Source organism: Malaclemys terrapin, chromosome 1 (genome assembly GCF_027887155.1).
Source record: "Malaclemys terrapin pileata isolate rMalTer1 chromosome 1, rMalTer1.hap1, whole genome shotgun sequence".
Taxonomy (NCBI): Eukaryota; Metazoa; Chordata; order Testudines; family Emydidae; genus Malaclemys; species Malaclemys terrapin.
In genome coordinates this window covers 249,047,865-249,119,953 of record NC_071505.1, presented here as the reverse complement: position 1 = coordinate 249,119,953, position 72,089 = coordinate 249,047,865, and the positions used below count along the sequence as shown (strand labels likewise).

General features: G+C 43.6%; 2 protein-coding genes across 3 annotated transcripts; one reads left to right on the top strand and one right to left on the bottom strand.

Annotated features, from left to right (window-relative positions):
- Positions 1-17,740: 17,740 nt before the first annotated feature.
- Positions 17,741-30,151, bottom strand: LOC128827779 (myb/SANT-like DNA-binding domain-containing protein 2). 2 transcript variants are annotated; one of them, XM_054011892.1, is made up of 3 exons: positions 27,990-30,151; positions 22,944-22,982; positions 17,741-18,101 (listed from the first exon to the last, which is right to left on the bottom strand). In XM_054011892.1, exons 1-3 carry the CDS (start codon positions 28,525-28,527, stop codon positions 18,019-18,021), a joined length of 660 nt encoding a protein of 219 aa, XP_053867867.1. In that variant the 5' UTR covers positions 28,528-30,151; the 3' UTR covers positions 17,741-18,018. The 2 variants fall into 2 exon arrangements, with proteins under 2 accessions (XP_053867867.1, XP_053867873.1); XM_054011898.1 differs by lacking the exon at positions 22,944-22,982.
- A 30,354-nt stretch (positions 30,152-60,505) lies between these two features.
- On the top strand, positions 60,506-67,316 carry SPRY2 (sprouty RTK signaling antagonist 2). Its single transcript, XM_054011880.1, has 2 exons — positions 60,506-61,505; positions 65,550-67,316. Exon 2 carries the CDS (start codon positions 65,601-65,603, stop codon positions 66,540-66,542), a length of 942 nt encoding a protein of 313 aa, XP_053867855.1. The 5' UTR covers positions 60,506-61,505; positions 65,550-65,600; the 3' UTR covers positions 66,543-67,316.
- The last annotated feature ends 4,773 nt before the right edge of the window (positions 67,317-72,089 follow it).

Sequence of the window (72,089 nt, the reverse complement as noted above, 5' to 3'; positions counted from 1 at the left end):
CATGCTCAGTAGAGACTTTAGCGCTTAATAGCTAAAATCTCCAAAGATTCAATCCTCATTGCACATGCTTCATCATCCTAGAACTCACTAGACTGTGCATTTACCCTCCCCACAAAGTGACTGAGCATGCTCCAGTGTAGGGCTTCGGGGCAGAGCTAGATTTCATCCACACTGACATTTGAAATGCTGTGGTTGTTACCTTCCTGGTTGTTTTAAATTTTCAAATTTAAATAGAAAATCATTAAGCTACTTTAAACATTAAACACATAGGACCTTATTCTCATTTACAATAAAGTCCTTTTCTGCCACTCTGACAGTATAAAAGGACTTAAAATGAGTATAAATATAATTGCCAACAGAGATTGCCAGTCACCAGTAGATGGAAGAAGTCATTTTAAGTTGTTACCTTCATCCTTTTCCAATGAATGTTCTTTCACTCAATGTACAACACATTTCATCTGCAGCATCCCTCCATGCACCTATAGAAAATGATTTTATTTTGTACTTTGCTTGTGTGCAAGGTTATTTATGAGTGCTTGTTTCCATTTTGTTTTGGAACGTAAATATGTAATCAGTTAATTTTTCTTTTATTATCTACTTTACAAAATGTTTTGTGGGCAGGCTACCTTTTGATAATTATCTTTTGCATTTAATTTTGTTAAGACATTCGGAATTCCTCAGGCATCAATACCCACATATATTTTTATTTTGTGTTATATTGTTTTAACTTAACCCCAAGTTGGTAATATTAATAAATCAAACCAGTGTCTTAGAAAGGGAAGGGTCTATATATCTTATCAACAACAACTGCCTTCAGACATCCAGTCCCACTTTTATTAACATACTTTCCTATTTATAGTTCTTTTAAAAGGGCAAGAAATTTGGAGTTTTCTTAACCAAGAAATGATATTTAGAGAAAAGTTGAATATGCTATAGCCATTGTTTAAAATTCAACTGTGCTCACTAAAGTTAAATATTCTATGGATTCATATATAATTATTCCCAATTACATGAAACGCTTATGGGAATCAGAAAACGACAGCTGATTATATGCTTTTAAAGGAATACTTTGTACCTGGGCTAATCAATTTTATACTATGAAATGTCATCAAAATCCTTCACAAAAGAAAGATTGGGTAACACTGAAATCAGTGAAATTAATATAAAGTTAAAAAAAAGATTGTTAAGTGTATATTAGCATTGTTTCATGTTTCTAATTTGACCAGTAAGTTGAGCTAACCAATGAAGGCTTATGAGTAACAAGAAAAGAGCGCGATCCTGATCAAGACAAGATCTCATTTAGGCTGAATAGTTTTAACAACATTGTACCAATGGCTTAAAACTAAGCAGTGAATCCTCCCATTCTATGTAAAACATCTGCATTATTTGAAACCTTGAATACCTGGGATCGCATTGTGCCCTACTGTGGAACAGTCCCATGGATGCTCATTCATGATGACATTTTCCCAGTGTAGACAGGCCTACGGAGGTGCCTGAGGAGTGGCCTATGCACTGTGTACTGAATCACAGTGGAACACTTCCCTCCCACACTTTCCTTCTGCCCACAGGTTTGTGTGTCGTATAAACAACTGAAAAGTGCTTGGTAGATCAATGCTAATAATAAAACTTGGATCCTGACATTTAAGATTTGACCCTACGCAAGCCATTACTGAGGTCAATGGCTGTTCTACCAGACTAAAAACAAAATAATTTGTTCTTCAAAGCACATATTCAGAGAAAACAGGCAAGGTGGCACAGAGGAATACAATGTTTTTACAACTTTAAAAACCTGTGAAAATCCCACACATAAACTTCATTAATTTAATATTGAAGTAGCTTGACTGTTGCTTGGTATACACTTAAAAGTTACGTCAACATAGCTACAACTGTCAAGGGTGTGAAAAACCACATCTGTGGCTGACATAATCCCCATTGTAGATGCAGCTAGGTAGAAAGAAGAATGCTTCCATCAACGTAGCTACCATCATTCGAGGAGCTGGTGTTTCTACACTGATGAAATAATCCTGTCCATTGATGTGGGATGCGTCTACACTACAGGGATATGCCAGCATAACTAGATCTAAATAGCTATGTCAGTAGAGTATAGTGTAGACATACACATGTACAAACCTTAAAAAGAAAGGAAGCAAGCATTTAAGTAATTTAACATCCCAGTCACCCCTTCCCCTTCTCAATATCCGCTACCTCCCTTCTACCACACACAGCCTGCATATCTACACTCTCATCCTGAACAACCAACATGTAATCTTAATTCCAACCATAAATATAATACGCCAATGCACACATGCAGTTTTCAGTTAACTGATGTCTACATAAAAACTATTGCTAAATTTAGAACAATCACTAACATAGATCACTCACTCTCATAACTTTTCTCAAGCATTACAGAAAGCCATATACTGTAGACACCATTTACAATCTGACACCAGACCTCACTTCCTTGCACACATCAGTACAAAACCACATTCAGAACTACATACAATCTGATTTATGAAAGCCACACTAATCCAAAAATAACCATCACAACTCAACATCATATATCCAATAAACATGTTTGGAATTAAGGCTGCCCACTGGTTGTTCAGGATGAGGGAAGAGATATCTGAGCTGTAGGAGGTGGAAGGGAGGTAGCTGAGGCTGAAGAGAGGAACGTAGGAGTGGAGTGGAGATTGGGTGCTGAATGACAACTGCTTATTTACTTGCTTTTCATAGATTGTGTTAGTGGAATATGCAATCTAGCATTTTTAACTCTCAGCTAACCAAGTGTTCTGTGGTAATAATATAAAGACCTGCCCACCTCCCATTATGACATATATAAAAATCTAACCCAGAAACAAATATAATCACAAAGTAAACCCATCATTTGTATGAGAAACCCTGCCAACCATCCGGCCTTCCCCTCCCTAAGAGTCTGGGGAAGTGATGGGTTTTCCACTATGTCTGAAAGGTTAGCAATGGCAACTGTGAGTGCTTTGAAAAATCAGGCCACGTACTTACATATGTACTTCCTGAATTTAGGTGCCTAACTGCAGGCAGCCACGTCTGAAAATTTTGATCGGTATATTTAATATATTCAGCAAAGAAAGCAAGGCATTGAGGCTCTGGTCCAAAAACCACTGTTAACTGAAAGACACTCATTAACGTCCAAGGGCTTTGGATCAGGCCTTAAAGCGATACAAAGCTAAAAACAAAATGTTTTGAAAACCACATGTGGTAGTCTCTGCTGGCTCAGCCGAAATAAAATAATCTACAATTGTCTACCATTTAAGATGGGGAGGGGATATATTCTTCCTGCCTATCTCAACATATGCAACTGAACAAAAACATGGACAACATTCCATTATATCCAATGTGTAACCATTACATCCAGTCAGTAAATGAATCTAAAGCAGAGTTCTATGAACCACTGAGTCCCGTAACAACTCCAGAGTCACTGTATGTTATCAGTGGCACCATTTCAAGTATCACCTTCTTTATTTCTGGAAGGCTCTTCTCATCTATTCTGTATTTACCCAGAAGTGGCCTACCAATTCACAATCCCAAAAAAGGTAATTATCTCTATCCATATAAATTCTTAAATTTTGATGGAAAAACAAAAGAGCCCTTCATCCCTAAGCTGTAATATTCTATTCCCGTCTTGTATATTAATATATACAGCAAATCTAGAAAAAAGCAGTAAGTTGCATCCATCATAATATTACATGAAAAATTTGTATAATAGAGGCTGCTTACTCCAGACTTGCTATCCTATCCTACTCCGAGCTTTCTTTATTTTGGTCAGATCCTAAGCAGTCCTGAGCAACTGCTGTTTCTGCTGACTTCAACAGGCATCATGGATGCTTTTCCACTCAGGATCACATCTTTTATTATGTCAGTGGGATCATATGAGCCCTCTCAACATAAATGGGAAACACATAGCGCCTACTGACTCCAATGAGACCTACACATATGCCTCTAAGAGTATGTCTACACTGCAATGTAAGCCCAAAGTTAATGGAACTAGAGTTAGCTGTCCCGTTTTAGGGAACCCTGGGCTTGAGCATCTACATTGTATTTTAACCCTAGGTTAAGAATTCTCTGACCCATGCTTGAACCTAGGGCTCTGGCATTCACACTGCAGTGTGCAGATCCGAGTCAAAGTAACTATATCCCAGAGGCCCTAGCGCCCGCCCCCGAAATGTGGCTGCTCTAGCCCTATGAACCTGGTGCACTGTGGAAACATTTTACTGCCCGCCCTGCAGGTTACCAGGAAGCAGCTCATTTTGCAAAAGGCTTGATCAGTTCACTCTCCATTGCAAAACAAGGAGGTTCTCTGACAGTGGGCTTGCAGATCGGTGATCAGAAGAGAATAAGTTAACTATGACCTGAGCTGCCGCTCTTAGCAAAGGTGGGAGTATGGTTTCCGTTTTCAATCTAGTGAATTGGAGATTGTTGGGATAGAGAGGACTAAGGAAGTTGTCCCATGGAATCGTGGGATACTTCCGGATGACTCCTGGGACTTGAATCAAACAGGGTTGCGGCTACACTTCAAATCAATAGGGCTTGGACCCAGGGTCTCAGATTGACTCAAGCGCAGACCCTCCAGCCCTGCAGAATCCTGGTCCAAGCCTTGGGTTAGCGCAGGGATTGGCAACCTTTGGCACGCGGCCCATCAGGGAAATCTGCTGGTGAGCCAGGACGGTTTGTTTACCTGCAGCATCCGCAGGACGGTTTGCCATTCCAGGCCAATGGGGGCTGCGGGAAGCGGCAGCCAGCACATCCCTTGGCCCATGCAGCTTCCCGCAGCCCCCATTGGCCTGGAACAGCAAACCGCGGCAGTGGGAGCGGCGATCGGCCAAACCTGCGAACACTACAGGTAAACAAATCATTCCAAAGCCCGCCAGCAGATTTCCCTGACGGACCGCGTCAAAGGTTGCCAATCCCTGGGTTAGCGCAATTACAGTCTAGACACAAGAGAGGTTAGCCTTGAGCCCGGGTTCAAACACGGGCTTACACTGCAGTGTAGATATACCCAACGGGCAGAATTTGGACCCAAATCTTCATATAACCTGGAGAAATCTCTGTGAACAAGTTCGCATTTACAATTAGCTACCTCATGAAATTACTCTCAGACTACTATATATATATATAAAATCATTATGCACCCATACCACTTCAGAGCAGACAAGCCATGTGATTATGGCCTCCAAAGATAAACTAAGATCTAAAAAAGTGGTGAGTCTAGCAATACTTATCTGTATCAGTCATTACTATAGCAATATCCCACTGTGTTGATCGTGGATGCAGTGGTGCTATAGGTGCCATCTTTGGAGTGAGATGTAAAACTGAGGTTGAAAATGTGAGACCACCAAAGATCTCATGACACTTTTTGCAAGATCCTGAGTATTAGTCATAGAATCATAAAAATGTAGGACTGGAAGGGATCTTCAGAGGTCATCTAATCCAGTCCCTTGCACTCATGGCAGGACTAAGTATTATATAGACCATCCCTGACAGGTGTTTGTCTAGCCTAGTCTTAAAAATCACCAATGATGCAGATTCTGCAATATCCCTAAGCAATTTATTCTAGTGCTTAACCACACTGACAGGAAAAAATTCCTAATGTCCAATGTAAACCATCCTTGCTGCAATTTAAGCCCCTTGCTTCTTGTCCTATCCGCAAAGGTTAAGGGGAACAATTTTTTCCCTCTGCCTTGTAACAACCTTTTAGGTACTTGAAAACTGTTATCATGTCCCTCCTCAGTCTTCTCTTCTCCAGACTAAACAAACGCAATTTTTTCAATCTTCCCTCACAGGTCATGTTTTCTAGACTTTAATAATGTTTGTTGCTCTTCTCCAGAGTTTCTCCAGTTTGTCTACATCTTTCCTGAAATGTGGCACCCAGAACTGGACATAATACTCCAGCTGAAGCCTAAACAACGCGGAGTAGAGCAGAAGACTTACTTCTAGTGTCTTGCTTCCAACACTCCTGCTAATAATAATCCTGGTGCCTGGTCCAAAATGCAGTTTGCGTAGTTGCAGTCTATCTAAAATCCTCATTCAGTTTCTATTGAACACTGTATTCTTCTTCACAGAATGTTCTAAACTGTTGTGTAGTGTCACTGTGGATTGTTAAATGGCTCCCGTGTTTCAACCCAAGGGAACATCTACCAGACTTGCATTTCAATTGCAGGTGTGGAGATTAAAGATTTCATAGAAATAGAATTTATTACTATGGAATCAATTGTAGAAGGTGGCACAGACATCAGTTTAAATAATAAACCAGACACACTCCTCCCCCCCAAAAAGAGCATCTATCATTATTTTTATTTTTCTGCTCTGCATCTTAGAAATTACCAGGTTTGTTTTCAAACTGAGTACAAACATCACACTGCAGATTCAACCTCATATGCCAAGTTTCAGTCCAGAATGAATTTTTACAGCTAAATTATAAATCCCTGAAAACAGGGGGCTATAATGGAAATGCTGACTACACTATCATAAATAAAAGCCTGCCTCTGAAGGATTTCCAAGATTTCCAGTTCATAAAAAGTTTAATGTTTCAATTGAGACTTACACTACAAATGACAGCAAGCATTAAAATAAAAGAAATTTGCTCACGACATATTGCTGGTAACTGTTCAATGTCCCAGAAGTTGAAAACATCAAGTTAAAAAATAGCATGATAGACCATATGCTTTAAAACTATACATTTGCTTCCAAATAGGTTTTACTATGCCATACTGTTTCCTGCAAACATTTTTCTGTGGTAAAATAATATAATTGCAAGTCACAATTCTACTACGTATACAGATCATTTTACAATAATTGATTTTTCACAGGATAATGTCTTAAACTTTTATACTCAAACTGTGGCCATTTTCCCCCCCTAGACAATCTCTTGGTCCTACTGACATTTAGAAATGGCTGTTCCCATCATATTCAGAAGTATTTAAAATAGCTTTACTGACAAAAACTTCACAGTTGCATTGAATAATTTATACATTTGCTATAATCTCAAACAACAGACTTTTGGAGGTGAAGTGGCTTGTGCTTGTTGGGTGAGTGGTACTAGTTTCCAGAGTCTTTCACTTCTATATGACCAGTTCAAATTTAGGCCCAGGTCATTAGCAGACAAAAAAAGTCACTAATATCTGATGATTGTTCAGTGCTGTTTGTGAAATAAATTAGTCATCTTCCTCCAGTTCCAACTGGATAAGCCTCCATGTGAACAAACCAGCAACACAGCTGGCATACATGGTGGCAGTCTCAGCAAAGATTTAAAGGATTTGATGGGCATGGAGACTAAATTACATTCTCACTGCTCCATCAGCCTTGGGGTGGCTCTAATTTAAGCCATTTGAGATCCCTAACAGTAGGCCTCCCAGCAGGGCTGCCCAGAGGGGGGGCAAGTAGGGCAATTTGCCCCAGGCCCCACAGGGGCCCTGCGAGCCCTGGCCAAGAATCCCTTCCCTGGCTACTCACCCGGCGGTGGTCCGGGTCTTCAGCGGCAGGCCCTTCAGTAGCTCCGGGTCTTCGGCGGCATTTCAGCGGCTGATCCGAAGACGCAGAGCGAGTGAAGGACCCGTTGCCGCAGCCTTGGAGCGCCACCCGGTGAGTACAAGCGCTGCAGTGAGTGGCGCCTTTTTTTATGTGCGCTCCCCCACTTTGCCCCAGGCCCCCTGAATCCTCTGGGCGGCCCTGCCTCCCAGCCCAGTTATACAGACACACACTGGTTCTGCTCAAGCTAGCATGCTAAAAACAGCAGTGTAGACGTAGCAGCATGGGAATTGATTAATCCTCACAGCATCCTTTGGAGATACCTGGATAACATACTTATTGAAAAAGGGCCTGACCCAAAGCCCATTGTAGTCAGTAGAAAGAGTTTCATTCATTTTAATGGACTCTGGATCAGCAACCTGATGAAGCAATTAAAAGCCATGGCGCTTCAATCACTTGCCCAAGGTCACACAGTGATTGAATCGCAGCGCTACAGTGAAAGGAGGGACGGAAACCTGCCAATATAATAGAATAGAAGTTGCCAATTTAAGCTAAATCTATATACACATTGGTCAAAGTAGCTCATATGCGGCTATATTAGCCGTTTGCATTGGTTAAAATAAGTCACATTTAATTGGTTTAGTTACATCAGTCTGTTTTTATAGTATAGACAAAGCCAAAGGTAGCACCTGAGGTTAATAGTGTAGTAACAGAGTCATCAAAGCACAGTGGCTCAAGGAAGCTTTTTATCCTCTCTCTTTTTGTCTTTAATGGACAAGAAGAAAGTGGGTGAGATGGTAGGGGGAGGATAAAAACAGCAGCAGCTTCTGGCTGACACTGCAACTCCAGTCATTTAAGCCATCCCCTGCCCTCCTATGCAGATTTATCTCCTGCAACCAAGGCTAATCTCTTACTTTTAGCACTATTCCTTTCTCTCTTGAGCCACAAAGTTTACTTCTGCTAAAATTATTTATATTACGGATATTCTTAGTTTTATTCTAAATTAAGCCATGTCTTCCCAATGATAAAAAGAGAGAGAGATCCTTCCTCCATCATTTAAATAGATCAAAGCAAAAGTACATATACATAATGACTAGGGTTTGGGTTTTTTCCTTCTCCTTCTCCTCCTCCCCTGGCTGCTTCTTTCTTGCTGCCTTGATCTAATGTTTTGCTTCTGAGAATAGAACTTATTAGCAACCCTAAAGTAAAAAAAAACAAAAAACGACAGGATATTTTTCAACAAGAGCCTCCGCTTTGCCAAACATCCCAGAGTTTGTCTCCAAGGACTTTAAAAGAAAGGAAAGAATGAAGAACGGAAACCATAAAGCATGCATTACTGCTATCATCTAATTACTGAATGAATAGCACAGTTGTTTTGTCTGATTGCACTAAGCTAGTTATCCACTGCTAGCTTCATTGACAAGAAGGGAATCTACACAAATTATAGGGAAATTCAAGCACCAACGGAATGTTTTGGTTCAGAGGTTTGCAATGACTATTGGCTTTGGTTTCTGGCACAGTTTGCCTTTGCCATATGAACTCTACTGGGCTGGGTCAGCCCAAAGCGTTCCAAAAAGCCTGAGAAGAGGACAGACTTCCTTGTCATCTGTATCCCATAAATAAATTAAAGTGATGTTCTCCAGTTAGATTTTGTTTCTTGGCAGCCTAATCTGCAATCAAAGAAAGAAAAGCCTTTCATTTGTGGACTTCAGCTAAAGGAAGGAAGCTTTTGTATGCTGATTCACCAGAGACCAAAATATTAAAAAGTGAAAGAGGAAAAACATATGTTGCAGTCCCCTTAAATAAGTGGATCAAAAAAAGAGTTGTTTAGAGAAATGGCCTCATTTTAAGATACTGAAAAACAAAAGTGTTTCTTTACAAGCAGCAGGTATTATAATTGCACCCTCGCTACCTTATTTCAACATTTTGACAGGTTTTTCCATACTTTTTTTCCATACATTTTCTTCCAAATATATTTATACTTTCTGTTGGGCTGTATGGGGCTGTCAGGGAGGGGTAGATGCACCTCCTCTGATGGGGGAGCAGTCGTACTCTTTGGAGTAGCTCATCCACTTTGGTCCCCACTTGACACCCAGCTCTCACCTATGGCTCCAAGTAGCTGTCAGCATGTGACAGCGGCCACATCCCGGAGACCGTCTCGACTGGCAGGCTAAACCAGATGCGGGTAGCCGATGAGTATGAGACTCTCGGTGAGTTAGGCCCTGTCTACCCATTGCATGCGAAGGCTGGATCTGGCTGACTGAGGCAACCTGGTTCAACCTGGTTCAATGGTCAGGAAGGCGGTGACAGCAAGCGTTGTGGAACGCTTAAGAGCATGACAAGACACGTAGGCGTCCTGGTCATCCACTGCTCCCTGCCCTATCTCCAGCCGTCTCGACTTCTGTCCTGCCCCTGGATACAGATAGGAACTAGGAAGAGAGAGTGAGACTGACGTTGCGCAACTCTCCCTCACTTTAATCCAATTCACGCGCAAGTCTCGACATCATATCATATCATATTACATCATATCAAGTCCTGTGGTGATGGGCGAGTGACAAAGCAGCAGGTTTGGATACACTGGGAGCTGTAGCCGTGGACCTGCACATAGGCGGCTCAGGCATAATGGTCGTTCCTCACTGACCAAAGCAGCAGTGGAGCTCGGCATCTTCTTGAGCGACTGAGCAGCCCTATTCAGGATTGCACTGCTCAGCTCCGTAGAATGAGGAGGGGGCTAGAAAAGGTGCCCTAAACATTGCCTGCTTCACCTTACCCTGGCCAGCATACCGCGGCTGGCGGGGATCCCACAAAAGCGGTCGAACAAAATCAAAAACAAAACTTAGAGTGACACCGATCACTACTGGCACATGGAATGTGCACACGTTACTGGACAACATCATGGCAGACAGACCGGAGAGAAGAACAGCACTTGTCGCTAGAGAGCTCGCACGCTACAACATTGACATTGCAGCCCTTAGCGAAACTCGCCTTGCTAATGAAGGACAGCTGTCCAAGTCAGGCGGTGGCTATACATTCTTCTGGAGTGGCCGCAGCAGTGATGAGCGTCAAGAATCTGGAGTTGGCTTCGCCATCAAGATTCATCTTGTTCAGAAACTTGCCAGTTCCCCCAAGGGTATGAATGACGGGCTCATGACAATGCAGCTTCCGCTTCAAAAAGGAAAACAAGCTACTTTGATCAGCGCATATGCTCCTACAATGACCAACCCAGAGGATGTGAAAGATAAATTCTATGAAGAACTAGATACTCTGGTATCGTCAGTACACTGCACAGACAAGCTGATTCTGCTTGGCGATTTTAACGCAAGAGTCGGATGCGATGCCACAGCCTGGGAAGGAGTCATCGGGAAAAATGGAGTGGGAAAGTGTAACAGCAATGGCCTGTTACTGCTGAAAACCTGTGCAGCACATGACCTTCTGATTAGCAATACGGTCTTCCGCCTTCCTACCCGTAACAGGACTTCGTGGATGCATCCCCGTTCCAAGCACTGGCATTTGATCGATTATGCCATCATCAGGAGAAGGGATAGACAAGATGTCAGGGTTACAAAAGCTATGTGTGACACTGACTGTTGGACGGATCATAGGCTCATAGTATCCAAAATGAGGCTCCGTATCATGCCGAAGAGACGACCACAAGGCTGTAAGGCTTTCAAAAGGATCAATGTGTCGAAGCTGAAGAACAGCCGCATCACTGAAAATCTAGCGGAAGACCTAGAGAATGAGCTTGCTGATCTTCATATTGAGGATGACGCTCAGAAAGACTGGGAGCAATTCCGCAACACTGTCCATACAGTTGCATTGAAGGTATTGGGGACCTCCACATACAGGCGGCAAGACTGGTTTGACGAAAATGATGCAGAAATCCAGGCCTTACTTGCTGAGAAGCACTGCCTGCATTGTGCATATCAAAACAATCCATCCTCAGCAGCAAAGAAGACCACCTTTATTAACGCTCGCAGAACAGTACAGAACCGACTGCGCAAAATGCGGGACTTGTGGCTGAGCGCCAAAGCAGATGAAATACAGGCATATGCAGACAGGAACGACTATAAGCGGTTTTATTAAGCCCTCAACACACTCTATGGTCGACAGTCTTCTGGGAGTTTTCCCCTCCTGAACTCTGATGGTACTGTGCTCCTTACAGAAAAGATGCAGATTCTCCAGAGATGGGCTGAACACTTTGAAGCAATTCTCAATCGCCCCTCAGTCATCAATGATGAGGCCATTGACAAGATGCCCCAGGTTGCAGTCAATGACTCCATGGATGCTTCACCAGAAGAGGACGAAGTGAAGAAAGCTATCAATCAGCTGTCAAGTGGCAAAGCCCCAGGGTCAGATGCCATACCAGCAGAGGTGTACAAAGTCGGTGGACCCATGCTGCTACGGAAACTCACTGTGCTGTTTCAGTCCTTTTGGAAGCAGGGAACCATTCCACAAGAATATAGAGATACGTCCATCTTGCACCTCTATAAGAGGAAGGGCAATCGCCAGGTATGCGACGATCACCGTGGAATCTCGCTGCTTTCTACAGCGGGGAAAGTTCTTGCACGGGTTCTGTTGAACCGATTGATCACTTACCTGGAGAAGGGCTTACTGCCAGAATCACAGTGTGGCTTCTGCAAGGGACGTGGGACTATTGACATGATCTTCGCTGTGCGTCAGCTACAGGAGAAATGTCAAGAGCAGAATCATGAACTCTACACAACTTTTGTGGACCTCACAAAAGCATTTGACTCTGTCAGTTGTCAGGGCCTGTGGAGGATCATGTCGAAATTTGGCTGTCCAGACAGATTTATACAAATGGTATGTCAATTTCATTACGGTATGATGGCTCATGTCCTGGATGACGGTGAAACATCTGAGGCTTCCCAGTCACCAACGGCGTCAAGCAAGGGTGTGTTTTAGCACCCACTTTGTTCAGCATGATATTCTCTGCCACTTTGACTGATGCCTTTCAACACTGCACTGAAGGAGTAGGCCTGAAGTATAGAACTGACGGGAAACTATTCAATCTGAGGTGACTGCGTGCCATCACCAAGGTGAAGGAACCTACTTCGAGACTTTCTCTTTGCCGATGATTGTGCTCTGAATGCTAGTACAGAGCCAGAAATGCAAGCCAGTATGAACAAGTTTTCAACTGCATGCAACAACTTCGGTTTCACTATTAACATCAAGAAGACTGAGGTCATGCACCAGTCAGCTCCCCACGCTCCGTACTCAAAACCGTCCATCACTGTAAATGGCCAGAGATTTCAGACAGTGGACCACTTCACATACCTGGGCAGTACGCGTTCCTGAGCAGTGTCAATCGATGATGAAGTAAACTGCAGAATTGCTAAAGCCAGCTCTGCATTTGGCCGATTGCGCTCCAACGTTTGGGAACGTCGAGGGGTCAGCCTACCAACGAAGCTGAAGGTCTACTGAGCAGTGGTGCTTCCAACTCTGCTGTACGCCTGCAAGTCGTGGACTGTCTATCAGAGTCATGCACGAAGGCTCAATGTCTTCCACATTTCCTGTCTGCGAAAGCTTCTAAAAATCAGATGGCAGGACAAAGTGCCCGATACTGATGTCCTTACTAGAGCCAGTCTGCCATCAGTTCACACATTGCTGATGAGAGCCCAGACCAGGTGGACCGGACATGTCATGAGAATGTCAGACAAACGCATTCCTAAACACCTCTTCTACGGAGAACTCACTCAGGGAAAGCGCTCCCATGGAGGACAAAAGAAGCGGTTCAAGGACATGCTGAAGACCTCTTTGAAGTCCTTCGAGATCAACACCGCCACATGGGAAACCTTCGCACTGAACCATCCAGCATGGCGCAGCCTCATTCACACAGGCAGTAATACCTCTGAGGCGAGGCGTATTGCTGAGGCTGGAAAAAAGCGTGAGCTGCGCAAGTCCAGAGCTGCTTGTACATCATCGACAGTGCCATTACATGTCTGCCCGACGTGTGATAGGACGTTCCACGCCCAAATTGGACTGATCAGTCATCTTCGGAAGCACAGAGCCCGGTCATCGAAAGAATGAGTTGTTGAGGTCTTCATCGATAACGATGGACGAACATCATCATACTTTCTGTACACTAGATCAGAAGAAATTGAAAATGGGTGTGTCTAATATAACTCCTATTCATGCTTTTTCCATCAAGAAACAAATCTAATATAACAAGCACTGGTAGCTATATATTTCTCCCTCTTTTTCCATTTTGTAGAAAGAAGTGATATGAAATTTACTTCCATGCATTTTGGATGACATCATAACTCCCAAGGAGCTGCAGCCAGAACGAATGGCGACATGGGCATCCCCAATGCAGTCCACTGTATGTTGATTTTTAAGAAAGCAAAAACCTGCAGTAAAGCAGTTGCATTTCTTATCTTGTTGCAACATCTCAAAACTCCCCCGAAGTCTCTCTGAACTTTGTTACGTGCGTTTAAGCTCACATCTCTCCAGTTCTCAAATGGTTTCTTTTTGTTTGTCTTGTGCTCTCCGCTCCTCTGGAGTAAATCTTATTTCTCAGATCCCTTACTTTATTGTAATGTATTTCAACTTCAAAATAATCCATTGGCTGGATCCAGTATTATTACATTTTAATTTTAGGTGCGCATTATTTGAAAATAATTTAGCACCTCAAAGCTTGAGCCATTTAAAACTACACTAGATAAAGCACCAGACACTATACTGTAGAGCACAGGCGCTGATTTTTATTTTTCCTGGTGGATACTCTACCCCGTCTCTGCCCAAGGCCCCACCCCCACTCCGCCCCTTCCTCCAAAGCTCCATCCTCACTCTGCCTCTTCCTGTTCTGCCCCCTCCCGAGGCCCCGCCCTCCCTCAAGAGCCTCTAGCCAGCTGCCACACAGCTGATCATCAGCCCTGCCGAACAGCTGTGGCTGGTGGGCGCTGAACACCCCATATTTTTTTACATGGGTGCTTGAGCCCCAGAGCTGTAGGGCTGTAAGGCCTAGGGGCCAGAGTCAAGAGGGTTGCCCTGGCTCTCAGGGCTGAGCAGCCCAGCGTCCAGTCAGGGAAGTAGGCCGCCACCTAGGGGTGGGTGACAGCTGGGGTAGGGGGACCCAGGCCCTCCTGCTCCACCAGGTCCCGACCCAGGGTCCTAGCAGTGGCAGAGTGTGCTGCCACTGAGCCAGCGGGGCTCCAACCGAAACAAGCTGGCTTCCCGCAGGACTATCCCCACCTGGACCACTTCCTACCATGCCTCTTGGGGCTGCCATTGAGGCCTCATCAGGGTCTCCGGGCTTCTCAGCACGTGTGGTTCCTGGTGACTCAGATTCCTCTTGGGTGCCTGTCTGGGTCTTGGCGTCTCCCACTTCTGTGATCAGGGGTTCCAGCTTTTCCTGGGCTGGAGCCAGCAAAGAGCATCCTTCCTCCTTGGCAGTCAGCCCAGACTGAGCTGGGCTGCTCCTTCTTATATTAGTGCTGCACCTGGAGAATGCCCAGTAGGGATGTGGGAGTGTGACTTGCTCAGCCCATAGCAAGGAATTAACCCTTCCCTGTCCAGTGCAGGTTGCGTGCACCCCATCACAGTCCCATTCAAAACTAGGAACTGCGAGAGCACAAAATTAAAATCAGTGAAGTTAATGGATCTTTTTCAAACCTGCAGAAAGCTTTGCTTCCAATATAATTTGCAAAATGGAATCTTGGTAAGGTAGAGTACTACATTTACCAAAAAAATGTGTTTACTCATCTTTTATTAACTCCTCAGTCATTTCTGTTTAGGGCCAATACTCAAAGAGAAATTAATATAATCTAGAGACGTCTGAGAAACTGAAAATTTGTCTATCTGGAAGTCAGGAGACCTGTTGTTTTTTTTCCTACCTCTGCCAGCGACTGATAATGTAACCTTGGGCAGGTCACTTAACCTCTCTGTGTCTCAATTTTCACCTTTCTAACTATATGCTTACTGATATCCACCTTTGTAAATTTCTTTGAGATCTACAGAGAAAAAGTGCTATATAGGCGATAAATATTATAACTATCATTTAAATAACATTACCAAATGAAACAAATTCAGCTTTGCTATTTTGTTTGCTAATACTTGAAATCCTACCAAAGGATATTTTATCCAGGGAAAGAGTTATCAAAGCCACTACTGCATCTTTTGCAAAAGCAACTCAGTCCTGAATTGATTTACAAAAGAGAGAAAGAAAGAGATTACGTGATGTTTCTCATGCCCCAAATGTAGAGAACTCCGTGTATCTAATTGGTTCTGCCCTGCACTGGGTGTAACAGCGGCAATATCAACTTAGCACATAGTTTAGAAACAATTCCTTGTAAATACTTTCATATTTATAGCCTCTGTGAAACAAAGATAACATCTGAGAAGGCTCCCTGTGAATTATTGCAGGAAGAAGCTGCAGAGGATGTGCCATTGTCACTATTAATAAGATTCTGTCTGACTGCAGAGCAAGGTATAGAGATAAATATCAGCTTTGTCCCTTGAGTGAAGAGACAAGGCAAGGCTATGGCAAAAAGAAAACGAACACACCCTCTTGAGACAATGCACATGAATGATGAAGAGTCATTAAAGGTCTTTTCAAGTCCATTCTCACAAATTTCATGGAAAGAACTATCTTTGCTGTTCGTTTACAAAGAACACACACAGTTTGTCTGTGACTCTGCGTGTATTTTTGGCCCAGACTTACTCATTCTGCATTAGTATACACTGAGAAGAAATGCCTTTGTTCACGGTGCACTAATAACATGGGCTTGCACCAAGACACTGCCAATCCCTGTGTATTCACTACTCCCAGGTATAAATAACTACATAAGTTGCAAGGCAGTGGATAATCAGGCTCACGAAATGTAGGTAATTATATCATGTAACTGTTTTAAATTGTTAACTTTAATATTTAAAGTTTTCATTTATTTGTTGGAGAGAACAGTGCTAAGTCATTCTCGGTAGTTCAAAATGTGAAGGATTTAAGGGTATGTAGAGGTTTTTTGTTGTTGTTGTTGTTGTTGTTTTTTGAAGGGAGATTACATATGAAGCAGCTTCCTGGAATTATCCTTATATTTTGTTTACTGGCTCAATGCATTGTATTTGTATAGTGAAAATTCTTTCCAAACATGAGAAAGAATAATGCTGCTAAGAATGAATATTAGTCCAGCATGTATGGACAGGCCATATAGACATCCAGGAGTTATTACACACACCAAAGTAAATATTACTGACCTAATTTGTTAACTGGCACCAGTTCAAACCTCAGCCACCACAGGTAGAAAAAAATGTAACCAAATTGCAGGTATTTAGCTGATCTCACTTAGTTCCTCTTTCATTAATACAAGGGGCCTTTCAAAAACACTTCATTTCTCTTCTACATGTATTCATATTCCCTTTTTATATTCATTTGGTAGGATAACAAGGAACATTACTGCTCAGCCATAGCAAAGTATTTGTAAAGACAAGCTCAGCAGGAGATTTCACATTGTGCTGTCAACACCACACAATGGTGGCCCTTTAAAAAGGATACCAAGCTTACCATGTTATGCAGCAAAAATGGCCAGACTTTCAGGGCAATAACCAAAAGATTTGCAGAACATTGCACTCTAAGGCCAGGTCTACACTAACCCCCTAATTCGAACTAAGGTACGCAACTTCAGCTACGTGAATAACGTAGCTGAAGTTTGAAGTACCTTAGTTCGAACTTACCTCGGTCCACATGCGGCAGGCAGGCTCCCCCGTCGACTCCGCGGTACTCCTCTCGTCTAGCTGGAGTACCGCAGTCGACGGCGAGCACTTCCAGGTTCGACTTATCGCGTCCAGACAAGACGCGATAAGTCGAACCCGGAAGTTCGATCGCTCACCGCCGAACTACCGGGTAAGTGTAGACCTACCCTGAGTTCTTACACTAATATTAATATCAAGGATAAAGGCGCCTCCTTCTTTAAAATGAAAACAAGAATTTCCAGCATGATTAGTCCCAGTGGTATTTGTAGGAGATCTTGTTAAGTCCCACTTTGAAGTGATCTATGGAATCAATACTTTAAAATGCCAGGAGTACTATGGTGTTTTCTGCCTACTTGCTGGTTGGCACACAGGACAGATTCAGTAAAGTAAGAACATATCCAAAGTGGGAAGTCCTCAGTTGGGAACTGAAGGGGTAACTCTGAACTCCAGGTGCTGTGGTAAATATTTTTCATACAAAGGTACTGTTTCCTCATAATTGTATTTTTGTATTTGAAGGACATAAATCCACACCGTGTAGAGTTCAAAGCATAGGGGTTTATTACACACAGCGCTGGCGTAGTGTCACCTAGCTTATTAGGCTCAGAGACACTGTCAATCAATTGATTACAATGAAATATATAGATTTTCCATGGGCGGGGGAAGGTGACGGGGTAGGCTGTTCCACACCCCGGGATAGGTTTTGCAGCAAGACAAGATAGCACAATAGCCAATGGTTAAAAGGTTACACAATGTCTCCGCCCATGGTCTCAAGTTAGCAAATTAACATTTGATTAATACTTTGATAAAATGTTATTAGTATAAAATATATATGTTGAATTCTGATTTGGGGTCCATAGGAATGGAGTAACTCCTTTGATTGTCCGACAGGTACATGTCTAGGGGATAAAGCAAAGAAACAGTGAAAGCATATGAAAATAGAGATTGTCTCCTTTATGTCTTAAGGCAGGGCATTGGTCCCTTGGAAGGGAGATGGAAGGATGCCATATCATTATAGTGACATGTGCCAATATTTCATAAACTCAAGGTTGGATCTGTGGGAAGACTGTTTTCCCTTCAGGAGAAACACAATAGGAACAGGGATCCTTTGTTCAATTTGAAACATTGGATGAAACATAATTATTCAGTTATTGCTTCAACATCTGGCATTTCTACTGACCAATCAGATCTTAGCAAAGGCAATGTTATTTTGTTTACCCCAGCTTTCTCTTAGCTGATCACTATTAGCTAGGCCTCTGGTCTCCTAGACTTTGGGTCTGGAAAAGAGCTGGCACAATCCATATACCAGGTTGTTATATAACATGCACATGGATTTTAACCCTTCAGTATTCCTGATACTAGGAAATTTAGTAACAAAAATGTGGATAACACCCACAAAAAGGAACTTGGAATCCAACAGCTGATTTTGTCCCACAAAGAAGGCACCAAAATGGTGCTCTGAATGGGACTGATCCTACTTTTATTATCGTAGATGAGAGATTTGCTACTGAATTCAATGGAGCAGGATTGGACCCTGTTATGGTGGATACACACCACTGGAACACCCCTGCCTCATTTTCTCCTAATGGACTTTCAGTGATTTCAATGAGGCTTTTATGCAGTAGATAGTGCCCCTTCAGAGATCTAATTTATTGAATCAAAGACCAAAACATTGCCATCACCTGGGAAGTGCTCCGTCTCTGGGCTCCAGGCCCCTATAAAGACCAAACCACTACAGCTCTTCCACAGAGCAGCATGCATTCCAGAGGCTCTCTCTCTTCCGGCCTTTCCTTGTCAGTTATTCACCCTCCATTCCCAGTGGCAATTCCTTCTTCTGTTTTGGAGGAACACACCCCTCAAGACCTGTACCATGCAGAGGAGCTTTGAAGGGGGTGGAGGAGGGAGCATGGGGGGGCGGGAGGGTTCCAGCTTGGGTGAAAGGGATACTCTGGGGTTGGGGGTCCTGGATTGTTTCTACTCTCCTCTTCTTCCAGGACCTGCTCCCTTACCTATGAGGGCTGTCTATAAATTGCACAACACATAGGGGTGAGTGGGTCCTTAATTTTCCATGACTGTGTGTTTTAGTGTTACAAGGGGGTGAGTGGATCCTGAAAGATCACCAAAAATGTGTTATGTAATTCATGGCCAGCCCCTGTAGAGCTGGTCCATACATTTCCTCTTCTGGCCAACTGGAACACCCCTGCCTCAGTTTCTCCTAATGGATTTTCAGTGAAAGTGACTGTGAAAAGGCTAAAGTTAGTTAAAGGAGTTGAAGATGGTCTGTGTGGTCAGTAGGTGAAGATGTAACTGATGGCATGAGTGTATTATTCTACACTTTCAAGATTCCTCATCCACAGCTTTGGGAGATAGTTCCCAGGTGAGCAATAGTGGTGGATTTTGAGTATATATATGGCACAAAGTACAGTCTTATTAACATTTATGGACATCATAGCTGGGGAAGGGAGAGAGCACTATGGTTGGAGATGTTACTCCTTTTCTTTTTACCTATTGGACTGTTATTTTTGGAGGTGACTTGAACTCTCATGTTCAGGTACAGGATAGTGGAAGCAGTGAGGTGGATGGGAAGGGACCAGGGGAACAGATGTTCAACGTTATATACATTAGGGCAAAAAGCTGAACTGAAAGATGTCTTTTTGGAAGAGGATTTGGAGGGCAAATCTCAGAAGCAGAATGCTGGGAAAGGTGTGTGTGTGTAATTTTAGAGGAGCAAAGAAGACTAGAATTGACTGGTGGTACATACAAAAGGGAGTAAAGTGTGTACAGTCCCAGGCCATCGCATTGGAGGTATTGGATCATTTATATCCAAGGCACCACAGCCATCCTACACTAGGATAAATGTATTTTTAACACATCTTAGCTAACACTGTAGTTAGTCTGTGTTAATATACTACGGTAGACAAGACAGTTGTAGGTTTAACATGTGTTAGCTGGTTGAGGTAAACCCTAGACTAGTCAGGGACAGAGTTATACTGGACCTTGGAAGCAAAGACAAAAATTTTAAATATAAAATGATGCATTTTTCAAAGAAAATAATTACGACATAATGAACATATCTTGCACATTTTGCTAGAACTCTTCATAAGGTGGTAATTTGATATGGACAAATTGTATTCTGTGCCTGCACACCCAGAACTGCTGTGTCACACTGAGGCATAGGCAACCTAAGCATGTACTTAGGACCCAATTTGGGTGGGGAGGGGGGAGACTGAAGAGGGGACAACTGGCATGGTGGTGTGACCACATGAACCAGGTCACAATGCCACTCACTCAAATTTGTCCCCCCCACGCCCCAACCTCATGAAGAAAATAGAGGGGAGAGAGAATAAGACGGAAAATATATTTTTGCCCTTATATAAATCGATGGTACACCCACATCTTGAATACTGTGTACAGATGTGGTCTCCTCATCTCAAAAAAGATATACTGGCACTAGAAAAGGTTTAGAGAAGGGCAACTAAAATGATTAGGGGTTTGGAGAGGGTCCCATATGAGGAGAGATTAAAGAGGCTAGGACTTTTCAGCTTGGAAAAGAGAAGACTAAGGGGGGGATATGATAGAGGTATATAAAATCATGAGTGATGTGGAGAAAGTAGATAAGGAAAAGTTATTTACTTATTCCCATAATACAAGAACTAGGGGTCACCAAATGAAATTAATAGGCAGCAGGTTTAAAACAAATAAAAGGAAGTTCTTCTTCACACAGCCCACCTTCAACTTGTGGAACTCCTTACCTGAGGAGGTTGTGAAGGCTAGGACTATAACAGCATTTAAAAGAGAACTGGATAAATTCATGGAGGTTAAGTCCATTAATGGCTAGTAGCCACGATGGGTAAGGAATGGTGTCCCTAGACTCTGTTTGTCAGAGGGTGGAGATGGATGGCAGGAGAGAGATCACTTGATCATTCCCTGTTAGGTTCACTCCCTCTGGGGCACCTGGCATTGGCCACTGTTGGTAGACAGGATACTGGGCTAGATGGACCTTTGGTCTGACCCAGTGCGGCCGTTCTTATGTTCTTATGAAATGCAGCAAGACCATATCTAAGCGGGCAGTGCGTCAGCCAGTGCTGTTGCTCCTTGCTGCTGCCATGGGGCTGGCTTCTGCACCAGGCCCACTGCCTTGGGGGCATAGGCACTGACTCTGTGGGTGCTCCAGGGCTGGAGCACTCACGGGAAAAAAAATAGTGGGTGCTCAGCACCCCCCGGCCAGCCTGCGGATCAGCTCCTCCCTCCCAGTCCTCCCACCTGCTGACAGGCCCCACGGATCAGAGGTGGTGCGAAGCAGGGGCAGGAAGAGACAGAATGTGGGTGGGGCTGGGGGGAAAGGGTGGAGTTGGGGCAGGGCCTGGGGCAGAGCGGGGGTCAAGCACACCCCCGGAACTCGGGAAGTCGGCACCTCTGCTCGCGGGGCCTGCTTCCAGCAGCCGCGTCCTTTCTGCTCTGCCCACAGGACTTGCTCAGAGACAGCTGCAGGGGAGAGTTGGCTGGGAGAGGGGTGACAGGGAGCGCTGGGGGGTGGACAATGGGGTTTTGCCTGGGGTCCAGTGATGGGTTAATCCGGCGCTACTCAGCAGGTGTGAAGAGTTTGTAATATAATGGTGTTTACTAGACACAGTGCAGTCAAATTAAGGGTTACTTAGTGGTTTCAGTACCTAGAAGTCAAGACAGCTTTAGTTATTTGCTTAGCCACCGCAACAAAACAAATGGTGTGCTTTGGCCCCATATGGGAATACACACAAAGCTAACCTTTCTTGAAAATCTGCCCAGCCCAGCATGGTGAATGTAAATAGCCTGCTTTAACTGGAAGAGCAGGCTCCACATTTGACTATTCTGGTTTTGAAAGAAATTCCCCAGACCACATTATCAAAGAATTCAAGGACATTTATAGAAGCATAATTAGAGAGGGACTCTTATTTCCTTCCTCTTTTCCTGCTTCTCCCCTGGCCAATCCCTACAATCAAACAATTTTTTTTTTTTTTTTAAGTTTGTCATGTTATTGGTACTTTCAGAGGATGGAACTTAAAACACTTCCCTGCAGCTTTCTGCTTGTAGGGGGTAACCCTAAAACCACTGACGTTAATGGAAAGAGTCCCATTGCCTTCAATGGGCTTTGGAACAGACCCTCTTAGAGTAAGGTCCTGATCCTGCATCAGAAACCACTGGCACAGTCTCCTGAACCTGTGCAACCTCCACTGATGTTAATGGGACCCTGCATGGGTCCAGGTTAGCGGATCTTAATGCAGGATAAGAGCTATGAAGATTTACAGAACATTGAGGTAATTTTTTTCTAAAGAAAAATTTTAAAACTGAGTCTTTGCTATGACTTTGAGAGCTCCATCTTGTGCAACACAAAGCCACTAGCTTTGAAACAATGCCATAGCAATAGCGTCCTGTGCCAGATACTACAGTCATTCAGGGTTACTTGAGCAAAAGTAATGAGAAGTATTAAAGTAATGTTTACATAATGTAATATCAATCATGCTATGTACATTAGCGATAAGAGGAAAGATTGAGTTGTTTTGGATAAAACTGAGCTCTCCTCTTGAGAATGGAAAATTACTAGTAGGCTGTAAATTTTGACTCTTAATTTTTAATGTTATTTTTCATTTGGTATTAACAAATTCTATTGTAATTCATTTTGACAGGATGACAAAATTCTCTTCTAAAATGTCGGCACTGAGTGATTTTACAACATGTGAAACATGAAGATGGTAATAACCTACCAAAATGTGTAGGTTTCATGATGTGTAGACTGTTGTCTCCTGTGAATGGAAGTAAATCCACAAAGCTTATATAGGAGTGAGCAGATACTAGAGCTAAAATTCCAGCAGTGAATCAAAACTGTTATTCAGATCCCTAATCTTAGTGGCCCATGATATTTACATGTACTTTTTTAATAAGATGAAGAAAAAATAGGGTTAAGAAATTTGAGAGGTGGGTGTACAGTAAAGTATCAACAGAACTCAATTATCCAAGGATAACAAAATTAAATAACTTCTTAAGAATATTAAGTTCCAGGGGACTAGTTGGATGAGGAATTGGTAATGTGATAGTCTTTCACCTCTAGGTTACCAGTTGAAATTCAGATCAGTTGTGACCAAAAGTGATAATTCATAGATTCCAAGGCCAGAGGGGACCACTGTGATCTTTTAGTCTGATCACCTGTATAACACAGGCCACAGAAATTCCCCAAAAATAATTCCTAGAGCATAGCTTTTAGAAAAACATTCAATCTTATTTTAAAAATGGTCAGTGATGGAGAATCCACTATGTCCCCTGGTAAATTATTCCAATAGTTAATTTCTCTTACTGTTAAAAATTGACACCTTATTTCCAGTCTGAATTTGTCCAGCTTCAACTCCCAGCCATTGGATGGTGTTATATCTTTCCTTACTCGACTGACAAGCCCATTATCAAATATTTGTTCCCTGTGTAGCTACTTACAGATTGTGATCAAGTCACCCCTTAACCTTCTCTTTGTTGCTAAGTAGATCAATCTCCTTAAGTCTATCCCTATAAGGCACATTTTCTAATCCTTTAATCATTCTCCGAAGCACCTCCCATTGATCAAGGTTTTGTCAATATTTATCAAGCATTTAACCATATTTTGGATGCCTGAAGTCCTATGTTTAATGAGTTTGTAGTTTCAAGCCAATGCCTAAGAGTCAAGTACTCATATCACAAAACCAGTAACACTGCCACTAACTGATTCGCTTCCCTAACGGTGATTTCTCCAAGGTGGGACTGACGTTCATTAGCATGGAGAAGTTTGTGTAGCTAATGCATGTGGTACACCGATCTTCTATACTTCATTCTCCTGTGCTCCTAATCCAGGTCTTTTCAATTAATTCACTTAAAACAGAGAGAAATAAAAAAATAGTTCACTGGAGAAAGGGATGCTTTTCTGCTCTTGATACAAAAGCATAGCTCACATTAGCTCTGAGAGGTTAGTCAGCAATGAAACGAGACACCAACCAGGTGAATCCAAACTATAAGTGAGTTTGACTTGAGAGGACGTGTGAGGGGATGCACATACCCCACACTAGACTAGGCAGGGAAGGTACTAAGTTCTTGCAAAGAGAACCAGGCAGAAGGCTCATCCTGCCTTGGAGAACCTGCTGTGCCTCCCAGTTAAAGAGACAATGCAGGATTCTCCACAGAACAAAGTGGCCTTCATCTGCACCAAAATCCACAGTGCATCCCTACTGGCATACTGTCTTCTCCATCAGCTATTCCCAATGCCTCCTACATAACAGGGGAGGAGGGAAAGTTGCGAGGATGGGAGGCAGCGTGGCAGAGCTGAGCTTTGCTAAGCCCTTTCTTCCACTGGCATATTGCACCTATGCTCACAGCATAAGTTAAAGCTGAATCTTCCTGCTATAACTTACATCGGATGCAGGCAGCCCAGAGAGTTGCAACTGGCTCCCTGCTACCACCTCTCTCCAATACATCTGAGCATCGCGTGGACATGCTGAAGAATCAGGCCCATAGAATTTATACCTGGGCTCATCAAGGCACGTACTTCATCCAGAAGAGGACAAAGACTGAGGTACTTTCAGAGGGAGGCAGGCAGTGTCTTGTCCTATCCATCTGCCCCACACTTGAGGAGACAACCAAGCCAGACAGCTACCAGAACTGATTAACAATGGGCAACTTGCTTGTCCTGAAATAAGGACTCCTTTACTCCTACCAGAGGAGCTGTATTTACTCCTCACCCACCCAGGGAAGTCAACGCTGCTTCCCTGCTAATGAGTGGAACACTGCATCGGAGGTTCTGGAACAAGACTCCTTTAACCTTGCCAGAGGACTACATTTACCTCCTTTGTAAATGCTTTGAGATCTATGGATGAAAGGCGCAATAGAAGAACTATTACACTGATTATGTACTAAAAACACTTACCTAAGTCTTTATTTACTTTATTTTGATTACCCATGGCTGTAGCGAACCTGCCAAGGGTTGGCAGCAGAATCTACCCAGGAAACAAGGTGGCGGGAAAACTGTGACTTAACCTTCTACAAACTGACTGAATAGGGTGACCAGATGTCCCATTTTTATAGGGACAGTCCCGTTTTGGGGGACTTTTTCTTATGTAGGCGCCTATTACCCCCCACTCCCTGTCCCGTTTTTTCACAGTTACTATCTGGTCATACCTATGACTGAAGCAGGAAGAATGAGCTGGGAGGCCAGTAGTACCTTAAAGAGCCAATATTCTGGCTTCGTTTGTGTTTCTCACTCTTATTTTCAGTTGTCTGATGCGCTAACCTGGGTAATCCACGCACACTGAGCTAGGTGATGAGTGGTAAAATGAAGTGGCAACCAGCAGTGATGAGAGTCAAATACAGAATTCTCATAAAAGGTGCAGCAGGGAATGAGAGACAGCAGGGGGGCAGTTCTTGTACGGAAGACTTTGATGCTAAGACATTCCTGCAAGTGAGATGATTGTCTGAAGAATGGTAGGAAACAACTGCTATGAACAATGGGTATGGAAGGATCCAGGGCACTCTGAGGTGGAAAAGAATCCTTGGTGAATGATGAAAGACCATATTAAGTGCAAACTGGTTTCTGTACTGAGAAAAAAGGAATATGGTCATGAACTGAAATTTAGATCACCAAGGGAAACAAAGTATCAGGGGGTAGCCGTGTTAGTCTGTATCTACAAAAACAACAAGGAGTCTGGTGGCACCTTAAAGACTAACAGATTTATTTGGGCATAAGCTTTCGTGGGTAAAAACCTTACTTCTTTGGATGCATAGAGTGAAAGTTACAGATGCAGGCATTATATACTGACACATGGAGAACACCGTCAACACTGGTTCTCCACTTGCGAAGTAACTCCCTGCTCTCCATGTGTCAGTATATAATGCCTGCATCTGTAACTTTCACTCTATGCATCCAAAGAAGTGAGGTTTTTACCCACGAACGCTTATGCCCAAATAAATCTGTTAGTCTTTAAGGTGCCACCAGACTCCTTGTTGTTTTTTTAAGGGAAACAAAGATGCCCAAGATGGACAAAGACCAAAGGGAAAAATCATCAAGAAAGAAGAAATGGATCGAGACCCTAGATACAAGAAAGATAGAAGATAGAGCTATGTGGCATCAAAGAATCCTAGAAGCTATAGGAAAAGCAGATGGGAAGCCATGGCTGGAGACATTTAATATTGACCCCTGCAATGTTGATCACTACCACAACCTGGCATCAAGAGGTAAGCAGTGAGAGGGAGCTATCAAAAAGAAAGAAGCAAACAATCCTGAGTGGTTACTCCAGGGGTAGGCAACCTGTGGCACGCGAGCTGATTTTCAGTGGCACTCGCATTGCCCAGGTCCTGGCCACCGGTCTGGGGGGCTCTGCATTTTAATTTAATTTTAAATTAAACTTCTTAAATATTTTAAAAACCTTATTTACTTTACATACAACAATAGTTTAGTTATATAGTATAGACTTATAGAAAGAGACGTTCTAAAAACGTTAAAATGTATTACTGGCACGTGAAACCTTAAATTAGAGTGAATAAATGAAGACTCGGCACACCACTTCTCAAAGGTTGCCGACCCCTGGGTTACTCCATAGAAGGAAAGTATCTTGATATATTAGTGGCCCACACAAAGAAAACAAGATACACTACTATCTTTCCAAGACCAGGATAAAAGGATGTCATAATAAGGGTGGTGCAAGATATCTTGAACAATGTTGGGGGAATTCTTAATGATTATATTTCCCATGGGAACAAATTACAGCAGCAAAGGAAGCTTATATTATTTAATCAAGAATTATTTCAGTGAGTTGGAAAGAGTACAGAATTTGAAATTATACCTGTGATCTCCTTAGAGAGCTTTCCCGTGCCAAACTAGGGTGAAAAAAAGGAGAACACCGATACTGGAAACCAACCAATAGATGATCTGATAGTGTAGAGAGGAGGGTTTTGAATTCACAGATCATTGGAATGCCTTCTGCAATGAGAGCCAACTGTTTGGATTAGACTGTCTCCACTTAAGCAGGCAGGTTGCCAATCTTTTAGGTTCAGAACTGGTGGGGCCAGTTAGGCAGGTTCTAAACCTTAATAAACAGGAGGCGGGAAAGGGAAACCTTTCACTTAACTTGATTAATCCATCATGTACTTCCAACACACAAATTAAGACAGAAAATAGAGAGTTGTTCTGAAGCAGAAGATGAAGGATAAAAACAATATAATGCTAGATGCAAATGTTCGGGGAAACAGGAAGAAGCAGTACTAAGTAATGGAAATCATGATCTAGAGAATATAACTGAAATTTGGTGGAGTGATTCTTATAAGTGGAATTTTGTCTATCTATATCTATATAGATGGGAAAGAGAACTGAGAGAAGAGGTGGAAAGAAGAATTGCATAACAAAAATATTTACAATACCCATGTTAATACAATTAACAATGTGGTGGAAGAATACAGGAAATGAAGAAGGAAAAAAAATAGAAGCAATAATGTGTATCTGCTAAGGCCACCATTCTGGAAGAGTTAGGGAAATCACAAGATCCTCTACTCACAGAGGATTTTAACTAGACAGACTTCAGGTAACAAATACAGCCAAACATCTACACAGAAGTCAGCTTTTATAGGCAGGAAGTAAAGAGGCTTTCTGGAGATGTCCCTGGAGGATTTCCGCTCCATCCCCATACACGTTAACAGACTTTTCCAGTAGCTGTACTGGCCGCGATTGCCAGGGCAAATTAATCATTAATCATTAAACACGCTTGCTTTTAAACCATGTGTAATATTTACAAAGGTGCACTCACCAGAGGTCCCCTGTGTGCCCTCAGGGTCTTGGGTGAGTTCGGGGGTTACTTGTTCCAGGTCCAGGGTGACAAACATATCCTGGCTGTTGGGGAAACCGGTTTCTCCGCTTCCTTGCTGCTGTGAGCTACCTACATTACCTCCATCCTCATCTTCCTCGTTCCCCGAACCCTCTTCCCTGTGTGTTTCTCCAGTGAGGGAGTCATAGCACACGGTTGGGGTAGTGGTGGCTGCACCCCCTAGAATGGCATGCAGCTCCGCGTAAAAGTGGCAAGTTTGCGGCTCTGCCCCGGACCTTCTGTTTGCTTCTCTGGCTTTGTGGTAGACTTGCTGTAGCTCCTTAATTTTCACCCGGCACTGCTGTGTGTCCCTGTTATGGCCTCTGTCCTTCATGGCCTTGGAGACTTTTTCTAATACTTTGCCATTTCTTTTACTGCTACGGATTTCAGCTAACACGGATTCATCTCCCCATATGGCGAGCAGATCCCGTACCTCCCGTTCGGTCCATGCTGGAGCTCTTTTGCGATCCTGGGACTCCATCACAGTTACCTGTGCTGATGAGCTCTGCGTGGTTATCTGTGCTCTCCACGCTGGGCAAACAGGAAATGAAATTCAAACGTTCGCGGGTCTTTTCCTGTCTACCTGGTCAGTGCATCTGAGTTGAGAGTGCTGTCCAGAGCGGTCACAATGAAGCACTGTGGGACAGCTCCCGGAGGCCAATAACGTTGAATTCCGTCCACACTACCCCAATTCCGACCTGCAAAGGCCGATTTTATCGCCAATCCCCTCGTCGAAGGTGGTGTAAAGAAACCGGTTTAAAGGGCCCTTTAAGTCGAAAGAAAGGGCTTCGTCATGTGAACTTGTCCAGGCTTAATTCGATTTAATGCTGCTAAAGTCGACCTAAACTCGTAGTGTAGACCAGGCCTAAGTCTCACTCACCGGAAGAACAGATTGAGAATAATGCTGACACATATAATAGTATGGTAGCCATGATCAGTAGCTATCTGAATTCACTATAGTAAGAAAATGGTTCACAGAATGCAGTAAAGGAATTAGATTTCAGAAAGGTAATTGTAGAAAATTAAAACAAAACAGTAGAGTCTGATAGGAGGAAACATTAAAATCCTCGTGTATGGAAGACAGCTGAAGAACTCTAAAAGGAACCATGACTAAGACTTATTCCTCTGGGGAGAAAAAAGAATACTGAAAAGCATAAGAAATGGTGACTGTACCTTCAAAAGGGGCTGTTTAAAGTTCAGAGGTTTAGGAAAATAGCTTTAGAAGTAAAGGTGGCAGGAGAAGACAATTAGACAAATATTCAAGAGTCAGTTAAGGCTTCTAGGAGAAAAAAATAAGGGCAGCAAAAAACAGAATAAAGACTTGGGCTAAAGTGAATAAAAGAGCTTATACAAATATTTAAAGGGGAAAAGTAGTAACAGAGAGAAATCAGAGTAGATCAAGACTGAGTACTGGGTACAAGATCAGTACTGGGTACTGAACTGCTTGTGAATCAGTGTTTAACAAGAAAAATAAAGACCACGTGTGGGCATTTTGGACAAGGCCTATCTGGTCTGAGCATCTCCTGTGAGATGATGAGTGCCCTCCACTCTTACTCATATCAGCAACTGTTGAAGCTCAGAATTCTTCAGAATGAGACTCTTAGGGCTTGTTTATACTTAAAATGTCTCAGTGGCACCACTGTAGTACCTCAGTGACGATGCTATGCTTCTCCCTTCAGCATAGTTAATCCACCTCCCCAAGAGGCAGTACCTAGGTCAATGGGAGAATTGTCCCATCGACCATGGACCTAGCACTGTCAAACTGACCTAACCCCTGAAGTAAATGGTGTCGCCCAGGGGTATGGATTTTTCACACCTCTGAGTGATGCAGTTATATCAACCTAATTTCCTAGTGTAGACCAGGCTTTAAAGAATGCATGAAAAACTTACAAAACCAAATATTGATAAAGAGCAGGGGGTGGAATACTGGGAACACCTGAACCTACACAAATCAGCTGGTCTAAAAGAAACAGGGAATTAAGAGACTCTACTAGCAACTTACCAAGCTGTTGACAGTTGTTTTTGAGAAGTCATGGCCAAGGATACGTTTTAGTCACGGGTATTTTTAGTAAGAGTCATGGACAGGTCACGGGCAGTAAACAAAAATTCACGGCCCATGATCTGTCCATGACTTTTACTATATGCCCCTGACTAAAACTTGGGGGGAGGGTTCGGGGGTGGCCCTGGGGGCGCCGGGGGTGCTGCATCGAGGGGGCATTGGGGGTACTAGGTGGGATCGCGGCCGGGGGGGGGGTACTTGGAGTGGCGTGGCTCAGGGTGCTGGCAGTGGAGGGTGGTGGGGCTAGGGCAGGTTCGCTACCCAGATCCTGGGAAGTGGCGACCTCCATCTCCTAGCTCCACGTACTGCCTCCACTCCACTCTGCCCCAAACCCCAGTTCCTCATCTCCCATTGGCTGGGAACCGCAGCCAATAGGAGCTGCAGGGGCAGTGTCTGCAGGTGGAGGCAGCACGTGGAGCTGGGAGCTGAGGGAGAGGAGTTTCAGTCACCCTTCCAGGGAGTGCCCTCCCCCCCCCCCAGGTAAGCACAACCCACACTCCAATCCCAGCCCTGAGCTCCCACACACCCAGACTCCTGCTGCTTGGGGGCAGGGGAGCCCAAGACTGCCCCAGGAGCAGCCAGTGCGACTGGCCCAGGGGCTGCCTGAGCTGCTCAGCGGCTCCTAGGCCAGCTTCATGGGCTTCTGCAGAAGTCACGGAGGTCATGGAAAGTCATGGAATCCATGACTTCCGTGACCTCTGTGACAAATACGGAGCCTTAGTCATGGCAAACTGAGGGAGCTCCTGAAGATTAGCACAAAGCTAATGTGCAAAGGAAAGAGCGGTCATGTCAATTATACTCTAGTAAAGCCAACTTCAGTCACTAGTAAGGTAGATGGGGCATGCATTAGGAGACAATATTTGAGTCAGAGGCTCAGCTTGTGTAAATTGGAGTCCAGTGACTTCAGTAGAGCAGGATAGATTTTCACCAGCAGAGGATCTCGCCTGCTATCTCTCCGTCATGAGGATAACAGGACCATTAATGCCATGCAACATAGTTTTATAAAGGACATATCTTAGCCAACAAACTTGGGGCCTGATTTTATTCCATCGGCTTTAATGGAACATGACTGGTTGATTGCTTTTCTGTGACTGGAATTACAAAACTAGCAGATGAAGGAAAAGTGATAGATGCAATGAGTCTGAGTCCAACTGTGTCTGACCCTTCACAGGTGCACAGGAGGGAGAGAGGAAGCAAGCATCCTTCCCTACACCTTCTGGACTCAGGCTGCACACTATGGCAGTTCTTATACTCTTCTGGCCTCTGGGACTTTCCAGAGGGGCTGTCCCTGCATCCTCACTCGGCACACCAGCTAGTGGAACCGGACCCTTAGCCATGCAGCAGGGTGTGTTTTGCTCTCTCTGAGGATGGCAGAGTAGACAGGCGCCACCTGAGCTTGGAGAAGCAATGTGCTACAGGTAAATATTATTATGCTGAGGACTGTGTGAAGACCTGTTGAAGTTGGTGGTCATAACAGCCGTCCTTCATTCAGGATAAATATAAAAAGCAATTAAGCTCCTTTATGGAATAGAAAGCTGCTAGATCGAAGACACCACCCAAAACACAGGCCACATGCAAGCATAGGCACTGACTCCATGGGTGCTGCAGCCCTGCAGGAGAAAAATTAGCGAGTGCTCCGCACCCACCGGCAGCCAAGCTCCCCTCGCCCCCACTCCCTCTTTACCTCCTCTTCCCCCGAGCATGCCGCGTCCCAACTTCTTCCCTTCCCAGTGCTACCCGCCTGCCGCCTAACAGCTGTTTGGCAGCACTGAGGACTTTCCGGGAGGGAGGGGGAGGAGTGGAGACATGGCGCACTCAGGGGAGAAGGCCGTAAAGAGGCAGGGCAGGAGCCGGGACTTGGGAGAAGGGGGTGGAATTGGGGCGGGGCGAGGGTGGTGCAGGGGCAGGAAGGGGCGGGAGGGGATCGAGCACCCACGGGGCAGAGGGGAAGCTGGCACCTATGCATGCAAGGCTGCAGCAAGAGTTGTAAGCAGAGTCTGAATGAGCTCTCCCCGACACACAATGATGAGCTGGGGGAAAAGACTTCTGCAGACCATATTTGCATAGAGATGCTGACTCTGCTAGGTGCACAGCAGAGGAAACTGCTCTGCCAAAATGATCAGTTTTGGCTGGGGGTGGGTTACAAATCACTCATGCAGGGGTAATGAAATGTTATCATCCTGACCACACGAGTAAAGGGCAGCAGAGAGGGGATCACCCTCAACTGAACCTCACTCGCTAAGCACGGGGTAGGGATGCCAAAATCCCAGTGAAAGAGGATTTGCCTAAAGAGCCCAAGGCACCATTTGAACCTCCTCCTCTCCACTGTTTAAAGACAGGACTGATTAGACTCAATTGAGAGTCCTTGCTTTGTTCAGTAATCACTAGAGCTGAAATCACCCATAACCAGGTCTCGGTGCTGAGCCTAAGAGCTGGTGTGGGACAACGTTGCAGTATACCAGACTTCCCAGGCTGCAGTGAGGGTCCCCACTACCCGCTGAAATCACTGAGAGCTGTGTTAAGTGTTGGAACCTCAGAATGTGCCATCAGAGTGTACAACAGTGGCCAGCAGCGCCAGAGTGAATGGTGGCAACTGTGAGTCAGTTGCGAGGCTGCAGCAGCAGCTGAGGCATTGCTTGATGCCTCCCCCCCAACTCTGGTATGGGAGGTGAACTCATGTGAATGCACCTCTGAACTCTGGGCCTTCGCTGATCAGGGACAGCAACTGTATGTGGGGTGCAGTGGAGGGAGAAGGCAATGGCAGGTTAAAGGAACATTTGTTGGACTTCCATTTCACTCCTCCAGGTGAGAAATTGAGGCAAAGAACACTGCCCAACATACTATGGGGTGGGGGTATGCTCATAGTCACATGCTTTCAAATCATGTTTGTGGTATTTTTCCAAATTCATGTCAAATTCCTTTCCCCTTTTTATTACAAGTTTTCTTTTGTTATACACAGACTCAGCACTTGAGAAAGGGGAAGTATTACTTCTTAGAGGTGCCCAGAGATGGTGTTAAGTCTTCCCAGATTAGTGGCTGGGGGCTCGAGCCAGTTCTGTTTTGTATCATTAGGAGGAACCGATAGATATTGAACCCAGCCCTCATAGCTGCTGTTTCCACCTGGCAGAAGGGTTACAGAGTTGAGCCATGCAGCTCAAGGGGTTTCACTGGGGGCTCAACACAAATGCAAGAGTTTTGTGTATTATCTGATTCTAAATTTACATAGAGAGAGAGAGAGAGAGAGAGAGAGAGAGAGAAAACAGATGCAGACAGAAAAGGCAGCAGGCGAGGTCCAGAGAAGCACCAGTAACATGACCCTAATAAAAACCTAAGAGAAAGTGCTTTTGAGCAGAGTCCTGGCTAACAAGAGGCTTGAAACTGTGAGAAAAATTAGAAGTGTGCTGAGGAGGCAATATTTGAATTCTGATCAGAATCTCGATTAATTTTCGGCTACTTTAGATTTCAGGTTTCAGACTGAACAAGGACTGGGGCTTAGGTTTGATGGTGCTGAAATCTGGCAGGTAGAAGTCTCAACCTTCAGCCCAAAATGGAAGAAACTTCATGACATCACCTGACTTGATTTTTATTTCCAGTATCTTGAATGGTGGCAATATCACAAGATGAACCAGAGTCATGCTATTTCTTCCCCCCATATGCTGCATTTAAACAAGATTTGGACAATATACTCCCTCTGGTTCGGGATCTGGTTTTGTGGTGTATTCAAATCTAATCACATGCCCACAAAATATGGTGTAGAGGGTTCAGGTTTTTGGTTCAGGCCCATCTATGGTACAGATATAAGAAAGAAGGATGTAAACTCCAAGGATGAAATCCTCGCCCCACTGAAGTAAATGGCAAAACTCCCATTGACTTCAAGGGGGCCAGGATTTCACCACAAGAAGGGCGAGGAATTATTTAGGACAATTAACGATAGTATAACTAAAAGAAATAGGATGAAATTAACAGAGGTGAAATTGAGGCTCGATATCAGGAAAAACTTCCTAATAGTGAGATCGACCAATGTCTTAAGGGAGATGACTAATATTGACCGGAAAGGCACTAGATGAGATACTGTGTAGAAAAATTCTATGCTGGCAGGGAGATGGACTAAAGAACCTAAGAGGCACTTCTGATGTCTAATCTCTGTGATGAAAGAGAGTGTAATGGGAGAATGTAGCCCTTCTTTCTTTCACAAGTTGCAGATTGTATATGTTATGTAGATTTTTAGCTGTCCATTAAAAGAGTGCATTTTAAGAGTATTTTATAGTAGAAAGAAAGGAAATTATTTGGAGAGCCTTAACACCTTTAATGGCACCATGCTGGGAACACAGGGAGCCATCAGCATGAATGTAAACGTAGTGCATATTCATTACAGAGGTAACCGCTGCCAGCATGCTTTCACCATAGTGGGTCTGTGGTCTCTAAAATGGTGCAGAAGTAATTCCTGAAGGACAGCATCCTCATGGGGGAGCAGTGCTCTTTCGCAGGTCTGCTAAAATCCTATTGTATGCATCCCCTGAAAAAAATCCTGATTCTGGGTGGCAAGTAGAACTGTTGTATCTCCTCTGTGGCCTTTCCTTCCTGATGAAGAGCATGGCATAATCCATCAGCTAATGGACTAGAAATGGAAGGCTTGTGAGATTAAACAGTTTTGTAACCCAGCCTTTTCTTTACAAATTCTACTTTCAGGTATTACTCAGTTCAAAGTGAAAACTGTCTTACAAAGCTATCTGCATAACTCAGAACAATAAATGCTTTTATTAAAGGAAAAGTTTCAGGTTTTTTAATTGACTTATTACATAAACTACAGAACAACTCATTTAGCATCCAGAGGTAACTCAGGAACTTAAACTTTGGCACTTTCTAACTGAGGAGTGCCTGACTTTGCCACCTTAATGTTCTTTTAACATAGGTTTTTAGGATGTAATTATTGCAGAAATTCAAATACATAAAATACTTAGAGTTTGTACTATGTATATACTAACGGGTCAGTGAATCCTTGGAGCACTGTGTAATCAGTATTGAAATTGTTCTTTGAGGCAAAGTGACCATGGGTGTAATCCTGAATTGGCCACTACTGGAATGCTCCCGCTAGAGTGACCTCACGTGCACACTGTGTGTGGAGGACTCCATTTTGCTGTACAAAACGTCATCTTCCATGCAGTGTGACCTTGCATGTACGGTGCATGTGGTCATGCTGCGCAAAGTGTCAAAAATGCCAGTATGCCATTCCAATATGAACCGGTCCCACTACAGCACAGGGGATGACACCTCTGTATACATAACCACATAAGCTGGAGGTACTGTGCAATTACACCACTAACCGATGGCATCAGATCCAGTTGCCAGCGAACATACTATGCCACAAATTATATTAGTATTGCCTCTTATTCACAGTGGCTAATGTGATCTTGTGGAACAGGCTTTAAATCAGTGGTGGGTAACCTGCGGCCACTGGGAGCTGCAGGTGGCCGAGCCTGCGGACAGTCAATGTAAACAAACTGTTTCACGGCCCACCAGTGGATTACTCCAACGGGTCGCAGGTTGCCCACCACTGCTTTAAATCTAACAAAAGTACAAAAGGGAACAATATGTTCCCCCACTTCAGCCTTGCAGATGCAGGCCAGTGGAGTCATGCCTGCACCCCTATTGTTTCCCTTAAGTGGCCATGTTCACCGCTGCTAGCACACCACTCCTGGGCTTGGAGTCTCCCACCTCCCAGGTAGGTGTCTTAACCACTGGACTACTGAGTCATTCTCACTCTCTCTCTCTGGCCCAAAGACTGTTCTGCTGTGAATAAATACTTAATACTCATTAGGCCAGAGAGATAATGACAATGACTCTATAGCCAGGTGGTTAGGACACCCACCTGGGAAGTGAGAGACCTAGGAGCCAGTCCCTCTGCTCCAATGATTCTTTCATTATATATCCACAATGGAATAGCTTCAATAGGAGAGACTGAGGCAGCCCCACGTTAGAATATCCTATAGCTCAGTGATTAGAGCACTTTGCTGAGAGAAATGGGAGACCCCTGTTTAAATCCTTTCTGCCCATCAGGCAGAGAGGGGGATTGAATCGGAGTCTCCCAGATCCCAGGTTAGTGCTCTAACCACCAAACTAAATGTTGTAAGGTAAGTGGTAGCACCACTGCCGGTTGTTTTATGTGGATCCAGGCAGCTGCCTAACTCATTTTCACAAGAAATGCATTAGGCTTCTAAACTGCCTAACTCCAGGGGATTTGAAAGAGGACATAACAATGTTGAGATTCATGGAGCTCAGAGGAAGGTGCAACGGTGTTCAAGAACGGTCCAAAAAGTCTAACAGAAACAGAAAATAACCAATGAGTATATTTATCATACAGCTAATTTTTACTAGAACAAAAAGAAGCACTTAACTTACTTGATTGAGACTGTGAACTCTCACCATAGTTTCTAATGGTGCTACCTAGAATACAAAAGAATGAAAAGTGGTGAATGGTAATACCATAAAGTGAAAGTATTAAAAACTATCAAACATCCAGTACCAACTGGGGACAGGTAGATGTGCCAGGGTGGGGAATCATGGGGGGCAATCTTCCCCGAGACCATGGACGGCGGGTAGCATAGGCAGGGGAAGGCTGTGCCTCCTCAAACAGCCTGGCGTAGCCCCATCCACGCTTCGCCCCCAGTCCCTCTCCTGCCTGCTTCCAGTTCCCTTCCCGCTCTTCTGTGGCTGAGAGGCTGGGGTATGCAGGCTGGGGCAGGTGCGCACAAGGCCCAGGGCTGGGGGCGCTGGAGCTAGGGCCATGCCGTGTTGCTTGTCCGTCTGCCCGGCACTGGGACCGCGTCGCCTGCCCAGAGCTCCAGGGCTGGGGACCCACTGGGCTGGGAATGGGGGCACTTCGGCCATACCACCCACCTGGCACAGTAGGGTTGGGGGCACTCCGGCCATGTTGCTTGTCTTGCACTCTGGGGCTGGAGGTGGTCCAGGGCTGGGGGCGCTCCAACCATGCCACATGCCCACCCAGTGCTGGAGCTGGGGGCACTCCGGCCACGCCACCCATCCAGTGAGGGGGCTGGCAGCCACGGGGGGGGGATATGCTCCAGGCTCCAGTAGAGGAGGAGGGGCCGGAGGGAGGGGTGGGGCCTCAGGCAGAGGGGGAGGGACCAGAGGCTAGCCTCCCCCAACAGCGCGTTCACCTGCTGCCCATGCCTGAGACCCTGAATGAGCCAGAAATCTGCCACAAGGTAACTGTGGTCATTTGTCCTAGAGTATCCTCAATAGCCCCTAGCACACATCTCTACAGAGGGGAAAGACAGGAGGATCCATGTAGCAATGGATATTCTGTCCCTGCCTCTCCATCCCATCCAGACCTACATCTGACATGCTCATGTGGAGAAACCCGCAAAGAACTTAGCTCTGCACTGTGTAGAGGGCATATGAACCCCTTCCATGACCATCTTTCCAGAACCACACCAGTTCCTCTCCCCAGGGGCATGATTTTCTCCTGCATCTGAAGTGAAAATCTAATCAGTGAAGGTTCACTTATCTAACCAAAATAGTTGCATTGTGCTTCTAAGCTTGAGGTTTGCCTGGGAAAACTAAGAAATCCAAAGTCAAAGGAAAAGCTTGCAGCTCTTTTAAAAAGCTTTGCTGTGCTCATTTCCACCAACACTTCCACTGTAAACTGAAGGATACACAAATATCGGAAGTGCTGAGTGAAGAAACATAATCTAGAACAGGGGTGGGCAAACTTTTTGGGCCGAGGGCCACATCTGGATGGAGAAATTGTACGCAGGGCCATGAATGTAGGGCTGGGGCAGGGAGTTGGGATGTGGGAGGGAGTGTGGGGTGTGGCGGGGGCTCAGGGCAGGGACTTGGGGTGCAGGAGGGGTGCAGGGTGCAGCAGGGGCTCAGGTTGGGGTTCAGGAGAGGATGTGGAGTGCCGGAGGGAGCTCATAGAATCATAGAATATCAGGGTTGGAAGGGACCTCAGGAGGTCATCTAGTCCAACCCCCTGCTCAAAGCAGGGCCAATCCCCAACTAAATCATCCCAGCCAGGGCTTTGTCAAGCCGGGCCTTAAAAACCTCCAAGGAAGGAGATTCCACCACCTCCCTAAGTAATGCATTCCAGTGCTTCACCACCCTCCTAATGAAATAGTGTTTCTTAATATCCAGCCTAGACCTCCCCCACTGCAATTTGAGACCATTGCTCCTTGTTCTGTCATCTGCCACCACTGAGAACAGCTGAGCTCCATCGTCTTTGGAACCCCCCTTCAGGTAGTTGAAAGCAGCTATCAAATCCCCCCTCATTCTTCTCTTCTGGAGACTAAACAATCCCAGTTCCCTCAGCCTCTCCTCATAAGTCCTGTGCTCCAGCCCCCTAATCAGTTTTGTTGCCCTCCGCTGGACTCTTTCCAATTTTTCCACATCCTTCTTGTAGTGTGGGGCCCAAAACGGCACACAGTACTCCAGATGAGACCTCACCAATGTCGAATAAAGGGGAACGATCACGTTCCTCGATCTGCTGGCAATGCCCCTACTTATACAGCCCAAAATGCCGTTAGCCTTCTTGGCAACAAGAGCACACTGTTGACTCATATCCAGCTTCTCGTCCACTCTGACCCCTAGGTCCTTTTCTGCAGAACTGCTACCTAGCCATTCGGTCCCTAGTCTGTAGCAGTGCATAGGATTCTTCCGTCCTAAGTGCAGGACTCTGCACTTGTCCGTGTTGAACCTCATCAGGTTTTTTTTGGCCCAATCCTCTAATTTGTCTAGGTCCCTCTGTATCCGATCCCTACCCTCCAGTGTACCTACCACGCCTCCCAGTTTAGTGTCATCTGCAAACTTGCTGAGAGTGCAGTCCACACCATCCTCCAGATCATTAATGAATATATTGAACAAAACCAGCCCCAGGACCGACCCTTGAGGCACTCCGCTTGAAACCGGCTGCCAACTAGATATAGAGCCATTGATCACTACCCGTTGAGCCCGACGATCTAGCCAGCTTTCTATCCACCTTACAGTCCATTCATCCAGCCCATACTTCTTTAACTTGGCAGCAAGAATATTGTGGGAGACCATATCAAAAGCTTTGCTAAAGTCAAGGAATAACACATCCACTGCTTTCCCCTCATCCACAGAGCCAATTATCTCATCATAGAAGGCAATTAGGTTAGTCAGGCACGACTTCCCCTTGGTGAATCCATGCTGACTGTTCCTGATCACTTTCCTCTCCTCTAAGTGTTTCATAATTGATTCCTTGAGGACCTGCTCCATGATTTTTCCAGGGACTGAGGTGAGGCTGACTGGCCTGTAGTTCCCCGGATCCTCCTTCTTCCCTTTTTTAAAGATGGGCACTACATTAGCCTTTTACCAGTCATCCGGGACCTCCCCCGATCGCCATGAGTTTTCAAAAATAACGGCCAATGGCTCTGCAATCTCATCCGCCAACTCCTTTAGCACCCTCGGATGCAGCGCATCCAGCCCCATGGACTTGTGCACGTCCAGTTTTTCTAAATAATCACGAACCACTTCTTTCAAGGCAGGGGGCTCAAGGCAGCGGGTTAGGGGGCTTAGGGCAGGGGGTTGGGGTGTGGGGTGCAGGAGGGGTTCAGGGTGTGGGCTCTGGCCCAGCGCCGCTTATCTTGAGCGACGCCAAGGTGGCAGCAGCGCTAAGGCAGGCTCCCTGCCTGCCCTGGCCCCATGCCACTCCCAGAAGTGGCCAGCATGTCCGGCAGTGGCTCCTGGGGGTGGAGCAGGTGGCTCCACCGTGTGCTGCCCTCGCCTGTGGGTACCACCCCCGAAGCTCCCATTGGCTGCGTTCCCCGTTCCCGGACAATGGGAGCTGCAGGGGGCAGTGCCTGCAGGCGAGGGCAGCACATGGAGCCCTCTGCCCCCCTCATTCTCCCAGGGGCTGCAGGCCGTAGTTCGCCTTCCCTTGATCTAGAACATAAAAATGGCCATATTGGGTCAGACCAAAGGTACATCTAGCCCAATATCCTGTCTTCCAACAGTGGCCAATGCCAGTTGCCCAAGAGGGGCTGTTGCTGTCTGTTCTCCTTCAGTGTCACCATAAGAAGTTTAACAAAAAATGGAGATACTGTGGCTGAGTACAATTTTTCTTGCATTTAGAAATTATAGTTTATAAAGAAATTTCCATACCTAAATAAACAACATACAAAGTCAGATGATTTAGTTAAAAATAAAAAAGTTTATTAATAATGTAAGTGACCTCCAAGAACCATACTATAAGGAACAAAAAGTCAGAGGACAGCAGCAATCAATCTAAGAATCACTTTGTCATGGAGTGTGGGGGAGTCAGGGCCCTGCACCCCGCACTTCCTGCGGTTCACCATGACTCTTAGCCAGCCACTAAAACAGAAGGTTTATTAGATGACAGGAACACAGTCCAACACAGAGCTTGTAGGAACAGACAACAGGACCCCCTCAGTCAGGTCCATCTTGGGGGGCAGGGAACTTAGACCCCAGCCCTGGGACTCCCTCCGTTTCCCCAGCCAGCTTCAAACTGAAACTCTCCAGCCCCGCCTCTGGGCTTTATCTCTTTCCCGGGCCAGGAGGCCACCTGATCTCTTTGTTCTCCAACACCTTCAGTTGGCACCTTTGCAGGGGAGGGGCCCAGGCCATCAGTTGCCAGGAGACAGGGTGTCGGCCATTCTCTGTGCAGACACCATCACACTGGTCCTCTAGGTCTTTGCAACAATCACACACCCTTATCCCACCACCTAGATACTTGAGAAATGCATAGGGGAAACTGAGGCACCCACACAGTATTCAGAGAAAACATTAAGAACATTCCCCCTTCGTTACACACTTCTAAACCATGAGCAGAAAAAAATTCCATAGTATTCTTGGTTCTGCAGATTATAACACACTAGAGAGGTTCACTCTTTGTTGCGTTAGAGTATGTTAAACAATTCAACCCAGCTGTTCACAGAAATTCAGGATCAGTAAGATTAGTCATGTTTTTCCTTTAAAATCCTTATTTTTGTAAAGAAGAATTAGGTGATACATTTTCTTAAGGGGTCTGGTTTATTATTTAACTTGCAAACCTCCTAACTAAACGATTCTCATTTAACACTGAAATTACATAAGCCTTGTTGTGTACAGTATCAATACATCTCTGGGAACAAGGTTTGTTGGTTACCTGCTGCTTTAGAGCCAGCAGAGGGAGCACAAGCCATTGGTTTTTGTGGGCTCCAAAACCAAAGTAGTTGTTTCTCTTTTCTGTATTAGGTTTTCAACACCAGCCTGGCAAATTTTCAAAACCTTAAAATGTATACCTTATGTGTGACAAATGCCTTTCTATCATTCAGGAGTAAAACAGCTATTTGCAAAATTCCTCTTTTTAAAAATTACTTTTACTACATGGAGCAGTAAGGAAAAGTCAAGTAGACAGTACCCCTACGTATCCCAATCTTTACAGAAGCAAGAAATAATATATCCAGTACAATGGTGGCTAGATTCTAGCCCAGGGGTTGGCAACCTTTCAGAAGTTGTGTGCCGAGTCTTTATTTATTCACTCTAATTTAAGGTTTTGCGTGCCAGTAATACATTTTAATGTTTTTAGAAGGTCTCTTTCTATAAGTCTAAAATATATAACTAAACTATTGTTGTATGTAAAGTAAATAAGGTTTTTAAAATGTTTAAGAAGCTTCATTTAAAATTAAATTAAAATGCAGAGCCCCCGGACCAATGGCCAGGACCCGGGCAGTGTGAGTGCCACTGAAAATCAGCTCGCGTGCCGCCTTCGGCACACGTGCCATAGGTTGCCTACCCCTGTTCTAGCCCCTAGACACACATTAATATTACCCCCACTAGTGGAACAACACATCCTCAGTGACAGCAGCCACTGTGCCAAAAAGGCACTGAATTCCAAAGGACATATTTATACTCATATGCCCATCCAACACACCTGTACTCAATAACTAAAAAGGGGGGTTATCTGTGAAGAAGGGTGTTGTGAGGATTAACTAGCTAATGAGCCAAATCCTCCTATCATTACTCAGGCAAAACATCTATCAATTTTGAGCCTGTTTGTGAAGCTTTTGCAGATGAAAAATTCTAAGTAAAATTATTTGTCTGACAACAAGAAGGAGGGTTTGGCCCCAAACGCCAGTTATTCACTTACGCCAAAGAGGGGGGAAAATATGTTACGCAGACCTCTCCTAAACACAGTCTGACAAAGCCTGATCTCACATGACTCTCACCGACGCACCTCACAGAATTGGACACAACTAATTCAACATGCCTTTAAGGAGAACCCACCTATAGAAAGCAACAGCAGCACGCAACACCTGATGGAATCAGACCCTAAATAAAGATCCAAAAGGAAAATCCAGCAGTCAGAGCCCATCATGTGGATCTGTGACTCCCACTCCCCCTGCCTTTCACGGGCGTCTGTACCCATAAAATGTACCAGATCAGCTTTTCATAAGGTCAGGCCTGAGATCTACTTGCATTGTTGAACCTTCTTTTCATGCTCAGTTCCTGCAATTGCATATGTACAGATGGCATCTGTGCATGTGAACAGAGCTTGTAAAAGCACATGGGCCAAAGCAGGAGTGAAGACAGATATTCAAATGTACACACACCTCAGGCCTCACTTTATATAAAAATCTGCCACAGCATATATAGCGAGGCTTTTTAAACCTTTTTTAACACATGGGGTGAAATCTTGGCCCCAATTAAGTCAGTGGGAGTTTTGTCATTGACTTTAAGAGAGCCAGGATTTCAACTGTTCCAGCCATATGCTCTTGAACCTGAAGATATATCTGTGATAATGCTAGGGTGCAAGTTTCACTCATAATTTAATTGAGAGCCTAACTGCGCCCAGGTTTATGTCCCAATCCTGCAAACATGCACAAACGTAACTTTACGCATCTAAGTAATTCCAAGGCATTACTTGTGTGTATTCGTTTTTGCAGGGCTCTGGCTTCAGTTTGGAGCTGGGAGACACCTTCATTGAGTGCCTTGTATGTTGACTTGTTGAATAGTGAGAGTGAAGAGAGAAAATCTGGAAACTCCTGAGTAAGAGAAGTTGAAATCTTTTACTTTTCTTCTTCCTGAAATTAGCAGAAAGACTGAAGGGGTTGTGGGAGGGACCTGTGGGGAGGCTGAAAAAATACTCCAAGGCCATCTCCACTGGGAGGTAGGTCATTTTGAGAGCCTGCAGGTTAGATATATGTAGCTATAAACTAATTGTTGTCTTTTGTCAGAAGTTATTTTTGAAGTATATTTTCTCTTATAACATGTATATAGTTCAAATGCTTGGAAGAGAGTTTATACCAACTTAGCTCACAGTGTTTTATGCTAGACTTTTCTTTTCTTTTTTTTTTTTTTGTAATTTTTCCTCCCCTTGGGCCACATTCAGCCCTGTGACATCACTGGAGTTATGCATAAGGGGTGAAATCCTGACGCCAGTGAAGTCAATGGCAAAACTCACATTGACTTCAATAGGGCCAGGATTTCATCCCAGGTGTTGGAAGAGAAGAGTTAAGAGTAGCAGCAAGGCTGAGGCAAAGGTGAGAAGTTGGGTGGGAACTCCTTATCTCTCTTGCCTCAGCCTCACTGTCCCTCTTCCTTCTCCTCCAGCATCTGATGTTATTCATCCTCCCCTTGCTTTCACGGTCTTCAGACAGCAAGGATCACACCGTTAGCCTACAACCCCTGCTCATACAGTCAGCCCCCGCATAACGCACATCTGCAGTACATCACATAGGTGCTTCCTGACCCCTATGAAAGATGCTCCAGGAATGTGCTCAGAACAGGAATCTGCAAGGAAAGGAACAGTATGGGCAGGGCTTGCCGGGACAGTGTCTCCTCCAAGCTTTGAGAGATGCTAGGGGTGCTTTCTATTCTGCCCCAACAATGCTCCCAGATGGTGGCTTTTCTTTTGCCCCCCTCTCCTCTCCAAGGGCTGAGAAGGGATTTGTTATGGTGGCACATTTTAAGTGTCCCCTACCTCTCTTGTAACAGGCTTTTCAAACACACTGCTGGGGGGAGATCTTTGATGAGTGAGATTTTTCACCAATCTAGTGGTGTTCAGTGCTGTTGTAACGCCAAAAGACCCCAGTTGTCGGCGGGTGGGATTGAACTGGGGACCTCTGGAGCTTAGTGCATGAGCCTCTATTGCATGAGCCAAAAGCCATATGCCTGTTAGCTAAGGCTGTAGAGCAGACTCATTTTATCTCTCTCTCTAAGTGTTCTCGGTGCCACTAGATGGGACAGAACACCCAGGGTCGTCCTTACCCATATGCAAAGTACGCAGCTGTGTAGGATACCAGGAAATTTGGGGCACCAAATTTCCTGGTGCCCTGCGCAGCTGCGTGCTGCTCCAGCCCCTGCTCCCCCCTTCCCCATGACCCCCGCTCCGCCCCAGCCCCGCCTCTTCCTGCCCCTGCTCCACCCCAGCCCCGCCCCCACCCCGCCCCCACCCCACCCCGCCTCTTTCCACCCCAGCCCCACCCCCACTTCCCTGAGGACAGAAGCAGGGCCGGGCGGGAAGGGCAGCAACCCGGCCCCAGCTGCGCCACCAGTGAGTGCTGCGGGGTGGTTCCCCCCTATTCCCCAAGCCAGCCCCGGCCCCCCTCCTCCCGCAGAGGCCTGGGGCCCCACACACACAGCCCACAGGGGGGCTGCGTAGGGCCCCAGAATTGCTAGGGACGGCCCAGAGAACACCACACCAAGGAGATGTGTGGGTTACACTGTCAAACTGCTAGGCAAAGGCAGCAGCAGCAGCCTTGCCAATACTGATGCATTTTCAAAACTATTCCCCAGTCACATGAGCTGAGTGAAAGAGACACCCAAAAGCATGTGACTAATTAGCGTGGGCAGGGTTCTAAAGTATTATCACTTTGACAGTAAACTGTTGCCATACATATAGGTCACGTACATTCTCAACCATTGTTGGATGGTATAACATTACATTGCTATAGATAATTTGTGACTATAACAAGCAGAAATAGGATATGGGAAATGTGGCCATAATATATTACATTTCCAGCTAATACGTGGGCATTATTTGGACTCTTCATTGGCAGATCCAAAATATGTATTGCATAATGCTGTTTTATTTGAATATGTATCATTTCTCATATAGATTTTGGGCCAAATTCTGTCAGTATAGCACCTGTGAATTCAGAATAAATCAGTATAGCTCCTGTGAATTCCACAGCAATTTATATCAACTGGGAACCTGCCCCTTTACATAACAGTTCCAATAACAACATCTAAAGGGGAAGAATGGGTTAGTGGTGTTACTTGGCAGCAGTGAAAAAAAGAAGATGTGTAAAGCAAAAACTCATGAACGCTAAAATGGCAAAAAGAATACAGAACTCTAGATAGAGAGGTAAAAAAGGAGTACCTGAAAAGGTAAAAAGGCATTTATTGACAGAAAATGTCAAGAGGTGGAAGAGGTTAGCCAAAGAGATAACCTTATGATCTTGTATAAGACAATCAAACAGCTAGCAAGAAACTTTAGCAATACTGGAGGTCCTATTAAAGATGCAAATGGAAACAAAGAAAAAGATGAGCAGAACATTTTCATGATATTTTAAATAGAACAAGACCAACCGAATAACTAAATATGTGATGCAGACCTATCACTAGAGCTTGATATTGATTTAGGGTTTATTGCAATGGAAGAAGTTAGACAAGTCACCAGTAAACTCAAAAATGGGAAAGTAGCTGGAAAGGACAACATTACTGGAGTGATGCTTAAAGCAAGTGACAAAACACCTCTCCAGATTTTCCTTGTCTTTTTGGGTAGAATATGGAATGAAGAAAAGAATTCAATCCAGTGGAAGAGAGGCCTTATAGTAATATTGCCAAAGTTGCCTTATCAACTCCAATAACTGGAGAGGAATCACATTATTGTCAGTGCCTGGGAAAATCATGTAAATCATCATCCTAGTGCCTGGGAAAATCATGTGCATCGTCATCCTGGAACATATCAAGAAACAAATAGACCTTCAACTTAGAGAGAAACAAGCAGGTTTGCAATGAGATTGTGTGCAGACCATGTCATGGTTCTCAGACATATCACAGAACAAAGTGTGAAGTGGCAAGCACTTCTTGTGATAAATTTTATAGAGTTCCAGAAAGCTTTTGACAGCATACACAGAGACAATTTTTGGAAAATTATGGCACACTACGGAATACCAGCAAAAATAATTAGAATAATCAAGGATCTATATGGTAATTCTGAATGTGCACTCAGAGATGGTGATGTCATTGAAAACCATTGGCTGATGTTAACTGGAATAAGGCAACAGTGTATTATATCCCCTCTGTTATTTGCACTGGCCATTGACTACATCATGAGGAAAGTAACCACAGAAGGCAAAAAAGGGATTTCATGGAGAAAAGCACAACTGGGTGACTCTGTTTTTGCTGATATTTTCCTGCTTAGTTCAACATATTGCTTAATGAAAGAAAAGACCCAGCTTTTGGTAGATACAGCAAAACAAGTTGGTTTGTTCACCCACAAGGGTAAAGCAAAATATATGGCTACCAACATCCCCAAAGTACCTATTAGAGTGGATGAAGGAAGAAATGAGTCATTTTACCTATCTATGGAATGAGATGTGCAATGATGGTGACACCACGCTAGATGTCAAGCAATGACGATTAAAAGCAGCAAACAACTTTCATAAACTTGAAAAGATTTGGAAAAATAGCATGGGGGGCACCTAAGTTCCCTCTAAGCTGCACGGCCATGCGGCTGCACAGCAGCCTAATAAGCACCGTGCAGGCACTCAGGGCTGCGGCGAGGAAAGATGCCTCTCCCGCAACCCTGGAGCTGCCACGGTGGGGAGTGGCACCTCTCCCAGCCAGCCCCAGCCCAGCCCTAGACCTGCCACAGCCCGGGGAGACACGCCCTACCCTGGCCCCAACCCAGCCCCGGCCCAGAGCTGCCGCGGCCAGGGAAGAGGCGTCTCTCCCCCGGCCCCAACCCAGCCCAGCCCCAGACCTGCCGTGGCTGGGGGGAGAGCCATCCCTCCCCCAGCCCCAACCCAGCCCTGGAGCTGCCGCAGCGGGGAGAGGCGCCTGTCCCGTGTCCCCAGCCCCAGAGCTGTTACAGTGGGGAGAGGCGCCTCTCCCCCCGCAGCCCAGGTGCTGCTGCCAGGAGAGAGAGCTGGGGGGAGTCCTCTCTCCCTGCTGTAGCTCCGGGGCAGCCCGCACCTCAAATCCCACATCCCCGGCCCCACCCCAGAGTCCGCACCCCCAGCCGGAGCCCTCAACCCCCCCCCCACCCGCCCACACCACAACCCTCTGTCTCAGTCCTGAGTCTCCTACCACACTCCAAACCCCTCAGCCCCCACCCCGCCACATGAATTTTGTGATGTGCACCAGTAGGGAGGTGATGTGTCCTCACACATCATCTCCCTATTGGTGCACATCGCATCACAAAATTCATTCTACACATGCGTGGGGAAAAATAGAGGAAACAATGGTGGCCCTGACACAAAAATACTAATTTTTAACACCGACAACATGTCTGTCGTCCTTTATGAAGCAGAGACTAGGAAATCTACAACAGAAACTGTTAAGATCAGCTCATTCCAAAGTAAATGTCTGTGGAAGATCGTCAGAGTCCACTGAAAAAAGTTTCTTGCAACATCAGAAATTCTAAGTAGAGCATACCAATCTAAAGCATCATATATGGTCAGAAGACAACTATGGACATATCAGACACACTTTAAGGATGCCATATACATGATTTCCAAAGCAAATGATAATATGGACATCACGTGGAAAGAGAAAAAAAGAGTAACCCAGAGAAACAATCCACAGAACAGAGAAAGAAGGCAAATCCATCAACTTGACACTCAAGCCTGAACAGACCAGCACAAGACCAAAATAATGGCAAAAACTGGTGGGCACCCAATGCACCTCTAGGTGTGGGAGGAAAAAGAAAGAATAATTACACCACTGAAGATGTGCTAGGAGCTTTACAGACTGTAAGAAGACAAGGTCCCCATCTCAAAGATCTTATAACATAAATACCTCAAGTATCTGATACCTCAAGAGCATCTCCTACAAGCACCCTTAGTTCCTCTTAGATTCAAAGAGTTACTTTCAGAGGGATCACAGGAATACATTGCAAGTTCCGTCTTTCAAGCCTACAAACTATTCTCAGTTAAACAAATCCCTTATGCTTTTTAAATAAATTATTACAAATCCATTGTGTAACAGCCATCCAGAACTAGACACATGGTAGACAAAATCTCATTAACAGGGATATATAGGCACCAATGCCATAGGTATAGGGTGAACAATGACCATGTTTCAAAGATGGCACTGATACAGAAATCACATGCTGAGCCTGATACACCCACGCAGAGCTGCAGAAACAAACACAGTACTGTCGTGGTGTAAACTGTGCTGCTTATATAGCACACAGAGATAAATCTGCTTTCCCCAGCTCTCTTTCCAGGGCAACAGTCTCTTTTTGTACCTAACCAAATTGTATTGTTCTTTATATTTTGTAAACAGATGACTAATGTGAAAAAATAGGAACAAAATCCAGTGCTATGTGAATGGGGAGGTATTCAAAATCTGGGATTTTAATTAGCAATTTAATGCTAACCTGAGATCAATAAACTATTTTCTCCTCTTCTTCATTCTGCTTTTACTGAGCCCAGACCGCCAGAGAAGTTTGTTGTTCTGCACAACCTAATCTCTGCTTTTACCATCAACTTCTTTTTTTTTTTTTAATGGTTACATTTCCGTCTTTGCTGAAATGCTTTAACCATAGCACATAGACATTGCAGAGGGTTTCAAAAGCACATTTGAACTCAGCCTTTTGTTTCCTGAGTATATCACCAATTCTGAAGAGCTAAATGTATTAGCAGACCTGAGTTGGGCACTACTCCGTGGTAACATTAAGAACTCTCAAATTGTAATAGATTTAGATTTTAGCAAGTTAGTATATAGTAAATGTCTCGTGCTGTGGCGGGGAATTAAAGCTCTGAGACTGAAATCAATGTGGGTGGGCCCCTAATAGGGCTGTGTGCAGATGTAAATGTTTGCCCTTGTGGATCCAGTTGCAGGATCAGGGCCTAAGACTGTAAGGTCCTCTCAATGGGGAACTGTAATTTTTTAACTGTCTGAATAGCCCCCTACACGTCAGTGGCACTGTATATATATTAAAATATTAAGTAGAGTGTGCATATATAAAATATTAAGAACACTGTAGGCCTGTACACCTTCAGACATGCCTATACCACATACATGATTTGGGTTCCTAAAAGAACAGTCCAGCCAAGCTCAATTAATCTGTGGGGACTCCAACATATGAAGACTTTTCCATAGTTCCCCCTGCAAACTACTCGGATCACTTCCCTCGCTGTGTGGAAGACAGGAGGCAAGTTGTGGTAGACATTGTGGCAAAGGCACAAGCTATTGAAGTGAGAAGATAAAAAGTCAAAGCCTAAAGTTGGCTAGGGTATAACATTGAAAAGAGGAGAAGTGTTTAACTGCTAAATCACCTAAACTGCTTTGCCAAACTTTGACATGCTTGATTTCCTGTGCTTAAATAATTTTTTGACTTAAAAAAAAAAAAGTGAAGAAAAATAACCAGCTGTTCCTTGTATAGTCCAGGAAACAAGTTTGATTTATTGCTTTAAGGTTATTTTTGAAGGGGCTGCTTGTGGCAGCCAGAGTGCCGGAGAAGTCACTGAGGCCTGTCCACTTGAAGGGCTCAAACTGTTTCCTGAACAGCCCTTTTTCACTCGTCACCTCCGACAGCTATTATTGACAACGTGTGACTGGGGCCTTGGAGTATTTTAAAACAGCAGGGGTTCTGGCCAAACAATCAGCCTGTCAATTACCTTTTCCCCTGTTGTGAAAAGGGGGCCCAGGACAATGCAACTTCTCAGCAGGGGGTTGTGCTGCTCCAAGTATGTGACCCACTCTGCACAGTGCAGCATTCAAAACCAAATAAATGCTGGTGCCTGCCCTTTTCTCTGCTTGGATGAGAATTACTGGAAGGTGTAGGTGTCTGCATGGAAAGGTTTGTAAGTTCTGCTGAGGCAGAACTGACTGCAAATTATCATCTCTCTGTGTTACCCTTTCTTATGTTAGGTGGAAAAAAACATCCTTCCTCCCACTGCCCAAGTAGCCCTGACCACAGGGGAACGCCCAAGCTGCTTTACCTATATTGTGGCTTTAAAAACTTCCTGTGTGCCTTGATCACTTGCTGAGAGGACTGTCCATCATACAGCCGCTTTGTCTGGCAGTCACTTCCATTTGAATTTGACTGACTGAGGAAGCCTGCATTATTTGTAATGAACAACAAGGCTTTTCATTCATAATTTCAGTAGGGGGACAGGGTGCTAATGACTGAGCTTGAATAACTAGGGAATGTGGTATTCAAGGCAGGAAGAAGCCCAACTGGCTGCCAAATGAGAGGAAGGGGGAGATGTAGGTGAAAGTGCTGGTTTGAGAAGGCAAACAATAAAATTAGGATCACATATGTATACAAATCAGGTTCTTAAAAGGTAAGACAAGCAAAAAGATAGAAGCAGGAAAGACAGTTGGGGAAGGTCAAACTTTTCGTATTCTATCTAGTGTCAAATGACAAGCCAGATTAAGAACATAAGAACGGCCATCCTGTGTCAGACAAAAGGTCCATCTAGCCCAGTATCTTGTCTTCCGAAAGTGGCCAATGCCAGGTAACCCAAAGGGAATGAATGGAGCAGATAATCATCAAGTGATCCATTCCCTGTCACCCATTCCCAGCTTCTGGTAAACAGAGGCTAGGGACACCATCCCCGCCCATCCTGGCTAATAGCCATTGATGGACCTATCCTCCATGAATTCATCTAGTTCTTTTTTAAACCCTGTTATAGTCTTGACCTTCACAACATCCTCTAGCAAGGAGTTCCACAGGTTGACTGTGCGTTGTGTGAAAAAAAAAATCTTCCTTTTGTTTGTTTTCTATTAATTGTTCCTGCTGTCTATTAATTTCATTTGGTCACCTCTAGTTTGTGTATTATGAGAAGGAATAAATAACATTTCCTTATTTACTTTCTCCACACCAGTCACGATTTTATAGACCTCACTCATAGCTCCCCTTACTCATCTCTTTTCCAAACTGAAAAGTCCCAGTCTTATTACTCACCCCTCATAAGGCAGCCCTTCTATACCCCTAATCATTTTTGTTGCCCTTTTCTGAACCTCTTCCAATTCCAATATATCTTTTTTGAGATAGAGCGACCACATTTGCACACAGTATTTAATAGACTTATATAGAGGTAATATGATATTTTCTGTCTTATAATCTATCTCTTTCTTATTGATTCGCAACATTCTGTTTGCTTTTTTGACTGCCGCTGCACATTGAGTGGATGTTTTCAGAGAGCTATCCACAATGACTCCAAGATCTCTTTCTTGAGTGGTAACAGCTAATTTAGACCCCATCATTTTATATGTGTAGTTGGGATTATGTTTTCCAATGTGCATTACTTTGCATTTATCAACATTGAATTTCATCTGCCATTTTGTTGCCCAGTGATCTTTTCTTTTATTCTTTTTATTTTATTATTTTAGTGAACTAGCAATGGAATAAAAGACTTTCACTTTTATGTTACATTTTACTGTTTTATACAATCTGTTTTTGAAGTTAGTCTGATGATTAGTCTGATGAATGATGATTCAGTCTTTTCTGCTTAAGATTCAGCCTTTACAAAAGATCAGAACTTAGAGGAACTAAAATCAGTGCTCTCTATTCTTTGCAATCTATGGCCCACAACATATAATTGTTACACAGTTTTACACATTGGTTTTTCAGATACATATACGTTCTCTAACTAGATAAAGCAGGGATCGGCAACCTTTGGCATGTGGCTCACCAGGGTAAGCACCCTTGCGGGCTGGGCCAGTTTGTTTACCTGCCGCGTCCACAGGTTCGGCCAATCGCGGCTCTCACTGGACAGGGTTCGCCGTTCCACGCCAATGGGGGCTGCGGGAAGCGGCGCAGGCTGAGGGATGTGCTGGCCGCTGCTTCCCGCGGCCCCCATTGGCCTGGATACCGAACTGCGGCCAGTGGCAGCCGTGATCGGCTGAACCTGCGGACGCGGCAGGTAAACAAACCGGCCCGGCCCGCCAGGGTGCTTACCCTGGCAAGCCACGTGCCAAATGTTGCCGATCCCTGAGATAAAGAGTTTGATCTCAAGTCCGTTGATGTTAACAACACCCTTTCTGTTGACTTCACTGGGCTATGGATCAGGCCCTAACTGAAATTGAGTTAGGTGCTCAAAAATCTATTATAGAACCATACTTTTATTTCTCAATGAAAAATAATTTTCTTTCTGAAAATATAAAAGCTTATATCTTTGCCATATTCTAACTGCCACACGTAATTCAAATAAGAATACATTAAAAGCACTTGCATTAGTTTTACTTATACTATCTGAAAATGACGGGACATTACAAACTTAAAAATAAAATCACACTCCTATCTGAAAACATTTACCTCTATTCCCAAGAAATAGGATAAGAGTATTTTCTTCCTGTTTTAGAGTTTACTTCATGAACTTGACAGCATTTTGTTTACTATCAGATTCATTGTTCCCCTTGTATTTACTTAGTTAGGCCAAAAGAAGAACAGGAGTACTTGTGGCACCTTAGAGACTAACAAATTTATTAGAGCATAAGCTTTCGTGGACTACAGCCCACTTCTTCGGATGCATATAGAATGGAACATATAATTGGAGTGGGCTGTAGTCCACGAAAGCTTATGCTCTAATAAATTTGTTAGTCTCTAAGGTGCCACAAGTACTCCTGTTCTTCTTTTTGCGGATACAGACTAACACGGCTGTTACTCTGAAACTTAGTTAGGCCACAATCCTGTAAGCTGATCTGTACAGTTGGACTCCTGCACCTCCATAGAGCCCCATTTACTTCACTGGTGCTAGACAAGGCTTTAGAGAGGGGTCCACTTACCCACAACAGGTTCTGGAATCAGAATCTCAGTCAATTTCCACCATCTGTCTCTATGAGACTTTCAAAAGCAACAAAGCTGATTAAAAAATGGGAAAATGTGATTCTTAAACTGCAAATAATGGCAGAAAGAACCAAAGCTAGATGAAATACCTGAAACAGCTTTTAAACATTTCAAGTTTACAGTGGTCCTTTAAACCGGTGGTAGGAGTGGATCTTTCTACACAGATAACCTTGTTTAGATAATCAAGTGTCTTGCCTGCTTCTCTCTTTAAGTAAGGTAAGTATAATTAGTTGGCTGTTGCTATCTCTTTTAAAGTGGTTTTTAGTCTATTAGGCCCTGATCTTGCAATCACATCTGTGCAGCCAGACCATTCAGCCCACATGGAGTCCCACTGATTTCAGTGGGGCTACCTATATGAGCACAAAAGTCAATCTGTGTGGATCTGACTGTAGGATAAGGGTCTTTGTCAATTATTATTAGTATTATTACAATTACTTTAATAGAAGCAACACATTTACGACCAAAATTAAAGACAGTGTTGGGAGAGGAAGCATTCTTGATGTTTCTTATGACTTAGAATTCATTCCTCATTAACAAGGGTCCCCATCTGCATGCTGTCTATGCCAACTCTGCTTCTAAGATTTTTTACAAGCCACTTGGACAAAGGGTAAAAAGATTTCACATATGAAAACATAGCTTCCAGGCCCTGATAGAAAGATGAGAATATTTAACAATTGCTTAATATGCTTCTCTTGGTTTGCAGGAAAACTACAAGTGGAACCATGTTTTAAACTAGCCCAGACAGCACCTTACTAATTTGCATGCCACATGTCTCAAACTGCCAAAATTCCAATGACCTTCCTTCACAGTCCAGCCTCTTGGGCCGTCTCTTTTTCCCTAAAATAGCCCATAATTTCTATCACCTTTCTCCACTGTCTCCCGCTAGTGACCTCAGTAGGCTCAGCCTAAGAGTAAACCAGAAATATTTGCATGCGGAAAAAAAATGTTTGGGGAAACATTTGTCAAAACTAGTCTTTACTCACAAATGTGTTAACTAATTCAAAGTCACTCGCAATCAACTGATTCAAGGTAAAACTCTAGTGTAGCTGAGCCTCGTCAGGTCATCTAACCCTAGGGTGACCAGACAGCAAATCTGAAAAATCGGGACAGGGGGTGGCAGGTAATAGGAGTCTATATAAGAAAAAGACCCCAAAATCAGGACTGTCCCTATAAAATCGGGACATCTGGTCACCCTATCTAACCCTGCTCAAAGCAGATCAGGACAACACAGCAGTTAAAATGCTTGTCTACACCCTCACTCACACTCCAACTACCAGCAGCAGCATTTGAAAATTTAAGGGAAAAAAGGCTAAGGCAGAATTTCCCAAGTTGTGGGTACGAAAGCTTGATGTTCCATCCATTCACTTCACAGCAATTTCCCACTTTTGAGGAATATGCTATTAGACCTCTATAAGAAAAGAAAACTGAGTCATGAAATTTATTATTTAAGAGAAAGAAGGAAACAATTCTAGTAACTCTAATGATCTTATTAATATAAATATAATCAAATAATTCTAGTGCTCCTATTTTATTAGAACAGTTCCTATGCACATAATTGTGGTGAATCCACACACACACACACACACACACTTTTCTTTAGGACAATTTTAGGATCTGGAGAAAAAAAATGTTGTATAGATATATATTTGATATTCAACGAGAAAATGTTCTTTTTGGTACATGTTCCTAACTATATTGGGCCAGATCCTCAAGTGGTGTAAAGTGGTTTAGGATCACGCCAGTTATCTCACCAAAGAAGACAGACACTGTTGGACAGCTCTGAGTGACAATGACCTGATCCGGAAGGGTATTGAGCACCACTAAAACAATTAGGTCAAGTTGCAGGTAGCCATTCTGTTTCAGGACTTTACTCAGTGATTTCAGTGGGAGTCACAGGTCCTCCATGCCCCTTGGGACTAGGTACAAAGTCAAAATATTACCTTTTGACTCCCCCACCCCGTTGGACTCCCAAAATTTCTTCCTCCCAACCTGTAATGAAAATCATACAACTGAGATGAAAGGTATTTGAACCAGGGACACAAACATCCCACGTGAAATCTAATAAGCTATTAGGCTGAGATTTTCAAAGCTGTCTAATAGATGTAGGCAGATACCACCCACTCATTTCAATGAAAAATGTGGGTATAAATACCCTAGACTGCTCTGAAAAATCTCAACTTAATATTTTATCAATGGGCAGAGGACTTCAGACTAGCCACTCATATAAGCCAATTTTACTATAAATAGCTCCCTAATGTACATTAACTTTTTTCAAAGGCTCAAACATGAAAGACAAAATCAATTAAAGGTTTAGGATTCTATGGAATTACTAGGCAGTAATAGCTATGTGTAGAGAGTACATGATGTCCATAATCCATACCTTCACATTGCCACATTAACTCAAGATATAAATGTAGAAAATGCTCTGAGGAGGCACCAAACAACCTGAACTGCCATTCCCTTGTGATGAACAATCACTTATATAGTTTTGAAAAAGGGAAGTACATTGCATTTTTCTTCTCTGCAGCCTGAACAATGGAAATTAAATAAAAGTATGTAAGGTACATTTTCAATATTTAGATGCAGCAGAAATCCTACCAGGACCTGATTTTGCAGTCCTTACATGGGCAAATCTCTAACTGAGGTGATTGGAATTGCTAGTGTAACTAAACCCTGGTCACATATATACATTTACTGCGGTCCTCAGCTGGGAACGAACCCAAGACCAAGAGCACTGAAAACACAGGCTTCTGCTTGAGTTGAAGTCAAACTCTTGTTGAAAGTAGCAGACTGTGCAGTCATCAGTGCAAGCCACTAGGGGAGACATAATTGCATATACTAATATTAGGCCACTTCATTTCACAAAGGCTGCAGGATTATTTCTTTTGCTGACTATCTGGAAAGTGCCAGCATGCCAGTGGTTAAAATTTACCAGTAAACTTTTATTGCCCTAATAGCCCCAGCAGTTTTGGAGCATTTGCATATTTTTTTCTTAATGGGACACCTTCCACTTTAAAATAGTTTGAACTCATTTCATAAAATTAATTCAAACATAGTTTCGGTACTACATCTGCCTGGGTCACACTGACAAATGTTGGAATTTTACAGTCACATTTTCCTCTTTGTCAATTGTTTTTCTCACCCTAGTCGCTCTGTGAAAGTCACGACAGGGGAAACTCAGCATGGCTTTGATCCTCCAAGGCACACTGTGCAGATGAACATACGCCTGTATAGTGCACCACCCAGGACATGCAGGATTGGGGCCTCACTAGCTAACACCTACTGAACTCACTTACTTGCACTAAGTAGTATCTTTGGCCTCAATTTTTAAAGATATTTAGTGATTTTCAAAAGCACCTAGGAATCTACCTCCCATTGAGTTCAATAGAATTACTCACGTGGGTAAGTGCTCATCAACATAAAGGTTGGATAATCTAGCTTGCGGTTCCTGAGCCTGTAAAGATTTACACATAAGCCCATTCACATGAATACAGCTAATGTAAATGTACACAAATATTTGTAGTACTGATTCCTTAGGGCTTGTCTACACTGGCAATTTACATTGCTGCAATTTTCTCGCTCAGGGGGTGTGAAAAAAACACTCCCCTGAGTGCAGCAAGTTTTAGCGCTTTAAAGCGCCAGTGTAGACAGTGCACCAGCGCTGGGAGCTACGGCCCTCATGGAGATGGGTTTTTTAGAGCGCTCTGCCGCAACCACACAAGCCACATTGCCAGTGTAGCCTAGCCCTAAATTTGTAAATTCATAAGGATTAAGGCCATGTCTACATTAGAAAATTAGGTCAGCATAACTACATCACTCAGGGGTGTGAAAAATCCACATCCTTAAGCAGCAAAGTTCTATCAATATAAGTCACTGTTGAGACAGCACTAGGTCAAGGGAAGAATTTTCCAGTCAACCCCGCTACGGCCTCTCGGGGAGGAGTATTACCTATGCTGATAGGAGAAACCCTCCTTGTAGGTGCACGGTAGTGTCTACAGTGAAGCACTACAGCTGCACAGCTGTAGCATTTTAAGTGTAAACAAACTCTAACATGCGGTCTTTTTAGCTTTTCGGTAAGGCCTTGATCCAGAAAACACACATATGCTTAACTTTGGGAATATGAATAACCCGACTGATTTCCTATATTTCATTGGGACTATTCACATGTTAAATACATGTACATTTGAAGGAGTGGAGTCTAACATGTCTACCATACTGCTGGCTGCTATAAAAATAATAATATTGTGAACACTATTACACTACACAGCTTATCGATTTTAAAAAATGACCTAAAAAATCCTTCTCCATCTCTAATATCTATGTTTTTAAACTGCTCTCATTTGGGGAGAGGGGGATTGTTTTTGGTAAGAACTGATTTTTTGTACCTTGCCAAAAGAACTACAATTCATACAATATCAGGGTTGAAAGAGACCTCAGGAAGTCATCTAATCCAGTGGTCTCCAAACTTTTTTGATCGCGCACCCTCTGCTGCGCCGCCCGGCTCTACCATTTTTGCCAAAGCAAAAAAAAAAAAAAAAAAGCTCTCCTCCTGCTATGTACCCCCAGAGATCCTCTTGTACACACCCCACTTTGGAGACCACTGATCTAGTCCAACCCACTGCTCAAAGCAGGACTAATCACCAAATTTTTGCCCCATCCCTAAATGGCTCCCTCAAGGATTGAACTCAAAACCCTGCATTTATCAGGTTACTACTCTAATCACTGAGCTATCCCTCCCCCAACCTACATAGTTTTTTCTGTTTGCCTCCTAATGGTTGATCTGAAGTAGATGTGGCCCTGAATTAAACAGCCAAATCTGAATTCCTTAACCCTCACAGCCAAAGCAGACTCCTTAAGCTCAATTATACCCGTTCCCCAGTGGGGAAATGCAGCACCAACACTAAACTGATCCAAGTGTACATTCAGCGGGTCAGGCCCAGCTATAACTTGTAGGCAATTCAGGCAGGAGAACTGTCCAGCCTCGCTGTAAATCACGGAAATACTGACTTTTCCAGGCCAGACGTTCTTCAAGCATATGATCTGAAACGCCTACGGTAAAGCCCCTTGCTGAAAAGCCCCGGGGAGCGTCGGGCAGGTGAGCTAGGTCCCGGGGACTCTCCTGTGGGCAGCCCCCGAACAATTTAGCCACTGTAGAGCACAAAGGCAGCAAAGAAGAAAAGGTGAGAGAGAAAACTTGTTGCAGCAGAGGCAGAGCGGGCTAGGTGGGGCTTCGCGGGCAGCCACTGAGCGCCGCCGTGTGCATGGAAAGGCGGGGCTCTTACCTGCGCAGCCTGGGATTGACTGGCAAGGTGCCTGCAGTGCAGCTTGTTCACTAGCGGCGGCTCCCGGTTAGCGTTACACAACGACGGGCAAGCGCACGCGTTCCTCTGCCCCCCTCCCTGCGCTTCCCCGGACCGCCTCTCGCAACAGCTGCGCGCCGTGCCCGGCAAGACTGGGCAAGCGGGCAGCCCTCCCGGCTGGTTCGAACACCGCCGAGCGCTTCTTGTTGTGGGGAAAGTCCTGGCTGTTCCTACCCAGACAGCTCCCAGCGTCTCTTCCACGGCAGCTCCTCTGGCCGACCAACTCTGTGCTCCCTCTAGTGGGGATCCGGCATGCAGCCGCCTCTCATTCATCAGGAGGTCTCAATGGAGACCAGCTTTGCAAAGCTGCACCTCCCTAGCTTTTTGTTCTCGGGCAGGACGGTAATTCACCGATCCGTCCGCTTTACTTGCGTCACTGAAATTACACGAAAGGGGAGAAAATGTGGAATGCAACTAATTCCCTCTAGCCCGCGATCTCAACACCACCACCCTGCGCAGATATCTCGGAAACAACAGCAGTCTAATTAAACAGGCAGGGCAATGGTCTTCGATAGTCTAGTGAGCTTTCAAAGGAAGATGTTAGATTAACTATAGACTTGCCTTACTAATAAATTAGCTGTGGTTAATTTTCTTGTGTGTGTATATATATTATAGATAGATAGATCTCTACATATAAAGAGAATAGGTGAAGGTATAATACACCATCCACTTTATTTTCATGAGATAGATGCTCATCTAATTCACAAAGCTGGTATATGTAAAAGAGGATGTGCAGGCAGACCAGATAGCGGTCGTACAAGACTTTTTGCTATGTGAATGCTCATGCAAATAATACAATTTACCACGGCTGCCCAAAGCAATTTCAGAGGCCCCTTCCATAAAAAAAAAAGTTACAATACTATAGAATACTATATTCTCGTGGGAGCCCTGCAGGGCCCAGGGCAAATTGCCCCACTTGCCCCCCATCTGGGCGGCCCTGCAATTTACTGCGGACTTTTATTTCTCATAGATAAAACCATGCAAAATAGGTTCTGCATACACGTGTGAATATAGGGTTTGGTGTGTGTGCGCGCGCGCGCCTATATATGTTTTGGAATAAAATACACAGTAAGGAATGTGGCAGTTTTTGAAACCAATTATTTCACCCAGTGCCTGCCAATACAGAGAAGAGGGGATTGTGTCATTACTATAACAGACAATGCCCATAAACCAAACGTTGGGTTGTTTTCAGACACCGTCCCATATGTTAATTGAACTTAAATAAAAACACTATCCGTATCCAGTGCTAAGTACTGATGCTCTCGAAGTTGTACAGCGCTCTAGCGCCTCCGACTCATTGTATACCCTCTACCTTAAACAAATGAAGTTCTGACTGTCACATGAATGACAGTGTAACCACAGTCCTAGCAACGAGGCCGGAGCTTTCCTTCCCCCTTTCTTTTTGTTACTGTTTTTTAGTACATTACACCTCACTGCATCATGCTGATCCCCTGGACACACACGCACACACAAAATCAGAGTGCTACTCATTCCATTGTGTAGAGGACAAGTATGTCCCGAGCAGATAGCTGGTGTCTGAGGTACACCGCGTTCCACTTATTATCGCAGCCACTAATTTGGGGGAGGAGGTGGTGTGGCTAGTACTAGAACATGGTGTATGATCGTGTTTACGCAGCAGCCCGTACCCAAAATAATACCCCCTCCTTCGGCCGACAAGTGGTAGGCGATTGGATTAACTACAATGCAAAGGAAAGGGAGGGGGCGTTTTTAACTTCTATTTAGTTCTACTGCAAAAAAAAAATACCACCTGAAAGTTTTTATTTTCTTCTAAAACTCAACCTCAGGGGGCTTCCGTTCAATCCAGCGTAACCAGTCAGCTCGCCTGAGGGTCCCACGTAGCTTTTTGTTTTGTCTGCCCGAGTGTCTCGCACGTACTAAGTGTGGTTACTTTGTACGAAGGAGCCTCTTACAAAAATCAGCGGCCCTAGGAGGGAGTTGCTGCTGCGCTAGGCAGCACTGGGGTGGCGAGGCCGGGCCGAAGCAGCAGCGGGAATAGCAGTTGTAACAGTAATAGAGCAGCAGCGGCGGCGGCTTTGCTTGCAGTTGCAGTGCAAGTCGTCCACCTCCCCCTCTGGCTTGCTCGGTGCCGTTGCCCTTTTGAATGCCTCCTGCGGCTCAGAGCGCTGGCAGGGCGCTGGGAGTGTGAGTGAATGTAGCCCCGCAGAGCCAATGAGCTGGGACCGGATGCGATATATCCTCTGGGACAACAACTGCTCTGTTCCTCCTCAGATCCACATGACGCCATTTACTGCTGCTTTTGCAGAGAGATCACCCTACCTCCTCCGGAAAGGAAAAGAGAGAGAGGGAGCGCGAGCAGAAAAACGCCAAGCCCCTGCAGCTCAGATCTCAAATCTTCCTCCTCCTCCTCCAAACACACAACAACAGGCACCACCACAAATCCGCTGCGCTTCCAAAACACCCCCTGATTGCAAACCACAGCGCTGCCTGCAACACTCACACGCTCACAGAGGGAGCGAGAAAGCTAGAGAGAGAGAGAGGGGAGCTTGCAGCTTCTCAGCAGAACGGCTACATTGCATAGGCTGCTTTTTTGGAGGAGCTCAGTGGAAGAAAAGCTTTGGGATTGTATTTTAGATCCACTTTATTGTGTTTGCTTTGGCTTCTCCCTCCCCTCCCGCCCCTTGATCATTTGCAACAACAAAAAAAAGTGACTTGGTATTGGCGATTGAGAAGGGGGGGAAGAGGAAACAGTGTATGAGTGATTTCTTTTTAGGAGCAAAGAAATACCCACCCGACCTGGAGACCTTTCATAGAGGTTTATATTTATAATCGATCTGGGGGACAGTGAGGTCACTTTGCTCTGGATTTTTTGAGATGATGGTGATGATGATTTGCAAGTTGGACTAAAGCTGAGTTTGGAAAAGATTTTTTTTATTTTTATTTTTTTACTTTTTTTTTTTTTGCTGCTGCTTTAGGCTGGATTTACTTGCAAACCGCAGGAAGAAGAAAACACGAGAGAGGGGGGGGGTTGGTGCAGTGCTGCGATCACGGTGAGAGCATTTTCCTTCTTTGCAAAACAAGCCTTTTTTAATAACCCAGATTGTTCCGAGGAGCTCGTGGAAATGTAGGTGTAAAGTCGATCCCTTTTCAATCCGTGAACCTATTCTCTCCCCACCCCCACCCCACCCCAGGAGTTGGAAGTGGAATTTCAGCGAGATTTTTTTCTTTCTTGGGGAAGTTCGGCGGGGAGAGAGGGGAGCATCGGATGGTTTCTGAGGGCTGTTTCGTGTTTGTTTCCCCTCAGAAATGACTTTACAGGGAGGGAGCCCCCGCCCCCCCCTCAGCTCCGCGCCATTGGGCGGCGGGGGTGAGTTTAGAGGGCGGAAATCTGTACTCAGGTTTGAGCATTTGCAGGGAGCAATGTCTACGAAATATTACAAGGACTCGAAGCAACTCAGTGACTTCTTTGCAAACTGTATTCTTCTACAGTCGCGGGAATATGCCCCTGAAAGGTAGAGACGGGGAAGTCCTGGGTGTATCGTGTCTCAAAGCATTACATGGGTTTGGGGTAGGAATTTGGGGGGGTGGTTTATTTGTATCGCCTTTGGGTTGCTTGGTCCCTGTACTTGGTGCGTTTAGCCATCTCTGTTTAAATGGAAGACTGACACTATTCTTTAAGTGCATTGAGAGACTTGTGCAATTCGGAAGTGAGCTCACGCCTGCTATAAATATATTTTCCATGCGATAAAGTTAAATAGATCGTCGATATGATAGGGAGTAAATTCTTCCCCGGTTTCGTTATATGGTGTGTAGGACTGAAGCAGTTTGGGGGGAGGAGGGCACGGAAAGGCTTAATATGTGTGGTGGTGGTTTACTTTGCAACAGCCTCTAAAAGTTGCTGGTGTTTGCAGCAAGCTATTTGTGTGTCAGTTTGCCCCACCCCGATGGTGAAGTCCCTTTTGCCCTAATCCATAGTCTGATCACACACTCAGCCCTTAATGGGGGTTTCAAAGCACTTTCAAAGAAGAAGAGGTGGTTGGTGTGTGCGCGATGGAGATGGGGTGGGGGAGTGCTGCAAAGGCTCCTGAGACAAAACAGAAATTCATGGGCAGAGAACTTTTTCCCCCTTAGGCTTCCCTTCTCCCAGCCAACACGACATGGGTTTTTCCACAGCATACAAGGAGCACTTTGCGTTTTAAACTTCCCCATGCGTGCACAGGATAAAACCCAGCCCCTTTCTCCCCTTTTCCCAATCCCAGTTAGCAAGAGTTAGCAAATCATGGCATTTCTGCTCAGCAAGTGAGTGGACTTCGGTTTTTGGAAGCGGTGAATCGCGTTATCTCTCTCTCTCAAAAAAAGGAGCAAATGTTTCTCTTGCTATGCTCTTATTCGGTAGGTGGAAAAAAGGGGGTGGGTGGGAAGGAGGGAAGCATTGAGATCAACCGAGATTAGAGAGAGGGAGAGGGGAGAGTCCCGTTTCCCTGAAAGAACTACACGAAAACATACATGCAAAAATAAGAGTGCTGTAGGTCTGCATCTTGCTGTTAGCGGATCTTTCCAGAGCTCTCGGTGTAATAAAATGCAAGGGCCGTTTGTTATTCTACAAATTCTGTGGGTTCCACTTTGTAATTCCTAATCTGGGAATGTGGCTGAAATTTACACAAAACAGGTAAAATAGTAGTAGCACTGGCGAGGTTTCCCACAGCTGACTTCCTGGAATTGGAACTGGTGCTTAATGGTAGCCCTTGAAGGGGAAACCTGCACTTTACTACACTATCTTGGAGGTGTTCTCTCAAATGAGAAGTAATGCGGGAAGCTTTATATAACTCTGACTCCTCCAGCATCTCCTGGGGGTAGGGGGTGGATACACAATAGTTAAAAGGAAGCATGGGCTTGACTTTCCTGATAAGACAACTTTAGAAGTCGCCTCCCTCCTCCACCCTAGAGGATGTCGCCTGTTTATCTCCAGGTTGTCTGCATTTGTGAGGCTGCTTGTTTCATTTGCAATATCAGTCAGTCCTGAGAGAATGAAGGGATTGCTGCGCCCCACCTGCTGAGCACGTTGTTCTGGGCAAAGATGAAGCCTATAAAAGGAAAGGAAGAAAAGAGCAGTGTTTTCTTCTGCAGCTTTTACCTTGTTGTTTGAAGGGGTTCAGTTTCGAAGACCCTTATCTTTCGAAGAACCTACCTGTCAGGGTCAGTCGAACTTTTAGACAGAGGCAAAAACATCTCTCCTTTGCTCTTTGAATTTAGTTTACATCTAGAATTGGAAGAAGAGGGGTATGTGATGTTGCAAATTCCTTTCAAGGTAGGAAGCACCTTGATTTAACCTTGTTATCTTTAAATAGCTTCCAATAAGGGCATGTCTGTTCTGGGCATTGGATTTAAACCGTTCTCTTGGCAAGGGTTTTAATTTGAAGTAAATACAAACAAGAGTTTAAGATGTGTTTGCAAGATAGCTTTCACGTGCTGTGAATCATGATTTCTAACATGCATGCTGGGTGAAAGCCAAGATTTAACAATAATGAACACATCTAATATTTTTATTAAATTTCATCTTTTTAGAAAAGGGCCAGTTTATAAAATAAAATAAAAGAGAGAACTTATTTTGGCTTGAAAAGTAACCAGCGGGTAAAAGGTTAAACGTTTTCCTTTGGTTTTAGAATAAAGACGCATATGGAGATGTTCACTGTTGAAGTGTCTGTTTGGATATATTTTACAATACTGTGGTGTAGTATTATTTATTGTTGGTAAGTGATGTGTACAGAGTAACACTATGGTGCCCTTTCTAGGTATAATTGAAGACATTGTGTGGTCCTTGCAAGAAGCAAGGGTTCCGATTTGTTTTTAAGTCAAAACAAATTGCTTTGGACTTTTATGTAGCTAATTTAATTTTGTGTCTACTTTAGAATCCATTAAAGAATGACAGATCGGTAAATTCTGATCTTCAGATTTGTTAACCATTGTACTAAGGATCAGTATATTATAAGCTTATGATGCTAGTCATACGCTGATTTTTCTTAACTTTATGCATATTTTATTGGGTTTCCACTGAATTTCTTAAGCCCACTTCCATTCTTAATTACTTAGAGATGTATCCTCAATCAAATAGTCGTCTTGGATTGTAGTGTTTAGATTGTATTCTGCATATTTTTGTTCCACATATTGTTGTGTATTTTCTAGTCATGCCCAATATTTGAATTATAATCTATAGATAGTTTGAAATGTAAAAACAATTTTGCAGTGGTATTTAATAGGAAATAGATTAAATAAAATAACAGCTGTCATGAAGTATACAAGTATGACACACTTGACAATCTTGGAAAGAGCCCTTTTTTACTTCTGCAGTTGACGTTTTTGGTAGCACTAACTCACTGGCGTCTAACCTCAAACATTTTATTGCTGTTTGGTGTTTTTCTTGGGACCATTGGTATTAAACTACAATTTCCTATTTACATCATGTTAAGTTTAATGTGTAAAGAGACTAGCCTACCAAAATATTACCCAGTTTTAAATAAAGTTGAAGAATTAAATGTCTGTTGTCAGCAGGTCTCATTACACTTGCTAAAATATTTGTAGCTGTTCTTTGTGTAACATGTATTTTTAATAGTGTTATGTGAAAGGAAGAGTTGCTTTAAGTGGCTATGTTAAAATCCATGGTCTAGCCAGAGGATGACTGGGAGGTCTCAGTGTCAGGTTTTAAATACCTAGATTTCCTGGAATCACAAGTTAAAGTCTTGCCAGGGTCAGCAAAAACCTCTCTCCTTGCATTATAGATTAAACTGAGTTCAGTGCCGTTTACTGGATGTGGATCTTTATGATGAGTTCTTAAAAACCTAAAACTTCTGTGTTCTGCGTGGATGGAGAAAAATATCCTTTAGCGCGTTTAGTAAAAATAAGGGTCTCTTTAACAAAATCAGACAGGTACAGAGTACTTACCAAGTCTGGCTCCTGCCCTCCACCTTTAATGTGGCTCCATTTTAATGGTGGTGTACTTATTTAATTAGTAAAATGCCCCGGGATCATTCAGGAGGAAAGACAATTTGCAAATGTACAATATGATACAATAGTGAATCTTCTCTTTGTTGCTACAGGAGTTCAGATGTGTTCTAAGCCTGCTGGAGTGACCACTCTTCAGGATACTGATGGAGACAAGAGCTCAGAATGGCAGTGGGTCCCAGTCTTTGCTACAGGTTCGGCATGACGGTGGGAGGCAGCAGGGAGACTCTGACCTGAGGGATGTTCTGACACAGCAGGTTCATGTGTTGTCACTGGACCAGATCAGGGCCATCCGAAATACAAATGAGTACACAGAGGGACCTACAGTGGCTCCGCGACCAGGGGTTAAACCTGCCCCTCGTCCAGCTAGCCAGCACAAAAACGAAAGACCACATGGCTTGCCTGAACATCGTCATCTTACCAGGGTCCAACATGCACAGGTACATACTTCCTCCCGGGCACCCCTGTCCCGTTCCATCAGTACGGTCAGCACAGGTTCACGGAGCAGTACAAGGACAAGTACAAGCAGTAATTCATCTGAACACAGACTTTTAGGATCATCTTCAGGGCCAATGGCTGATGGGATAATCAGGGTGCAGCCCAAGTCTGAGTTCAAGACAAGCAATCTGAAGCCCCTGAGCAAAGACGACTTGGGCATGCATGCCTATAGGTGTGAGGACTGTGGAAAATGTAAGTGTAAGGAGTGCACTTCTCCAAGGACCCTGCCATCCTGTTGGATCTGTGACAAGCAGTGTCTTTGCTCAGCCCAGAATGTGGTTGATTATGGGACTTGTGTTTGCTGTGTGAAATGCCTCTTCTATCACTGCTCTAATGATGATGAGGACAACTGTGCTGACAACCCATGCTCTTGCAGTCAGTCACATTGCTGCACTAGATGGTCTGCCATGGGTGTTGTATCCCTCTTTTTGCCTTGCTTGTGGTGTTACTTACCAGCCAAGGGTTGCCTTAAATTGTGCCAGGGGTGTTATGACCGGGTAAACAGACCCGGATGCCGCTGTAAACACTCAAACACAGTTTGTTGCAAAGTTCCCAGTATTCCGCCCAGGAACTTTGAAAAGCCAACATAGCATCAATAATCGGGAATACTAAAGTTATAAGGATTCTTCTAACACACATATGCAACCAAGTAAACAGCTATAACCTTGGCACTGTTAGTAGAAGGGTTGGGGGTATACTTTGCTGTTTGCAGTGAACTGCTTTTCTGCATGTGTGCCATCTTAACTGATCTGCTTGTTAGAACCCAGCTAATGGAGCTCAAATATGGGATGCAGTACTTTGTGACCCATATATTGCATAAGCTAAAGCAACACAGACACTCCTAGGTGACTCTATTGTTTGTGAATAGTACTTGCAAAATTTGTAAATTAGCAAATGAATCCTTTTTTATTGTTTTCTGCCAGAGATAATGTGCTATATTTTTGTATATACGATAATATTTTCAACTGTGAAAAACAAGTCGTGTCATAGAACATGGCACAGTCACAAAATATTATACTAATATGTTGTACATTCGGAAGAATGTGAATCAATCAGTATGTTTTTAGATTGTATTTTTTGCCTGATGGAAACCCTCTATTACAAGACTCTGATTTCCCTTTGGACTTCATGTATATTGTACAGTTTCAGTAAAATTCAGCCTTTATTTTCTAATTTTTTTCAACATATTGTTTAGTGTAAAGAATATTTATTTGAAGTTTTATTATTTTATAAAAAAGAAATATTTATTTTAAGAGGCATCTTACAGATGTCCCCCCTTCTTATGAGGACGTCATAGTTGCTGCAGATAAGGGGTGACAGATGCATATGTTCACTATAAAATAGAAAATATATTAACGTTTGAAATTAAACTGGGCTGCTTGTCATTTTTTCTCCCCCCCTTATCTTTATTGCTCTGAATTGGAAAATCTGATTTGTGGGGTTTGTTGGTTTGTTTTAAAGGGGAAAGTTCAAAGAAACGTGTGGCTAAAATAATTAATTGATTTAAGAACTTTAGGTTAATGAAAATTTAAATGTTCTTTCTATAGCTGAAAATGATGCATTTTTTTTACCCTTACAGAAATGGTATGAATGCTATTTGCATAACATAAGACGAAAATGAACATAGGAAAATACACGAACTCATTCCAGACTAGGAATAATCAACACTGAAAACTGGCCTATCCTGTTAAGTGATGAGCTTTTTGTGCTTTAAATAGGAAATAAGTAATACTAGTTCACAAAAAGGTTTGGCTTCCACAGGCTCAATACTCAGGGGAATAATGGACAGTTCATATGGTTAGTTCAAGGAGTTTGTATGATTATTTGTTAAAAGGAGAAGAATATGCTACAGGGAGTGACAGATCTGAAAGCATTCCAGCCTTATGTAAAACATTTGCCTCACTTTTAAGAAGAAAGTTGCTTAGTTGATATGTCACTTGTGGCAGTTACCTTCCACTGAGGTCAAAATTCTTTCACTGCTAGGTTTGCCGCCGGAAGTTTAGAAAATGATTTACCTTTCTTTATTAACAAACTACCATTTCCTGTTCTGAGCATGTCTCTCCAAGTCTAGGGTCTTAGTGCAGATGTTATACATCTAATTTTTAGGTTGGCATTTAAGAAATATCACAGCCTCCTCTGAATCCTCTCCAACAAAAGCAAGGTTAAAATTAATAAATTAAGAACTTATTTACTACAAGTTTAAACTTGGGGCTACAGGAAATTGCAAATTTTTACCCATTACTTTTAACTCTGGTATTCTGACACTTGGGATGTTTTACATGGGTTTGCTGTGCTGAAAAATCCTTCTCTGCGGAAGTGTGTGCACACTAGTTATCAATTGTCAAGTAAAATTAGAAGGTGCAAGCCCTAACTAGTTTGCTAATCAGAAATAGTTGATGCACAAGCCCTTTTTTTTTTTTTTTTTCCAATGGGGGAAAAAGCAAGTTAGATTTCTTTATTTCTCCGCACCAAACGACTGCTTGATGGGTGTAAAAGACAAGCTATTTAGTCAGGTAAAGGCTTGCATAGCATAAGAAATCTTTCAAGAGTGCACAAATATTGTTGTCTAGGCTTTTGAGTATGACTCACAGTATTTGTCAACTGGCTGATCAAATCAATTTATTTAGAAACAGTGCATTCATATATCGAAGGAGTGACTGAGCCTTATGTGTTTCTATTTACTTCCTCTAGTTCTTGAAATGGATCAAGCCTATATCAAAGGTGGCATGTGCAGGTCTTGCATCTGTACTGACTGAACGTAACCATATAAATATTTAAATAGCATAATTACCTGAAGTCTTTGCCTCTGAGATTAAACGTTTGGAAATAAAAATACAATTCATAACACAAAATAACTCAAATTTGTTATCTTGTGTTAATGAACTTGGTAATGTGGATATTGAATTCTTTGTCCTTATTGACTTAGATACATATTTTTAAAAATATACTTGACTGCATGGTACTAAAGTTGAAATTGGCAAATTGGAATGTGTCCTAATTGTTTGACAGATTAAAGGTGTACATTACTTCTGATGCATAGGTACTGAAAAGCAAATACTAAAGTTTTTTATTTATTTTATATTTGCTGGCTTACTCACTATTTATCTGCATTGATAGACGTTTTCCCCTCCCCCCAGAATCTTACTATAGGAAAATATGAATCTGGACTTCATTTAAGAATGATTGTCAACATCAACTCAGTTCTTAATTAAAGATAATTGGCCAAATTTTGCTGTCCGGTTACATTCATTACTAATCATTGAGAGTTATATGACACTTAAGTCTTGTGTGGACTAGGAATTAAGGTGTAATGCTAGTAAGTTTTTAGCTAACATGCTAACTGTGTTTGAAAAGTCTAAGCTATAACTTGAATAGTTTAGCACATGCTAAACCCAGTGCCTTATCCACACTAGACTTCTCCGATATGTTAGCTAGCATGTTGGTTAACGTGCTAACATCACACCTTTAAATCCTAGTTTAGACAAAATTTACTAGTCTAGGCTAGGCTGACACCTGCCCTCAAAACTGTTAACCTGTGCCTTAATGAGCGTTAAAAGGACTTTTCAGTTGTATTGAGCTAACATGATTGAAAATTGCACCCTTTTTTGCCCATCAGGACGGAGCCATTGAGAGCAAAATTTGACCCAATACTTACATTTGGAGGGTTACTGCGGTGCCCTGCCAAATGTATGCTATGTAGAAGCATCCCCTGGTGATTTTAGATGTTTGCTGTGAAAGTGTGTCTGCCTGTGGGTGTGAGAGAAAGAGAGAGAGCGAGTGAGAAAGAAACAAACCCCACCCGATTAGTTCAGTTTGTTATATTGCTGTTTCAGTGTTTTGATCCTCAGGTAAACTCTGACTTGCATGCAAATTGGGTCTGAGGTGGGGGACTCAGAATTGGATATTGGCAGATAATATAGTATGATGAATTATAATTTTAAACAAATCACAGCTTACAATTTCCTTTCCTCTATATGTGCAAATTACAGATACTGTACAAGAACACCTCCACATAACTAACTGGATGTCCAAATTATTATCCTCAAACATATTGTCTATTTTGTGTACTGTAACAGCTTGGGTGTGATTTTTTTTTTTTTTTTTAATTTTTTTTTTCTGAAGGTAACAATCAAAGCAGTAAAAGTAAAGGAACTCAATTTTACCAGGACAATAATTAGGTATAATACTTTAAATGGAAATAAAACGTGATTGATCATGTGGAAAGTATGTCCTGTTCAAATGAACTATCAAAGCATTCATTTGAACACTACAATTTTAAAGTCAGATTTATTTTCCAGCTGGAGAGGAGTAATAGTTGGGCATTCATATACATTCGTTTGATATTTTTACAGTTTTCTATAAAAATGCCTATCTATCTATGCCATGCCTGTCTATGCCTATGTAAGTCACTTGATACTTGACCGTAACAAAAACATTGGTTACTTACTGCAGTGTCCAGAATGTGCTTACAACTTTTGTGCATTGCATTACCTGATGGGTTTTTTTCTCATTCTGGGAATATTTAAATAAGCTTGGTGAAATATAAATATGACCCCACCTTACCGAGACTTATTTCTGTCAATCACCAGTGCGCAGAGATCTGCAAATACATTTGGCTTAGCATGAGAGGGCCTCACTTGATTTGAGTGGCATTGGTTTTGAATAGCATTTTGGGTAGCATTGCTTGTTGACATTTTATGTAACCCTAAACAAACAGCAGGTTGAGGTGATAGGAGCTGAAAACATAACTAGTGGTGCCAAAACCATAACACATTAGGCTGTCTGTTCTCTCTTAATGGATAAAGCACCGAGTTCTTCTCTGTTTACTTTGCATTACAAAAAAAGTTGTTGTTTTTCATGGAAGTTGTCAAAAGTTTATTGGAAACAGGAAAATCAGAAATCCAAATAAAGCTGCTCTTATTGGAAGCAAAAGAGTGCTGTACTGAATTTAAATATGCTGCATGCATATGTAGCTTTTCTTCTGCCTCAATATTGTCTAGTGTCAAGTTTCTTTACTTCTCTGTAAGGATTTTACCAACTGAGGAGATCCTGACGCTTTTGTCTCTACATATTTGTTCCATGTTGTACCAGGTTCTTCTTTCGATACTTAAAGGTTTTATTGCTACTTCTAATTCAGGGGATGAAAGAAGAGCATGAAACATGCTTTTCTCATGAGCACGATCTGTCTTTGAAGGTTTTATGATGGGGGGCGGGAGAGGGAAATGATTACCTTGACATACTTGTGCCACATTTTAAAGAGATTTCAAATGCTTTCCATCTGTCTGACACTGGTCCCCAAGGTTCCAGAACATATATTATTTTCATTTGTTTAGTGTGTTTTTTGATTATGGCAAAATGAGATTAGACCTTAACATGTTTCGTTCATGATGAAATACTTCCCCCTAGTTAAATAAAACATTTCAGTTTACTGGTGCTGTAGTTCAGTGGGCTGGAATCTAGATCACACTAGATTCCACTACTAATACTCCAGTATTTAATTGCCCCTCCTCTCAATAATAAAGGTTTTGTTTGAAATAAGGTTTTTGTTTTTCTATGATGGGAGAAAGGCAACAGATCTTGTACTGCTCAGCCAACAGATTCTTTTGGCCAAGACTGGCCATGTCGGTACTGTTAAAAACCCTTCTGCAGTGACTTAACCCTAAGCTAGAAAAGCTCTGCCCAAAATATTCAGACTTTGGGAAGCCTAACGTTGATTGCAGTGGGTGTTGTGGATACTCAGAAGACTTTAAAAATCAGGCTACTTTGAGTTAGGTGCTGAAATATAAACTTAGGAGCTTAACTTTAAATAACCATTTTTTAAAGTTTTGCCCAGTGCTATAAACTGGTTTTAAAAAATTACGCTATTGGACTAGCTCCTGCTTCCCAGGGAATCTACTGTGTGATTGTAGAGCTGCTCTCTGTATTTGAGCTACGTCAGGAGAGAGAACATTGAATGAAGATCGGATATCTATATGCAGGGCAAAAGTCTAACTTGGAGTGACAATCTGAGTCTACATAAAAAGGTAGGTCAGATGAGTCACTTACATCAGATATATGAACATAATGTTTTGTGCATGTGGACTTTTTTACTTTGTGGCCAAAACTGATGTTGGATAATGCATGTGGATTTGACTATA

Excerpts from the sequence above, each read along its gene's own strand:
- LOC128827779 (XM_054011892.1), bottom strand. The coding sequence starts at position 28,527 with ATGGAGTCCCAGGATCGCAAAAGAGCTCCAGCATGGACCGAACGGGAG. Across the intron at positions 22,983-27,989 it reads GGGCACACAGGGGACCTCTG|GAGACAACAGTCTACACATC; the intron begins GTGAGTGCACCT and ends TTCCATTCACAG. Across the intron at positions 18,102-22,943 it reads CATGAAACCTACACATTTTG|ACATGTACCTGTCGGACAAT; the intron begins GTAGGTTATTAC and ends TTTATCCCCTAG.
- SPRY2 (XM_054011880.1), top strand. The coding sequence starts at position 65,601 with ATGGAGACAAGAGCTCAGAATGGCAGTGGGTCCCAGTCTTTGCTACAG.